This window comes from Cupressus sempervirens, chromosome 9 (genome assembly GCF_028749045.1).
Source record: "Cupressus sempervirens isolate cs-2001-9-10 chromosome 9, ASM2874904v1, whole genome shotgun sequence".
NCBI lineage: Eukaryota > Viridiplantae > Streptophyta > Pinopsida > Cupressales > Cupressaceae > Cupressus > Cupressus sempervirens.
Window position 1 is genome coordinate 130,757,937 of NC_143126.1, and position 72,089 is coordinate 130,830,025.

A 72,089-nucleotide genomic window follows, 5' to 3' on the forward strand; every position below is an offset into this window, starting at 1 on the left:
GAGACAAGCTCCCAAGGTCGCATGATGCTATTGAAAGCAATTGGTCAAGGATGGACCCTCCTCTAAATCTCTTCTTATCAACTACTAGAACAGTAATGGGTCTTTGTGCTCTCTCTCAGGTGTCCTCCATGATATTGTTGGTTTTGCAAATATCCTGGCAGTCACCGAGACACGTGAGAGTCTTTTTCATCCTCTTCTAGGATACATTGGCTATCAGTGGCTTTTAATTTGTAAAGAGGAGGTCTGAGCTTCTAGGGGTGTACGTGGCTCTTGGGGCGTTGCATGTTTGATTAGTGATGATCTGTTCAGCACTACGTTGGTGGTTCATTCTAAGACTTATGCTAGATTTATGTGGATCTGCATTGGTCACACCATCTGTCGTCAGAGAGATATCTTCATTGTTGCTTGCTACTTTCTGTTGGTTTCCTTGCCTTACGCTTTGCACAGTGTGGAGGATGGGGACCCTTTTACTAAATTATATGAATACATCTCCAAGTTTGGGGCTATAGGTGACATCATCATCTTAGGGGACTTCAATGGGTAGACTAGAGATCTTCAGACTCCTCAGCACGACCACGGTTCTAACTTGAATTATACTTCAAAGAGAGATCTTACCAGTATGGCGTTGCAACGCTTATCTGAGGATCAGAGTGGGCCTCTTTCTGGCAATGAAAGCCACCTTCTCCATCTTTGTGAGTCCTCTGACCTGGTGATCTTGAATGACCTCTCTTGTTTCTCATGCTCGGAGACTTTTACCTATTGGCCTCATAGCAAGGGTGCGAGCATGGTTGACTGCATTCTTATTTTTTCTTCCTTCATCCCCCTCATCCACAGCTTTACCACTTCCTACCTCCCCTTGGCCGATCATGCTCTCCTCAGCCTTTCGGTTCATTTCTCTTCTTCTTCCCACCCTCTACCTCCCATCTCTCATCCCCCCCCAATCCTTTGCTCTACCCCCCTACTCATTTCTACTTCTATGAGAGTGACCAAGTTCATCCTCCATCTGAGAAGTTTTCTCTACTCTAATAGCTTTACTAATCACAGCCAGGGGTCCACCATGTTCCACCTGGTTGCCTCTGTGATATGGGAATCTACTGTCCTCTCTATCCCCCACTGCCCCTCTCCCCGCACCCCCAAATCTACATAGGAAAATACTTCTCTCATGAACCAATGGTATGATGATACCTATAAAACTTTCCACCACTCCTTGCACTCAAACTTTGATACTCATTCCCCTACTTTCATGGACTTATGGTTCTCTTACTATCGCTTTCTTTACCATAAGAAGCAGTTATCCATTGCCCTGCAGTGTAGGTCCCTCTACAACATGCTTACTCATTGCCCCAAGTTGTTTTGGCGCATCATGCTCCCTCATTGCTCCCAACCCCCATCCACCCTGGACCTTCGCTCCCTCGCCTCCCATGTTTTCATGCTTTATGACATCCTTGGTCAGCTTGCTCCCCATCCCATCCCGCTTCCCCATTATCACTTGTTCTCCACCTAGCATTTATGAGGTCATCAAACTTATGAGATGCAGCAAGTGTGATGTCCTAGATGTTTGATTTGAAATATTCTTTCACTTCTCTTGCTATTAAACCTGCACAAGTGTTAGTACTTAGTAATTTAAAAGAAAAGAGATTGTGAAACATTAAACATATAGAAATTTAGGATTATATCCTAATTTCTAATTCCTTCTTAAGGAGAGGTTGTGATCGATCACTTAGCTCCTGGGGCAGGGCCTCCTAGGGCTCCTATAATGGAACAACTCTCCACTAAGCGACGTCCTTTCACAATTACTCTCGTTAAGCCTAATGGATGATTGATCATATGCATCCATCCTTCTTAGGGAAGATTACTCTCCTCCTAAGCCTATTAAACTACTTTAGGTATGTTCATTCCCATTTGGTTTACTGACCTTCAGAGATCTTATATCTCTGCCTTAATTCCTGATAGGAATGATAAGTTTTTATGACAATCCCCTCTTTACTCAGTGCTTCTCAAGTTCCATCATCTTTAACCTTGGCTTGAGTATGTTATCTCCAGTGTTGCAATGATTATGCTTGACTTTACTACTGGAAGAGATTAGTGAATGTCTGAGATTTCTATATGCAAGTGTTATTTATCCTATAGTCATTTGCAAGTGTTCCTTTGCTACTCTTCAAGATTGGTGAATGCCTGAGATTTTGTAAACAAGTGTTGTTATTTATGTAGCCGTCTGCAAGTATTCCTTTGCTACTCCCCCAGATCAGTACGTGATGTTGTGTGGGAAAAATTTGATTGTTGGTTCCTCCACAGCAAGTGATGTGTTTAATCCTTCAGTCATTTTGTATGCTTCTGTTAGTTACTGTTCTCATTCTACATTTCTGCCTCTCCTTTTTTTTCCTTTCCAGCGGACGTGGATTGGATGTAAATAATGATGCTCGGCCAAAGCTCATGGCTGCAGGTACTGGTCATGACCCATAATCTTTAATGTTTTATAATAATCTTCATTTATCTATAACAAGGACTCTTCCGATGATCATGTTTGGTTTATTTGTAAATTTATCTTTACACTAATGTTTGTTTGAGTCACAATATTTATTTATTTATCATAATTTGAAGATTATCTTAATTATAATTATAATGTTTATTATAATGATATATTACAACAATATTTATGTTATTTTCTCTAATATTTACCATAACATTTATCTAGTTATTTATTGTTTATTTACAATTATTTATTTATAACATTTCAATTAAATTCACAAAGGATAGATTTATTATTGCTAAAGCCACTCGATAAAATAGATATAGTATTTAATTTTATTTCAAATATTTTACATCGATTTTGGGGTCATTACAGTCCCTCCAGCTCAAATTTGCTTGTCCTCAAGAAACTTAATGTTTTCTTCCTTTTCCCAAGTGGCATCATCCCCAAGTAAATTTTTCCATTTGACCAAATATTTAGTGATTGTTCTATTTCTCAATTTCTTTTTCCTGGTGTCTAGAATAACCTCAAGTTCCAAAATAAGATGGCCTTCATCGTTTAGTGTTGGTAATTTTGTACAAGGTTCTATTAATTTCCCTAATACCTTTTTAAGCCTTGAGATGTGAAATATATTATGGATTCTACTACCTTCAGGTAGTTATATTTCATATGCTACTTTTCCAATTTTTCTTATTATCTGATATGGCCCATAGAAGTGGAGTTTTAATTTTTCCACTCCATTTTTCTTAATTAACATTTGCTTGTATGGTTGTAATCTTAGGAAAACAAAATCCCCAACTTCAAATGTTCTTTCAATGTGCTTTTTATCAACATAGACCTTCTATTGATTTTGGACATGTTGTAGATTTTCTTTGAGAGTCTTCAAGATATTTGTGTTTTGTTGTACAAAGTCTTGTGCGCTTGGTACTCAACTTACTTGCAGAGTTAAGTTTGCAAATGTGAGTGCTCCATACCAATATAAAGCTTTGAAAGGGGTCATTCCACTGGACATGTGATGGGTTGTATTACAGCAAAACTCACCTAAATGTAGCCATCTAATCCATGCTTTTTGTTGTCTCGTTACATAGTTCCTCAGATATCCTTCTAACCACTTATTTACTATCTCAGTTTGTCCATCAGCGTGTGGGTGGTAGCTTGTGCTCGGGTTTAAACTGGTCCCTGTTAGTCTGAATAGCTCTTGCTAGAATTGGTTGATGAACTTGTTGTCTCGATCACTGATTATGTTTTGAGGAAGTCCATGGAGTCTGAAGACTTCTTTGAAGTATAGTCCAGCTATCTGATGTGCCAATGATTCAGTACTAACGGGAAAGAAATGAGCATATTTGGTGAGTCTATTCACTGCTACATAGATACTATTCTTTCCTTGAACTTTTGGTAAGCCTGTTATAAAATCCATCGAAATGCTTTTCCATTTTTTATTAGGGATGGGTAATGGTTGCAATAGTCTTGCAGGGTGTGTGTGTTCTTCCTTATTCTGTTGGCAAGTCATGCATTCTTGCACATATCTCTAGACATCTTTCTTTAGACCCTTCCACGAGAATTTATCTCTTATCTATTTGTATGTCTTAAAATACCCTTGATGGCCGGACAAAGGGTTGTCGTAGTACTCTTGTAAGATTGTAGTTTTGACCTTTGATTTCGGAGTTAGAAATATTCTTCCTTTATAAAATATAATATCATTGTCTGTTTTGAAGTCTTCATTTGAATTCTTTCCTTCTAATATTTCATTAGCCTGGGGATCTTTTGCATACTCCACAATGATATTGTTTTCCCAATTCCCTGCAATACTGGTAACCATATTGATGTGGGATCGTCAAGAAAGAGCATCTGCAACTCCATTATTCACTCCTTTAACATATTCTATATCAAAAGCATGAGCTTGAATTCTACTCACCCATTTCTATTGTCGATCATTAAGATATTTCTGCCTCAAGTAAAAATTTAGGTTGTTGTGATCTGTCTAAATAATGAACTTTCCGCAGATTAGATACTGTCGAAATTTGGCTAAGGCATGCATTATGGCCAACATTTCTTTATCATATACGAAATAGTGTTTTTCTGCTTCTATGATTTTGCGACTTTCAAATGCTATGGGGTGTTTCCTTTGCATTAGAACTGCCCCAATTCCTTCTCCTGATGCATCACATTGTAGTTCAAAAGGCATCGTAAATTCTGGAATGGTTAAAATAGGGCATGAACTCATTGCTACTTTCAATTGCTCAAATGTTTGTTGAGCTTTCTCATTCCAGGAGAAAGCACCTTTCTTAGTTAAATCCGTAAGGGGGGCTGCAATCCTAGAGAACCCGTTAAGAAAACTCCTGTAATAGCTACACAGTCCCACAAATCCGCGGAGTTGAGTTAAGATTTTTGGCTTCGGTCATTGTTTAATTTTTTTGATCTTTTCTTCATCAACACTTACTCCTTATGCATTAATCTTGTGGCCTAAATATAGAATTTCATTTAGTCCAAATTCACATTTTGACATCTTAGCATATAGCAATTTTGTCTCTGGGATATTTAGAACCTTCTTGATATGTTGCAAATGTTCTTCCCATGTCTTGCTATAAGTATATCATCAAAAAAATGAGGAGGAATTTTCTTAATTGTTGGCTAAAAATATGGTTCATGCATGATTGGAAAGTGGTCGAAGCATTTGTGAGGCCAAAGGGAAGTACTAGAAATTCAAAATGTCCATAATGACATCTAAATGTTGTCTTTGGAATGTCTTCCTTCCTCATTCGAATTTGGTGGTATCCTGATCTTAAATCAATTTTTGAAAAATATCGAGCACCATGTAGTTCATCCATTAATTCATGTATTCTAGGGATGGGATACCTATTCTTAATGGTTTTCTTATTTAAGGTATTGTAATCAATGCACATCCTCATAGTTTCGTCCTTTTTCTTAACGAGGACTACCGAGGAGGCAAATGGACTACTACTAGGTTGAATGTGACCCATTTTTAATAATTCTTTAATAGTTTTCTCAATTTCCTCTTTGTATTTATGCGGATGCCTATAAGGGGGAGTTATAACAGGTTTGGCTCCTTCCTCTAATTCTATGGAATGCTCAAAACCTCTTTTGGGTGATATTCCTATAGGAATGTTTTCAAAAATTCTCTTGTGTTACTGCAGGATGGGATGTATATCAACATGTACTATTCGTTCATTAGTGGGTGATTTATCAAGAATCATACACTCAGCTATCCACTCTCCTTGACCATGTCTAAGAATGTGCTCTATTTTATTATAGGATACTACGTTGGGTGATCCATCAGGCGGTCCTTTTACAGTTATATTTTCCCCTTCATGTTTGAAACATACTTGTAGATTAGGATTATCAATAGTAAAATGCCCTAAAGAGTCAATCCAAGACATTCTGAGGATGATGTCATTTTGTAGCTTTACCACAAAAAAATCTTCTTTTATGGCGTAGTTGTTTAAAGAAATTTCCAATTGTGGAATAATCTCCATGCATCGATCAATGGTACCATTGCCCATTACTACCTTGAAACCTTTAAATTTTTGTGTTTTTAACAATTCTTTTGATTACCAGATCCTTAACGATGAAATTATGTGAGGCTCCAGAATCTATTAATGCAATCACCTTATGGCCCTTTAGTACTCCTTTTACTCGAAAGGGTCTCTTCCCACTCTCTTGGGTGGCTACGGCTAGGGTTCCAAATTTTGTTTCATCTATCTTTATTCTTTTGTTTGGTGTCTCATATGTATTTATTTCTTCCATTCTACGAAGTTATCCTTTTTTGCATTGATGATCTCACCCCCATAGTTCTTTGCATTTGAAGCACAATTCTTTCTTTGATAACTCATCCCTTTCGTTACCTCGACATTGATGTCCTGGATTCCATGATTCTTTGCAAATGTAACATGTTTTCTTTTCTTTTCTTGATCTTTCTTGTTGGTGTGGATTTTTAGGAGGCTAGGTTCGAGTTCTTTCTTTGGATACATTAGATTCCACCTTTCTAGCCTTCTGAATGGCTTCTTCCACCATTTGAGCTTCTAATGAATTGACTATGTTTTTGATAGAATCCTTAAGGCCTTCAGCAAATATGTAAGCCTTTTTTGAAATAAGTCTGGGACCATGACTGAAAATTTTTGGAACTCATTAGAGAATTCTTCCACCATTCTATATTGCTTTAAATGGGTCACCTCTTTGAAGTACCATTCAAGTTAAACTTGGTTGAATCATTTGATAAGTTTTTGGGAGAATTCCTTATATGAGCTTATATGTTGATGTCCTAAGGAGAGAAGCCCATTGTGCCACCATTCATGTGTCATTCCTTCTAAGTGAAGTATAGCGAATTGGAGTGCGTCTTCCTTCATCATTGGGCTAAGAGTGAAATATGTGTTTAACTTTTGGAGCCATGCATGGGCTGTTATTTTTCTGGATCATTCAAAATTGGGTAGCATTACCTTGTTCACCTTATGTTTAAGCTCTTTGGTTGGTCATCTTCCAATTCTTTTTGGGCCCTCATGTTTTTGTCCCTCACAGAATTCTGCAAATGTTATGAGCTCCCTAATTTCGGGTTCAAGGTTTGCATAGGCTCTTGCATTCTCCACTGTGTTATTGATAGGTTGGTTTATTCCCTCCTCTTCCCTTTGACTTTCTTCTCTAGGTAAGAAGGGAGGTCTCAGAATTCTAAACGAAGATGATTCGTTAATATCCGGCTCATTTGAACTCATATCTTTCCTGTGGGAAGAGTTATTTCTTAGGTTATTAATAGAATTTCCCATATTTTGAAGAGCTTTAAGAAGGGCCTGGTTGGATTGATCTAGCCTTTCATTTTGACTCATGAGAGTTTGATTGGTTTGTTCCATAAAAGTTTGTAATTCATTAGCCATTTCATTCATGGTCATTTTCTTTGTTCTTCTTTCGTGGGTTTGCATAGAAAGTTGCCCTTAAGATGGTAAGATCAAGGCTCTGATACCACTATGATGTCCCCGAATGTTTGATTCGAAATATTCTTTCACTCCTCTTGCTATTAACCTGCACAAGTGTTAGTACTTAGTAATTTAAAAGAAAAGAGATTGTGAAACATTAAACATATAGAAATTTAGGATTATATCCTAATTTCTACTTCCTTCTTAAGGAGAGGTTGTGATCGATCACATAGCTCCTGGGGGAGGGCCTCCTAGGGCTCTTATAATGGAACAACTCTCCACTAAGTGACGTCCTTTCACAATTACTCTCGTTAAGCCTAATGGATGATTGATCATATGCATCCATCCTTCTTAGGAAATATTACTCTCCTCCTAAGCCTATTGAACTACCTTAGGTATGTTCATTCTTTTTGAATATGCACTCAGCCATTTGGTTTACTAACCTTTAGAGATCTTCTATCTTTGCATTAATTCCTAATAGGAATGATAAGTTTTTATGACAATCCCCTCTTTACTCAATGCTTCTCAAGTTCCATCATCTTTAACCTTGGCTTGGGTCTATTATCTCCAGTGTTGCAGTGATTATGCTTGACTTTACTGCTGGAAGGGATTACTGAATGTTTGAGATTTCTATACGCAAGTGTTGTTTATCCTATAGCTGTTTGCAAGTGTTCCTTTGTTGCTCTCTGAGATTGGTGAATGCCTGGGATTCTGTAAACAAGAGATGTTATTTATGTAGTCATCAGCAAATATTCCTTTGCTTCTCTCCCAGATCGGTATGTGGTGTTGCGTAGGACAAATGTGATTGCAGGTTCCTCCATGGCAAGTGATGTGTTTAATCCTTCAGTTGTTTTGTATGCTTCTGTCGGTTACTGTTCTCATTCTGCATTTATGCCTCTCCTTTTTTTTTCCCTTTCCAGCGGACATGGATTTGATGTAAATAATGATGCTCGGCCACAAGTCACAGCCGCAAGTATTGGTCGTGACCCATAATCTTTAATGTTTTATAATAATCTTCATTTATTTATAACGATGACTCTTCCAATGATCATGTTTGGTTTATTTGTAAATTTATTTTTACACTAATGTTTGTTTGAGTCACAATATTTATTTATTTATCATAATTTGAAGATTATCTTAATTATAATTATAATTTTTTTTATAATGATATATTACAACAATATTTATGTTATTTGCTCTAATATTTACCATAACATTTATCTAGTTATTTATTGTTTATTTACAATTAATTATTTATAACATTTCAATTAAATTCACAAAGGATAGATTTATTATTGCTAAAGCCACTTGATAAAATAGATATAGTATTTAATTTTATTTCAAATGTTTTACAACGATTTTGGGGTCATTACAGCAAGGTCGTTGATGAGGAGGGTTTTTAGGCTAAGCTCTTCAAGCTAGGTATCTCGATCCTGGTCCTTTCCTCTCTACACTCTTTAATAGAGGTGTTTGTACTGGGTTTCCAGATTCTTGGTCAATGCACATTATCAACCCGATCCATAAGTCTGGGTTGGTTTCAGACCCTAGCAACTACAGGACCATAATGACCGGGCATACCTTTGCCAAACTCTATGCCACAACTTTAAATACCATTTTATCTAGAGAACTCAACATGAGAGGGTGCAGGCTCAAGGGTCAGGCAGTCTTTCAAGCAGACTACCAGACCATGGACCATATTTTCACACTGCGAGATACTACCAAGGAGGCCCACCACCGCAAGATGAAAGTCTATTGTTGTTTTGTGGACTTTCATAAGGCTTTCGACTCCATCCCCCATGTGGCCCTTTTTTAGAGGCTAGGATATTGGTATTTAAGAGATCTTACTGACAACGATCATGAGGTTATACGAGAAGGTGGTTGGTAGACTCAAGACCCCCAAGGGCCTCTCTGATCCTATCTAGAGCACCATTGGGTTGAAGCAGGGTTGCCCACTCTCACCCACCTTGTTTGGGATCTACATTGACAAGCTCGAGACCTTTCTCAGTGACTCCTCTTCCTCGGGTGATAGCTGCCATCTACACCAGGTACTGATCTTCGTCCTCCTTTTTGCTGATGATGTGGCTCTTTTAGCTTCATCTCCTAAGGGGCATCAAAGGCTCCTTGATAGACTTGCATCCTTTTATGACTTGAGATAGATGGTTGTGAACCTTGAGAGGACCCATGTTATGGTCTGCAATGGTTTCAAGACCTCACATCTCCATTTCCACTTCCAGGGTTGGGAAGTTGAGAGTGCTTCATCTTACACATACCTTGGGGTTAAGTTTTCTGGGCCTTGTTTTAGTTTGCGACTAGCCATTCAGCCTCAAATTTGCAAAGTGTTGGGTTCCCTTGCCATGCTTGAGAGACAGCGCTTTACACATCACTTCCAGAACACCTCGACTAAGTTATCCCTTCTAGATTCCTTAGTCAGACCCACAGTGCTCTATGGTTTGGTGGTATGGGGACCTTCCCTTTTAGACTTAGATTGGGCCTCAATTGAGCGTATCCAGATTTTGCTCCTCCGTCGGATTATCAAATGCCAAAGATTCACCCCCCACAGTGTTATCTTGGCTAAGTTTGGTGCCCACCCTTTCAAAGTGGTAGCCATTTTTACCTAATCTGGTTCCTCCATTGCCTTCGTGGCTTTGCAAACTCTGCTAAAGGCCGACACAGATACCCTCACTTGGCATACTACTCTACAATTGCTATTACAGACTTGGATCCAGCCTCTAGAGCTTGCTATTGGCACACTCAAGCTATTATACTACTGAGATCGATCGGGATAGACATCAACCATCTCCATCCCTACCAGTTCTCACTGGACACTCTAGCTCACCTCCTCCCCTCTTGGCAGGAGCTAAATAGATATGTCAAATTGGACATCTACATAATGCATATTATCCGGACCTAGGTTGATCCTCCGGGGGGTTTATGCCTAAGGATGGCATTCTATGTCAAACACTTCTTGGATATTCGAGATGGGATCATTTGGTGCCCGAACTACTTACACAAATAGTGGACCCATGCCCTATGTATCTCCCTTGGCTCCTTTAGGGTGGGCTCTCAACGACTCCAGATATAGATCGACCACCATATCAATACAGAGGATCAAGTTGTAGACTTTGTACCATGGCAGAGGCAGAATCTGAGACCCATTTCCTTTTCAGATGCCCCATATACTACGAGATCGTAGGGAGATTCTATTATTTGTTTAGAGAGTGCAGATCCCTCTTGGACTTCTCCGGGTACACAAAGCAATATTGCCTTGTGCTCTATCTTTGTGAATCCATATAGCTTTGCGACCACACTTTGCATCTATATTCCCCCACGGGTCAAACCAAGGTACAACTTATCATGACCTCCTTCTCGTCCTTATCTCTTGCCTAGGGTACGAAGTGACCATATAGTTTCCTTGATACCGGCTACTCCAGATCAGTAAAACCTCATAGTGTTCCTCTTTGCCAGTGACACTCCAATCGCAACAGTCAGTGATATAACAAAGCCCCTAGTTGGCCCCGTCCATCTCATTCATTGTTGTCCTTCTTCCCTTTGAGGAAGGATCCCTAAACCCTAATCTTGTTCGGGGTGACTCTTGCTCTCTTCTTCATCTTCTATTTTAGGTTTGTGCTTGCTCTTTTTTTGGCACCGTTTAGTGTTCTGTTTGGTGCTATCTTCTTGGTTGTAAGCTCCTAGTCCCATAGACCTATGTTGTGGTCTCTTGTTGGACATTAATATTATCTTATCTCACTATTCGTGCACTCTTCTTTGTAGTCAAAAATGTAGGTACTGAGAATGGGCTCATGTTTCTCTAACCAAAAACTTTTTCGTTACTTTTGTAACTTGTTTGCTCAATTATGCATGTTGTATTGGATTCATCTGATAAGCATCTTGATTGCATAGAGTTTCTCCAAAAATCAAAGCAATATGGTGTTGAATATCCCTTTTTGGTGGTAGACCATTAGGTAACTCATCAAGCACAACATCATCAAACTCCTTTAGCACCTTTATTGCATCAGGTGTTACTAAGCTTTCTTGTTTTTCTCCTCTTTTTAATACCAAGGCATAACAACATGTTACCTTCTTTTTTTTGACAACTCCTTTGCAGACAGCATGGTCTTACTCTTCTTTTCATCCTTAAGAGGCAAAAGGGTCACTTCAGAACTATCCTTCCAAAATGTATGTGTATTTTTCTCTCCATGTATGATCTTCCTATCATACTTCCATGGCCTTCCCAACAATATATGGTACACATCCATAGGAATAACATCACACCATATCTCATCATTATAGAATTTTCCTATGGTAAACCTGACTAAACATCTTTTGTTAAGAGTTATTTCATTTCCTTTCTTATACCATGCAATACAGTAAGGAGAGGGTGCTTCTCACATTGTAAATTCAATTTATCTACCATTTTCCTAGAAACCATATTCGCACAACTACCTCCATCAATGATAATTTGACATACTTTTCCACCTTAAGTGCATCTAGTTCAAAAGATATTGTAACTTCAATTTATCTACCATTTTCCTAAAAACCATATTCTCACAACTACCTCCATCAATGATAATTTGACATACTATTCCACCTTAAGTGCATCTAGTTCAAAAGATATTGGTTCGGAGCCATGAATCAACATAATTTATTTGTGGGAACTTTGTCCTTCTTTGGGATGATCATCGATCTCCTCATCATTAGAGTTTCTCCCATGTTTGGTGAAACTTCTTGCTCTTCCCCTAATGTTGTGATTTATGTTTCAACCAAGTTCACTCTAGCTTGCCCTCCTTGATTTCTTTTTGTTATGTTCTAATTTGAGCATTCAAAGGCTTTATGTCCTCTACACCTGTAACAAGTGAGAGGCTTTCTTTGGTTTTCCCAGCCTCTTTCGTTGCCATAACCTCATCCTCTCTAAAACCCCCTTTCTCTTTCTTGATTTGAAGGATCTTGTCTAGTGTCTACTATTTTCTTGAATCCTTGGGAGGACTCTCCTCGGCCATTATTTGAACCTCCTCGAAATGGAGTTGAGGTACCCCTTCTACCTCCTCTATTCTTTGGTTATATTGTCTATTTTGTTTTTCTTCAACCTTTAGAGCTAATTGGTAGGCTTGCTCCAAATTGTTGGTACGATGCATGCTCAACTCATCTTCAATGGAAAAGTTTAAGTCATTCATATATCTAGCAACCATTTGCTCATCATTTTCTTGATGCTCTTTTTGCTTGGATAACTTGTAGAATTCATTCATGTAATCTTACACAGAAGACAAGTTCTGCTTCAAATTTTGGAACCTGCACAAGAGGGTTTGTGAATATTCTATTGGTAAGGATTTTCCCCTCGACCTTTTCTCCATCCTACTCCATGCCTTGATCTTTTCCTTTTCTTTTCTCATTCGTTCCTTTTGGAGATGATCTCACCATATCTTTGCATGTCCTTTTAATTTTGTGCATGCAAACTTCATCTTCTTTTCCTCTCTCATAGGATTCCATTTGAAAAAAAATCTCATCACATTTAGCCAATATATCGATTCCTTTGGCTTAACACTAATTGTATAGTCTGAAATATCAATCTTGATTCTTCATTTTTCCCTTCTAAGGTCCTAATAATCCTCCCTTCAAAGCTCATATCTTTGAATTGTTCTTCTTCATTTTCTTTAGATTGATTAGCACCTATTTGGCTTGCCCTTACATCAGATGCATTCCCTCCTTCACGTATACCTTGATTGTTTAATCGTTATTTAAGTAGTGCAACTTTCCTTTGTAGATTTTGTATCATTCTTTGCATTTGGTTAACACCTCCTCTTCCTCTTCCTCTTCTTCTCCCAGCTATCTTCCCACTCTGATCCCAAATGATGCAACACATAAAGAGATCTCCACACTAATTCATTAAATAAGAATGGAAGTAGACAAAATAAACATATTTGTGAAACTTGATAAGATTCCCATTCATCAACAACTACCTCCACAATTATCACCATGTCCTTAAATAACAAAAAAAACCTCTAAAAAATGAAATTTCCCTTTTTGGAAAAATTTCACAATTTTTGAATTTTGTCATTTTGGGTTTATCAAAATAAATCTGGAAAAGCTAGATTTTTGTCGAATGCTACTCTAAACTAAGATAAGAAGAATTGCAGACTAATCGTCAAAAGTAGAAACATCATTTCAAAGTTATTTTGAACATAAGTTTCCAAAAAATGCATAAACCTAAAAGATAATTTTGAAGGTCTAAATGAGTTTTCAGGCTCCTAAAAAATGTTGAAACAACTTCCAACAAAGTTGGCTGAGTTGGACAACTATATAACTTCTTCTGACGAAGTCACATGCAAAATTTAAAGGAAAACCCACATCTGAGTCAAACGTTATGACCCTCGGAAGTCCTTGCATCATAAAGCCACAAGGTCAAGGCCTGTCAAAATATTTAAACCATGCTTGAGTCTTCAATGAAATTTTTAAAAAATAATGTTATTATGTTATGAGAAATATGTTTTATAGCAAATCTATACGACCTTAACCACTTGGCAAATAAAATAAAAACCTTCCTTAGTTTAGTTTCCTCATTGTAGTAGGAGCAAGGGGTCTAACAAATGGATTGGAAATGGTAATAGTGATCATCTTTTTGTTGAAAATAACCCGCAATAATTTTGCCCAATAATTATTTAGGTATTTCAAGGCATTCACAACAATTCAAATGAAATTATATAAACCTTTCCAAAGTTGTATCAAAACTTTACAAACACAAGCTATATTCCTTGTATTCACGACAATAACAATATAAACATTTGATTGGATTTTCTTAAGCTGGCCCTATCGTTAATGGTGGTGGGTCGATTGATTCTAACATTTATATTGCTTTGTTGGCTAAGCAAACTGTGGCTGCCAACATTGAGGAGAGATGGATTACGATTAAAGGCAAATACTTAAAAAGGCTTCCATCTCTTTCTTCTCCTAAAGCCCACAAGTTGAGGGTTAAGGGCGATTCTTAATTCTATAGTCTTTTCTTATTTAGGGTGGTTAGTTTTGAAAGGCTTATTCTTTCCTTAACCACCAATTCGTGTCGGTGGGGTTGTGTGACAGTTGGCACCCCCTCTTGTTTATGTTTCGTTGTGTCTCCACCTCATTTCACTTTGAAGAGTGTATTGTATATCTTTTGGTTTGGTTTGCAGGTTGTTTAGCTTGACACTTGCTTTGTACTTGGGTTTCAGGGTCCCTTCAAAACCTGTTTTACTTAATCAAAAACATTATAAATATTTGTCACACAATAATTAATGGCTATTCCATAGCTATTCCATCTGTGTGATTTAATAACAAGAGTTCTCGAACCACAATAATATAAGTATTTGAAATACAATATTAAATTTTAATAAAGATCACACCCAATAATTTGATTGTTCAGCATGAAATATTCAAATTGCTACAACCATAAATCTCTTCAACACTGCATATTAGTTCTCATATTCCTGAAACAACTTGACTGCAATTTTAACCTCTAAGTATACCCAATAGGATGGCAGGTTTGAGGCTCTAATACCACTATAATATCCCTAACCAGACATTTTCCCCTTTTTTTTCTCAAAAAAATAGTGCAAAAACTTAACAAGTTTGCATACCAAGATTTCCCACTCATTCAACAAATAACAATATCCAACTAAAAATACATGCATTTTGAAAATAATGTTGCTTTACAAACTTACAACAAACAATGTAATAACCAATCTTAAATACAGAAATAAAGTTAGATTGGTAATAAGAAAGGAAAAGTTTAACCACAAGTGAGATACCCTTGTGATATCTCCTGAAAGACAATGGGTTACCATCCATTGCTTCCGAGCTCAAGGGTTTTTGTCCTCAAACTGGCTGAATGTAGAAAGCTTCCCAAATAACTATCCAAGAGAGAATGATATCCAAATACGAACTATGTATGTTGAAAATGAGCTATATCTTCCTTTTAAGCACAAAAGAATGACTCTTCATAGCCCCTTTTAACTGTACTTTTTCCACTTAAGAGAACAATATATCTTTATAAGATGGAAGTGACTTATTAATTCCCCTTTTTATTTTAAAGTCTCTTTATGAAAACAAATAAATCTTCACACATTAAAATAAACATCAAGTCGAACTCAAAAAGCCATGTGTAATAGCTTGTCTGAAAGCTTTCAGCAAGATGCTTGAAGTCCAAATACTACAAAACCGGAAATGCAAACTCTGTTGACTTCTACATCTAGTAAGTATATAGAAACCCCCGCTGCATCAACTCCACTTTGCCTGAATATTTAAGTGCCCAAGCCAAAATTCATATTGATCCCAGTAAAGTCTTGGTTAGCCCACAAGACCATGGTGTGAAGGAATAACAATGCATCAAACGATGATGACTAGATAAAGGAGACATTATAACAATGAAGAGCCATACATTTGAACTAGTTTAGAATTTTGTGCTTGTATCAAATAATTGAGCCACAAGAAACTATAACAAGTTGGCCAATGATTGTGTCATTGAATGTTCCAATTTGCTCTTGATTCTATTAAAAAGGAGACCATTACACCGTGGACATAGTAACTTAGCAAGTCAATCTCATTAATTAGGAATATAAACAATCAAATATCAAGAAGATAGATCATTCAAAACTTGTTCCCAAATTTTTGCCTCCAAAAAATGGGGAAACAAGTAGCCACCAATTTTGAGTCGTTCAAAAATCAAAATGCATTATATGAGGCTAAGTATATTAATCTTAGATTTGCCTCGATGTATATATTTAATCCAACTCTATTTTCTTGTGTTCTTGATCAAAAGGAGTTGGGACTTTTAGAACTGAAGGTTGTGGTTTTCTATAAAAAGGATTACCAAGGTATAGTTGGGTTTCAATGTCAAAAAGATTACCAAGATTCTATTTCAAAAAGATTGTTAATGGACACTCTAGTGGTTCCACTATCTCATGTAGTGTATATTTTTGGCTAGCTACAATGGTAATCGTCTCTTCATAACTATTACCTTACTTTTTGACTTCAACCACATTTATTATTATTTAAAAGAAAAGATTTAGGGTGTTAAGGGCCCACACCCCTTAAACAAGGCACATGTACAAACATTGCTAATAACCAAAATATCTACATACTCAAACCATACTTATACTACAAATAACTAAAATAAATGTAAGCTAATAAGACCAAGGGGAAAAAGAGCTCACAAGGCAAAATAAGCATCTAGCAAACAATTGATCTGATAAGCAACAACACCTTCAAACTAAAACCCACCTTTCCCTATCTACAAAAGTAGTAGCGCAATTTATTACAATAGCTTATACTCATTCAATTAAACAAGGAAGCTCACCCACATGTTAATTACCTTGAGATGCACCCAAAATTGGTAGAAACTAAGAAACCCTATGTGAAAAGTCGCCACAAAAAATGAGAATTGAGTATTCATTATGCACTTTAGCACTGGTAAATAATGGGCAACAATAACTACACCTTTACTAATGCCATAAGACCCTACATGCACCAACTATACATCAAAAAAAATCATATAACCCTTCCTATAAATACAATTTTGCAACTATCGAATCCACACTCCTCTAGCCCCAACCCTAAAATTTATTTCCTTTTTGTTCCCTTGTTTCTTTAACAATCTCCAAAGGTATATTGCTAGATTGTACCAATTCAAACATCTTCAATAAGAACATCCTTAACTCCAAATTTGGGATGAAAAGGACCAAACTGGGAAAGAAATCCTCCCACATAGAAAATTAGTTTGTTACCATGTTCAAGACCCATAGGGAAAAATCTATTTTTTTACCATGCTCAAGACCCACATCACCTAATACTCAATGTACAAACTCTAAGCACCATTATTATCACAATGAAAAAAGTGAGGGAGATGACATGTCAATACACTACCACTACTTAAAGCCATTACCCTCTCTAAAATGTTTTTTGCTTGCCAATCTCACAAGCACACAACCATCAAATAAAGTCACAAAACCAAAGCCACATTGCAAAACTATACTATGAGCAACTCCATAAAAAAAGAGGAACTTTCCATAACCAATCTTATGCATGCCAAGGCTGAAAAAATCCCTAGTGAAAATGGAAACATGAATATTATACAATGGACCATCTCAAGCACTAAGCAAATTATTTTCAAATGGCTTATGTAATGAATGTTATAATACACTCCCCACTAACATCTTTTTCTTAAACTTGATAGGGGATAGGAGCTTCAAAAGTGCCTCCGAAGTGTTTAAAGACGACAAAAAGTCGAGGGTAGTATTCTATATAATACCTAGTGTTCCACAGGCTTGCCTCCCCCCAAAACAATTATGCAAAGACATGAGGACTTTGGGGAAACATACCCCCACAAAATCACCAACTCCGTCAGGGACACCGCTAAGTCGCTCACTATATGGCTTATATCATTGCATACTGATTGCAACCTTTAACCTCAAACATTAGTTTGCCTTTCATCAACCGCTTGCATATATTTTTCATTGCCAATTTTGCCTTGAAGAATTCCGTTCACCTCAATTTGTATATCAATGTCACCCTCCCCACCACTATTCTGACACCATCCCCTTGCCTTCACCTTACCAACCCCAAATTTAAGCCCTTGGTCCCCCATCCTTAAAACCCATCTCCACATCCTTGTGTCCCACCATCAAGAAACTCCATGGAACTATGAATTAATAATCTAAATTGGGCTAAATGCTAGCAAATTTATTACATTATGTCATTAGAGGATCTTGAACATCCATATTCGCTAATAATCAGCTCTTCCATTCACTCTTTTCTTGTATTGCTTAAGTAGTTCCGCAAAAAACTAAAAAAATTATCTTCCATTCTTAGTTTCTTGTAATTGAAAGACACATGCTCCCATTCCTGTGAATATTTCCTTTCATTCAGCTTCATTGTTCATTCTATTGCCAAAGAAAAAAGAACCGTCTACAAGAAACTTTCATTGGAATCACACAGAGATTAATTCCTCAGCCTGATCTTCCTTGGTTTCCTTTAATAGCCCCATTCAAGTTTTGTTTCACAAAATCTTTTGGCGGGGTCCAAAGCTCTTGCCCTTCCTGCCTACATTTAAATCTCTCATCTTGTTGTAGGTTACCCAAGCGCTCATCCTCTAACCCTTGAATGAGGGACATTAATACAAATTGCCAACACCTACTGAAAAAATATTAGTGATTTATAATAATATAGCTCTCAAAATTTAACAAAACTTTCAAAACTGAGTAATTTTAAAACATTACTGCAATCATCCTGGTAAGCAATCCTCAAACACTGTACGATAGGAACATTCCTTGCATATCAACTATCTTATTCAATGCTCAAAAACCGTAGATAAGAACATGCCTATACAGCCAACATATTTTTATTAAATTAAATATCATTTTTTAATAAATGGAGGTTTTCTTTGACTGCACAAAACAAAATGAAGTTGATAGTTAATATACAAAAAGAATGAACATCAAGATTATGGCATTGCTTATTTACATTTAATCTGTATATACCTTGTGAATGTTGGAATGCTAAAAGCATAAAAGGGAAATATCTGACTAAACAGTAAACTGTCATCGATAACCATCTTTTTTATCTTGTTCCTTTGCTGCTTCATTTGCAGCTTTAATAGACTTGTACCACAGGAAGCCCTGCAACAAGAAATTTGTGTTAAGCGACCCAAAACCACTTATCAATAAATGCAAGCGAAGAATTCTAGCACATCTAATAAAAAGAGCATGTATCAACTTACAGATGTAGGCAACCCAGTTAAGGCAAAGAAGCCAAGCAAAGGAGCATAGAAAACACTATCTGGATTCACAACTCCAAATATAGGGTTTTGATTCACATACTCAAACACAGAACCAACCTGCATGGGTAAGGGTAAGTAGTTAGTAATATTAACTAAAATGAAAAAGAAAATATTCTCAAAACATCTCCTTTTAAAAGGTGAGGGGAATCATACAAACTGCATTACCAAAACAAATAGCTAAGAAGCACCTACATACGACCCATCCACAAAAATACAGTCACTCAACACTGGCAAATAGCAGTAAATGACACCCTACTAGTCATTACAGGACCTGTTAATCAATCTTCTATATTGCACATAAAAGCCCTCCAAGAACAGCAATCCAGCCAAGTGTGTGTATGCTTATTATCAAGGGCATATGCCTGCACATCCACTACCCTTCCCAATCAATTGAAAATACAAAAGTAACGAAGGTGTCTCCATCAGAAGGCTCAATCACAAGTAGCATTCCCAGTCTCTAGCCAACTCATTCCTCATTTTACCAAACCAGGCTTTCGCATTAGAAATTTCAGTGGTCTTGCATGCTTTGACAGAGACTGAATCTGTTGCCACTGACAAGTAACTTCCATCAACCTTTTCAAGAGAACAGCTTGTCTGATATCATTGCCATTCATCTAAATCATGCACATGTTCCATGTTCACACATAAAGATACATTGAGCAATATTCAAATATAACGATAGACAGTATGATGCTACTGCTCAAACACAGTTCTCAGCTTCCAGCCTACCTGTCAATCAATCAAGGAGTCTACAAGTATACAAACTTATCTTTTTCAGCTTTGACAAATATATTTAAATCATTTCTAGCAATACCAGTTCATAAATAGAAACATTTTTGTTCATAACCACCAGATAGTAACACAATATGACATAACAAACTGTTGTTTTTCTGGGGATCGCTGCAAATGTACTAAGCACTGCCAGTATTCCAAATGACAGCAATATCTTATTTATATTCAGAATAAGAAATGAAGAGACATGTCTATTCATTAATCAGATAATTAATTAAAAATAAATTTGAGAATATATATATCATTATTATATTAATTTCTCTCATATAACAATAAACTTATATCTCAAATATAATGAACACATATATATTATATCTAATATATAATTATACATAAGTTTATCTGATTGAAGCTATCAAACATCAACACTCCCTCTTAGCTAGGGAGGATAAACACAAGACAGATATTACACCATATGGTAATATTAGGAATGACAAATTTTAAGGATATCTTTGATCAGAAGATATCCACCATTTTGATATCACATTTGATATCAAGAGTATTGGTCTTCCAGAATATCAACACCGATATTCACCAAATACTCTAGGTAACATTTTGATATCACATTTGATATCATGAGTATCAGTCTTCTAGAATATAACACATGATATTCACCAAGTACTCAAATAAAGTTTGATACCACATCTAATATCATGAGTATTGGTCTCCAAGAATATCGACACATGATATTTCACCAAATACTCAAATAAGTTTTGATATCACGTCTAATATCACAAGTATTGGTCTCCCAAAATATCAACACATGATATTCACCAAATACTCTTTTGAGTAATGACCTTCCAGAATGTTGAGATGCAAGATATTCACCAAGTACTGTAATGGCCTCTAGAACATCAAATCGCATGATATTCACCAAGTACTATGTGTAATGGCAAATCAATTTGCATAACATTCACCTCGTACTCAAAAAAATGTTTATAAGGTATGTGCACACACATTCTCATAATGCTTACCATATAAACATCCACCATGCAAAGTATAATCTATTATGATCTACATAGACATCGTAAGATATCCATCATAATAGAAAATTAAGTTATTCTAAGATCATCACCTTTCAATTATTTCTGCAAATCCAAGTGACGATCATTTGGAAGTCATTGCCTTCTCATGATGTACACAAGGGGTAGGCCCAATAAATCATGCAATCACATGCATGATACCAAAATTCTACATGAAATCAAAAAACTCCCTCTGATTCTAATATGATCAAGATCTTCAAAATGAACTGAAACATATCCTCTATCCACTCCTTCAGATGGATGTGTCAAAATCCCTCTGAACATCAATCTTCTGAGCTCCTTTATCTTTGAATAAGTGTCAAACTCCCTCTGAATCTGATATCAATCTCCCTTTTCCTTTCTATTAAGTAACCAATGAGGTGAGTTCCTTGATCACTTCCTTCGGCACTCTTTAGTATTCTATTGCCTTCAAAGTGCGGAACAATGTCACTATTTAATTATGGCCTTTAGTCTTTATATGACTTAGTATCTTCCTCGAGGACCATATCACCTTTAATTGGTTTAATTCGTCAACAAGGAATATGTTCCACCCTCTCAACATGGCCCGTCCATCCCATCTATTTTTGCCAACTTAAATCTTAGCACTCAACTCTTTTCCCCCCCAGCGCATTTGATTGACTTATGCCATACATACGAGGGGGGATTTATGACATGCGCTACTTCCCCATGTAATCCATAGAAGCTGATGTGGGTAATGTTAATTGTGGCATTTGAAGGTATAATAAAATCCTACCAACTTGGAACATTTTTTTTTGTAGGTTAAATAGTCCACTTTCATATTTTTTTTGTGCAAACTTGACACGTAGGACTTTAGGTTGAGCTAATAAGTTGGTCACCTTTCTTGATTCTCGTAAGCCAGTCCAAGTCAGAGTATCGTGGCTTTACTTTTAATTCAGGATTTGTCATGTCAAATTCTAAGGGGTTCAATTTATTTGTTTGTTCATTACATAGACTGTATTAACATGTTTTTATACCATGGGTCAATGGGTCCAATCACCAAGTGGGAGTCATATGTTCGTATTATATATAGATTTCTTCCCTCCTTTTCATCCATATTATGTAAAGTGCCTCCCCTTTATATTATAAATTCTCCTTCCTTGTTGGCGGGAATGTTTTGTACCTATTTCGTCAGAATTGGGCTTGACCTATTATCGCATGCATGAAGACCTCAAATCCATTCCACCAAGGGTGGAAAACTTGTCACTGCAAAAAGCACTTCCTAGGTAGATACTTGTATTGAATGCACAGGTAGATACTTGTATTGAATGCACCAAAGATGTGAAAGGACATTAGTTTTTTGAATTAAGATATCTAACTGATCCATTTTCTTATTCTTCTCTATATTATTTATATTCTTTCTCACATTTACAACCCGGTGTTTGCTATGCATTGAGTGTTCACCACAGATCGTTGCTTGTTCAGTTCATATTTTAATTTCACTACAACATCCTTTGATACACCATGGTTGTTAACAATTGCGTATTGGAAAGACTATGTATTGTGGGGCTACCTTATCTACGGGTTTTCCAAGTTTCTTCAATGAGACCTAGTGATGATTCAACGAAAGAGTCCCGGTCTGATAACTCCTACATTTGCAACTAGCTCTAATACCATATTTTTCTAAGGAAAGTTGCAAATGTACTAAGCACTGCCATATTGGTATGTGTTTTCCAAATGATAGCGATATCTTATTTATATTGAGAATAAACCATGGAGAGACATGTCCCTTCATGGAACATGTCTATTCGTTAATCATATAATTAATATAATAACAAATTTAATGAGATATATATCTATATATATATATATATATATATATATATATATATATATATATATATATATATATATATATATATATATATATATCATTATTATATTAATTTTTCTCATATAACAATAAACTTATATCTCAAATATAATGAACACATATATAATTTATATCTCATATATAATTATATATAGATTTATCAGATTGAAGCTATCAAACATCAACACAAACTTGACTTGTCCTGATATGCAATAGTAAACAAGAAAAAAAATGCTATTTCTCTTTTCATAGCACTCAGTCAAACATAGCAAGCACTATCAAATACATTTGCTACATGACCTTCATAGTAGTAAGGATGTTGATTAGGCTCAATTTATGTCAGTCATGCTATATTGCACATGTGTTCTTTTACTAGTCCTCACTCTTGTTATATGAGCTTCCACCAAAGGAGAAAAATTGCAAAATCAGATTCTCTGAGAATTCACTCTAATAAGAGTGTGAAAGTTAAAGCTCATAGGTAAGACTACAAAGAATAGGACAGGAAATAGAATGGCAGAAGGGTGATCAAGAGACTCAAATTAACCTTGAAGCCCTCCACCCATAGAAGCAAAAAATGCCAAAAAAAAAAAATGATTAATTCCTAAGTTACCGATTTGGGTGCAGATGTGGATGTGCGGATGTGCAATATTGTTTTGGGGAGGTTTTAGATGCGTTTATATAGATAGATAGATAGATATTATGGAAAGAAATGTCGTAACATACAAAATTTAATCATTTGATAGTATGATACTTCACCACTGATCAAGATTCAAGATCTTTCATATTTGATAGTTCACAAATATTCAAATTGAAATAAGTCCAATAATTATTAGGTCATATTATATGCATCTCTGTCCACAACTCCAATGCAATTTGAATTATGAAATCCAAATTTAGTTCATGATTCACTAATCAGATTCAGAATCATAAGGATTCTCAAGTAAATCTGTATTCTCATCATCTCCAACTGCTGCAAGTTCAGGATCATTTGAACCCAAAACGGTTGCACTTGCGCTAGATGTATCATGTGTCATGATATTATTGTCATCGTCGTCATCTATTATTGTAGTAAGATCCTGAAACGATGAATCCAATTTGGCACACTCAAGGGCTACATCTCAAAGCTTGGCGCCCCTTCCTTCTAGTGATACTCCTTATATAATAAAAGCCACTTGTTGATATGAATGTAGACCAAGTCCTTAGCTATTTTTTAGGCCAACCAGTTACGCTTCACTGAGTAGATAAAGGAGTATGTACTCCAATTCTGTTCAGCAGTAGAACTTGCAACCTAGACAATGTTCACAAAATTAAACATAAAAATGAATAGCAAATTAAAGAATATTAAACACTGAATTGCAGAATACAAGTGGTAAACAAAAAACAAAAAAACTTGTGAAGACCTTAATGGCAAGAGGTTGTAGATGCTTAAATGGTTAACCATAGAGGTATCACCATGTGATAGCTCTCATGCCATAGTGGTCCTTGACCAGAGAGGACTATTTTCCTCCCGAAGCAAAGAGGCCAAATTATGTCCTAATTTTTTTGTGCATGTCATCTCTCGGAAGACTCCTACAAAACCTTTGTAGCACCCATTAGAAACTTCTTCATCCACATATGGTGCTACTCTATCTAGCATAGCAAGTATTTCTTCACTTTAGTACCTCGAAGAGAGGGCATATGCAAGGAGGTTTAATGGGGTGGTCATCTTCTCCCAACAATGATGAATGATGTTTTCAACCTTATTGCACAAGGTTTCACATTCTGTGAAGTAATTCTCATGTGTTTGTATGGCAAGTTCTACCCTCTCAATCATTGTGTCCATACCATCATACACATCCCCCAAACAAGATTGATCTATATCAGCAAAGCAGAGCATAGTCATGATAGGCTTGGTGAAATACAATACAAATTCCACACGAGCCAACCGTCATCCAAGACCAATGCCTTGAACTTTTGTGCCTGTTCTGAATTCGAACCCTTCCATATACCCCAATGGTTAGAAATAACCATTTCACTCAATGCCCCTTGCACCTTGACAAGTTGTCAGTATGAGATGCAAAGCGAGTCTCAACAACCTAAGCAAGTTAACTACAATATGTCAATAAATATTAAGCAGAGTTGTATACAATTTGATAATTGAACATGACATTAAATTTATTCAAATTAAATAAATTTATCAATTACAATTTGCCTTCAACAACTCCAATTTAGAGAATGATTTGAATATCAATTGTGACATGTGATGGTTCGTCAGAAACATTTGTATCTCCTCCCCCTCTTGACACATTTGCTTCACCCAATCTATTTCAGTGCCAATGTGTTGCATGACCAAGTTGAGGGAGTGTATGTTGCATGGTGTCCAAAAAATATGGTCATACCAACCCTCAACCAAAGCACTTGCACCCCTACGATTTTTGGTAGTGTATGGTGCATAGCAGAGTAACGAGAATCGCCATAAAATCGCCTGAATCGGCGATTCGGCGATTAGATTCAGCAACGGCGATTTTTTTGGAGTCGGAAATCGCCATTGCCTATTTCTTCAGGAGAATCCCCTGAATCGCCGATTCAGGCGATTCATCCAAAAAATCGCATGAATCGCCTGGAAAAATCAGCAGGAATCGCCCACGGCCAATAAAGTATAGAGTTGTAAAATTTAAAAAAATTGCTTGTTTTTTTTACTTTGTTTTTGACCTATTCTCTTTGTTATAACCCTAAAGGGCCTTCTATTTGTTTAGCATGAGTAGAAGAGAGGAAAAGTGAGAGAGAAGAAGAGAAAAGAAAAGCCATAGGTTTCTAACCGGCAAGAAGAAAGAGCACAAAAGAGATCAGCAATCCATTTGGGGAGGCCATCAATTGCATTGGGAGCATTAGGGAGCCAATCTCAACACTCCTCAACTCATTTGCAAGAGGTAAGTGCTTTTTTTTTTTTTTGCATGTTAGTGTATTATGCATTTTTTGTTAAATTTTTATAGTTTTCAAGATTTTTAGTTTAGATCTTGAATGTTCTTTATTTTTACTAAGTTGCAAACTAGGGTTTGTTGTTTTGTAGCTTTTATTAACTTCAAACTTTGATATTTTACATATAAATTTTTATTGCAGCAGCCTTTGCTTTCACTTTTTGCAAATTCGCAATGGGTAGAAAAGATGAATGTTGGAAATATAACGAAGAGTTTCCTGGAAGAACCAAATATCAAACAAAATGTATTTTTTGTAAAGAAAAAATAACTTCTGGGGGTATTTATAGATTGAAATACCACATTGCTGCTATACCTGGACACGATGTTACAATTTGCACTCACCAAACTCCTGAGGCAAAACGCACTTGCTTAATGGCATTAGAAAAAATTGCAAAAGACAAAGCCAATAGGAAAATGCAACTTGAAGGGTTAAGGGGTATTGGCTCCCATGTTCCCGCATCCGCATCTGCAGCCGCATCCACATCTGCATCTGCATCAGCTTCTGCATCTGTAGGTTGTGTTGGAGAGGGTTCTTCTAGGCCTCCTTTTTATCCTAGTTCCTCTGCTCGTGCTAGTGCTAGTCGGTCACATACTGAGACAGAGTCCCGCACCAACCTATTGCAGCCTAGAGTGCGGAAAAATAGAATGGATAGTTACTTTGTGCCCCGCACTACTCCTGGTTCCCAACCCACGCTTGAGGGCATGGGTTTGAACAAGGAAATTCATGATGCTGCCAGAAAGGAGATATGCAAATTTTGGTACTTTTGCAACATTCCATTTATTGCAGCCAGGTAATTGATTCTTTTTTCGTTGTTTTCTTTAAAGTTAAAATTAAAAGTAAAAGTAAAACTTTAATTATATTTACTTGTTTTATAATTTGAGTCTTTGACATCTAAATTTTTATTTGTGTCAAGGCTCCTTATTGGCAGAACATGATAGACGCGGTTGCTATTTGTGGTCCGAGGTTTAAATCCCCAACTGAGGCTGAGTTGAGCGGATACCTCTTGGATGAGATGGTAGAGGACATGAGGGTTGAGCTCGAGGAGAACCGAAAGGAGTGGATTGCAAAGGGTTGCACCATCATGACTGATGGTTGGACAGATAGGAGGAATAGAATACTCCTCAATTTTCTTGTATCCTATGGAGGTAATTGATCATTCTACTTTCCTACATACATAATTGTAAATTTTGATTTGTTGAATGCTAATTTGTTGATGATCCATTTAATTTTAATATTCTAATTCGTTGTTTTGTTACTTGTAGGATATACCATGTTCATCAAATTCATTGATGCTTCCACACATGTAAAAAATGCCACATACTTATGTGAGGCTATTGAGGAAGTCATAGCAGAGGTGGGAGAACAAAATGTGATCCAAGTGGTGACGGATAATGCAACAAGTTATGTTGCTGCAAGTAAACTTTTAACTTTTCAAGTTTTGAAAATAAATTTATTTGAATTTTGAAATTTGAATTTCTAATTGACTTAAAATTGTTGTAGGTAAACTTTTGATGGAGAGGCACCCCACCATATTTTGGTCCCCTTGTGCGGCACATTGCATTGACCTCATGTTGGAGGAAATTGGCAAACTTGAGTTTGTCAAGTCATGTGTGGAAAGGGCAAAAAACATATGCAAATTCATTTATAATCATTCATTTGTCCTTAGCACAATGAGGAAGTAAACAGAAGGCAAAGAGTTAGCTCGCCCAGGTATCACGAGGTTTGCCTCGAATTTCATCACCTTGCAGTCCTTGTTGACATCAAGGGATGAATTGAAGAGCATGTTTGTTGGGCGGGAGTGGATTTCCTCTTCCTATGCTACGACCACTGTAGGGATAGATGTGGCGGATTGCATATTTGATGAGGATGGTTTTTGGAAACCCGCTAGAGAAATCCTGCAGGTAACTTTATTGCAATTTAACATTTAGTATTTTACTTTTACTTTAAGTTATATTATTTTATATTTAAGTTTTGACTCAAGTTTTTTGTTTTACTTTATATGTAGGTCACTGAGCCCCTTGTAGCTTTGCTACGAACTGCTGATGGGGAGAAGCCCTCTATGGGCTACATTTATGAGGGCATGGATAGGGCCAAGGAGGCCATCAGAGCCCAATATGCAGGAGTGCAGGAGAGGTATGGCCCTATTTGGGACATCATCGATAGGAGATGGCAGAATCAGCTCCATCGACCCATCCATGCAGCAGCTTACTTTCTGAATCCGGCATATCGTTTCTGTCCTGAGTTCAAGGCGGATGCGGAGGTTCTCACTGGCTTATACACAGTGATTCAGAGGTTGAGTAGCGATGAAGATAGCGCTGCTGCAATTGTTGAGCTAGACCAGTTCAACAATAAAGAGGGGCCACTTTTCTCTGGCAGGATGGCCATAAATGCTCAGACAACACTACAGCCAGGTAAAAATTAAATAATATATTCAATGTTCATGAATCTAGATTCTAATCTTAAAGTTGATTATGTAATTTTAGAGTTAACTTGTAATTTGTAAATGAGACTAATTGTTTCTATTTTCAATTTTTCCCTTATTGCAGATAGATGGTGGCAAATGTTTGGGGCCACAACCCCAAAACTTCAAAAAATTGCCATTCGTATTCTGAGTCAGCCAAGCAGCACTTCTGGATGTGAGCGCAGTTGGTCCATGTTCGAGTACATCCATTCGAAGAGGAGAAACAAGTTGACAGTGCAGAAGTTGAATGATATTGTCTTTGTTCATTACAACCTCCGTCTTAGGATCAGACAGATTTTGGGCACTGACTCCTCTCCGATCATTCTGGAGGAGATTGATCCAGAATCAGAGTGGACAGAGGTTGTGGATCCAATCTTCACTGAGGAAGACCGTGTGTGGGTTGACCAGGTGGATATAGAGGCTGAGGCAGCTAGAGCACGTTCTTCAGGCATTGGTAGACGCACATGTGCACGCACAGGCACAGGCCCTAGCGACGTTCTTGAGCCCATCTTACATGCGGGAGATATGGCTCGGCAGTCCTCTAGGACCTACATTAGACGCCTTGCTACTAGGCAGACTGGATACTCATAGGCTGAGGCTGAGGCTGCAGCCGAGCTTCAGGATGATGTTGAGGATGATGATGATGACTATGAGTCTGAGGCTTGAGCTGGAGCCTTGTTTTTATATTTTATTTACAAATATTGATACTGAATAATTGATAGACATATGTTTCAAACTTTCATGGATCTTCATCTTAGATTCTTACATACATTTATGATTTGATGTCTTATGGATCATCTTACATACATTCTATGATTTAAATCATTGTGATCATTTGATTTCTATTTACTTCAGCTAGCCTACAATTTACATTTTAGATAACATAGTTACATATGTGATGGATTTTTTGTTCCATGTTTATGTATGTTAAGTTTTAACTTCTATTTGATGATGTTATAGTGTGTTTAAGTTATATTCAATAAAGGGTGCATGAAATAAGTTTTAAATTGTTAAAATCTTTAAATTTAAAGGGTTTTTTCAAATTTGCCGATTCATCGCCGATTCATTGCCGATTCACAATTCGATTCGGCCTTGCCGATTCCGATCCGATTCCGATTCTTGTTACTTTGGTGCATAGTATCCAAAAAATATTGTCATACCGACCCTCAACCAAAGCACTTGCACCCCTATGATTTTTGCTATTCTCTATAATCACTTAGACCACATTCTCAATACCCACCATCTTTACAGCCTCAATCAGAATCTTGGAAATGAATTGTGAATCTTTCACTTCCCCTTCACAATCAACTTCCTTTGAAAATATTGCCCCTTTGAGGCACACTACAATCACATTAATCACTGGCGTGTTTTTTGTATCTTTCCATCCATCAGAAACAATAGAAACACCCGAAGTTTTCCAATAATTTTTTATTGGTTGAATAGTTGTCTCTATAGAAGTCTTCCATTTTTGCAATAGAGTGGTACGCACCTTTTCATACCCGGAACTTGTGTAATCAGTAGGTGCTTTATTGATGAGTGCCACTATTTCCTTCCAATATGGTGATCTCACCAAGTTCAAAGAAAGACCATTGGCAGAGGCAACATGCAATGGCTTGATCGGCAAGCTCTCTTGTCTCCATTTTAAATGCACTGTCCAATGGGCCTCTTTTGTAGGCGGTATTTTTAATTCTTCCTTTTCCTCTCCCAATACAGGTGCTTGTAAGAATGGATATTTGAAGTATACAATTGGTTCAGTGGATAATTGCATTGTTTTCTTTTCCAGATGGAGGTTGATTTTTTAAAAAATGTTTTTTTTAACCAATTTATCAGCAATTTCTTGTTCTTCTACATATGAAGATATTTGTGCATTAGACATCCCCTTCCCATCTATGCCTTTGCACATTGCCATTCCATTGCGAGAAAGGCCCATAAAAAGAAGTTTGACTTTGACCTGAGAATGAGCTATTGAATGGTTTTCCTTTCACTTCGACAATAATTACACTTCAAAAGATATGAGCCACCTCCTAAAACTTGTGATACTCTTGTGGTATGTCTCCATAAAGGAGAGCCTACATCAATTTTGAAACTATCAACTCCTTGCCCTTCCACTGAACTTTGACTACCAATGGCAGACATTTTTGCACAATACAATCTAATCTCTTGCTATAATAAGAAATTAAATATATTTAAATTTTTAAAAAAAGCTATGAACATTAAGCATACAAGTGCAAACAAATGATAAAAAAATACTAAAATAGATAACTAAACTTGTTTCAAAACTTGAAAAAAATAGTCAAATTCTCAAAAAATCAATAAAGCACTCAAGAATGGGGATCAAATGCTTACCGTAGATACTTAAAACTCCTTTGTGGAAGCTACCTCTCACCCTACAAACGATCCTCTTAGAAAACAATCACCTTGTCTTCAAAATGTTAAAATGGAGACCAAATGAGAAGAGTCTAGCTTTAAACAAAATGAGATGTAAAACGATTGAATGTCCTCTTCTAGAACCGTTTTGGGGTTTAGGGGCAAAAAAAAGATTAAAATATGTAATTGGCAATTTAGCAAATGTTATGATGTATTGTAAGTGATTTTTTTTTTGCAAACGAGCGTCTAAAAAGACATTGGGCTCTTGAATACATCTGGAGCCATGTGGATGCCACCTAGAAGCACATCCATCCTAGGCGCCCATATGCCTTTGGAGGCACCAACACAAGCATCCAAGCGCCCAGGATGTGCCTTCGGGTGGCATCCACAGAGCGTCTGGCTCCAACTCCATTTCCCCAAGCAGCCACTTCCGGCTACAAGGAAATACAGGAAGAATTGATAACCTAGATTACTTGTGAGTAGCAAGTTGGCAACTCAATGTACTCTCTTAAACAACATTTCATGTGCCCTGAAACTCAATGAGCTCTATGAGGATATTGGTGATAAACTCTACATCTTTCACCTGCCCCTCATAGTCAACTACCCTGAAAACCATTCACACTTTAAGATACACTTTGATTACATTAATTAGGGGGTTTTTAATACAATCTTTTCATCTATTACTAACAATACACCCATGTTTTTGCCGATGAATCCTACATGGACTACAAGTGTCAACATAACTACTTTCCTTTGGCAATAAGGTTGTAGGTAGCTTTTCATAGACAAGACCTATGTATCCTTTTAGAATCTCATTAGTCCCTTTCATCATTTCCCACCAATATGGTCATCTTGTAAGTTTTAAAAAATCCATCGGCAAAACAAAATACAACTTATACTGAGCTATTGGCTTTGTCTCTTGCCTCATTCTAGAATGCTTATTCTAATGGGACTTCCTCCTATATTTTTTTGCAAGTAACAAGGGTATCCCTTGCTTACAAAGTCATGTTACTTAAAATGGATTTGTGGCAACAAGATAAAAAATCCTAAGGTTACACAGTGGATGAGGCCAGGTAAACGTAATAAAAAAAATTAAAGTCAAGTCAAGGTTGATAACTTGGAAATATTTTCCACGGTAAGTTAAATTTTGATATTGCTATCAGGATTCAACTATGTAGTTTTTCGGTCAAACTCATTAACCCACATCTCATTAGTAGAGGTTCAAAAGAGCCCATCTCTCATGAGAATAAATGGAACACATTGCATCTAGAAGATGCTCACAGAAGTGAAGTATCAAGACTTCCCAAGAGATCACCCATCCGAAACTAATCTAGCTCAAGCAAGCTTAACCATGGAGTTTCCTCCAAGGTTAACCCCACTTTTCCTGTAACCCCATGTGCAAAATCTTCAAGTGATGTGCCTTATGAACCATTCATTGACTCATGAAACATGGATCAATAAGTTTGAATCAAAAACTACATAGTTGAATCCTAATAGCAATATCACAAAACCCAAGGTTACACAATGAATGAACTCAAGTAAATTTGAGGAAGAGAAGCCCTTGTGTTACATAGGCCTACACCTACACAATAGATGTCATCTAAATGGAATATAAAAGATCCCCTTGAATTCTAGCAAACAAACCCAAGGTTACACGATGGATGAGTTTGGGTTATTTTGGTCAGAGAGACACCCTTGAACTATAATAGGTAATCCCCAAGGTTACGTGATTGATGAAACCAAATGACTTTAACATTGAGATATCATTTGTCATGGTAAATAGGCCTAAGATTGCATACTAGATAAGGTTGAGTAAAATCAAAGAAAATGATGACCTCGAGTTGTAGCAAATAAGACTCAAGTTGCAACGTGGATGGACCAAATGAAAAAAAAAAAACTGAAGAGATACCCTTGAATCATGACAAGAAATGCTAGGTTACACAACAAAATTAATGAGGTAAATTTACATTCAAAAAAGAGATACCCTTGAGTGATGGCAAGTAAACCAAAGGACACACAATGGGAGAGATCACACAAATTTTAAGCAAGGTATATCCTCAAGTCATATCAGAGAGAAAAAAATAGAGGATATACCCGTTGATGTGAGTTTTGTTTTACATAACAAAGAGAATCGAATACTTAGTATTTCAACATGAAACAGTAAATCTCCGACTCTCTTGAATAAGGATGCTCGTATGCTAAACAATATAGATGAACTGTGCCATCAAATGAGACAGCCTCAAGTTGCCTTCTTTATTGTGGATTTCACTCGGTTATCACAAAGGGACTTAGCCTATTCATTCAATGGAGATCAACTTGCTTTCAACTTCTTCTGATCACTTCCAACCTAATAACTTGCAAAGGAAATAAAAGTTATCTAACTCTGGGAATGTAGGACAATGTTGATGATGGGGTGAGCCTCTAACCAATCCTTGCTTTGTCGAAGCAACTAGGCATAGGAGGGTGCTAGCTTCTATGGATGCAAGAATGATTTTCACAAAGTCAATATTCATCCAAACATCCTATGAAGATGCAATCTAAATGAACATCTCCAATACCTGCAATTTAGTCCTAGACTAACATTTCACTGCTGCTCACAATCAGCAAGTAACAAAAGATATGGACGCTAACTCCAGCAGACGCTAACTCCAGCATTAATCACCATGCAACAATATCTTCTATTGACCTGCTTCTACTCAACATGAAATAAAATCCTAAATGAGGAATTGAAGAAACCATGCAACACTCCAAAGCAACATTTAGTAATCCACAATGAAGGCCAACAATGTATTATCAATTACTTTGATAGCATTATAGCAAAAATTTCACCAAGTCTCCTCTCCTACTCTACTTTCCCACTAGCCAACTTCTTTTCTCCAATATCTAACTTCTAACCTCTTACAAATGACGAGGCCTTGGCCTTTTATAGTTGCTCAAATACAATGAATGACCAAAATCAATTCAAGAACAGGACGAAGATTTACACCTATAGCCCCTAATTAGAGTTGCCACACTATCAATCAACTACAAGAAGATGCCACTCCATGGGCCAGTGAGAAAATTGTCCACTTGGCATAATATGAATGGATGTTGGAATTTTTTGATTGGTAGAAGACAAGAAGATGCCACCTTAACATCATTATCTTGTAGACTTGATCAATTCTTTGGTGATGAGTAAATATCACTTGATACTCAACATTATCAAGCCTCCAATTGTGATGGCATATTCCCAAATTGCTTCAACTTCTCATATTTTCTCCATCTTTGTTACTGGAAATTTTCTCATTGCCATGATTTGAACTTAATTGTACTCGTAAACTTGAAACTTGAACTTCTTTAAGTGATGAAGTCCATGTAGCTTGGATCTCTTCAAAGCAAACTTGGATTTCTAGAAAAAATTCAAGTTGATGAATATTTCTTCCACTTGTAGATTTTGAATTTTCCCTTCTCTTTGTTCTTTGTTCTTTGTTCTTTGTTCTTTAGTCTTTTTGGTCTTGGATTCCATCTTGATCTTGACTTGAATTTGTACTTTGAAATCTGAATTGAACCTCCTCCTCAATTGGAGTCCTCAAACTTGGGTTAGTAGCATCCACTTGAAGTCTTGGAAACAGCCTTGTCGTCATCTCTATCTTTCGACTCCCAAGCTTCCCCTTCTCCAATGATTAGCTTGCAAAACAAGAGAGAAAAGATTCATCAAGTTCATGAAATAATGAAATGAAAGAAATCTGAAAGCTTTCATGAAATAAAATTGCACCAACATCAAAACAAGGAGGCAAAAATTAATTTTCTCAAGTTCAAGACCAATTTCCCTCACTTCTTGCAAATCCCAAGTTTTTTATTTTATTTGCAACTTGATAGGAATTCTTGTAAAATCTGAAAAATAAATAAGTTTTAATGTATAGCATGCCTGAATTTCAAGCTTTTTTCCCCTCCTTACCTCTAATGTTTGGAAAAAATCTGTCTTTCATGCTCGAAATTGATGTTTCTTGAAGTCTCATAATAGTTGGCAAGGATGAGGTCATTGTTCTCAAAAGATATCTTGTTGCCATTATGTCGAGATATCTTCTTTAAAGGAGATGAATTTGCTCTAATTCGATATCCAAATGAACCTCATTAGCCTATCTATATAGGCAATGTTCATCTTGAAAGGGCATGTCCTTATGGGGACTGACGTTTGCATCCCCCCAATGTAGGCCAACTTGATCAATATAGTGGATCAACGCTATGCCTTTATTCTTCATGACTAATCAAGTTGCTACCCCTCATCTATAATCCATCAATTCTTGAATTCATGGGCAAAAATCATATGAATTAAAGGATCATTAATCCTTGGGGGATGGTGGAATCCTCCATCCCTCAAGGAGTTTCTCTATCACTTGGATCAAATCCATTTCAATTTTCATGTTGATCATTCATTGCATTCGGCCACTTAGATTTTCTTATTTTTATCAACTTCGCAGCCAAAGGAAATCATTTAGCACCATTTATCTAAGGGTGGAATTTAGGCACTCAAGAGGATTTTCTATCGTCAAACTCCAATTTCAAACTTCTAATTCCCATCATTCTTCAAATAAAATTCATCACTCAAATTGAAAACAAGGCTTGATAACATCAGTCAAAGGCAGAAATTTGAAGAGAGGGTTATGAAATCCTCATAGGCAAGCTCAATCTGCCATGCCTAGAAGATTTTCCTCTTGCTTCTTTTTTCATTTTTAAAGTCACCCTCCATTGAACTATACTTGATTGATATTGCCATTGATCCTTTGTTCTCACTAAGCTTCAAAGCTTATATTACATCTTCACCCTCATATAGACAAGGCCAAAATCAGGGACCCTTGAGAATTTTTATCTCTTTACATATTTCTCAAACTCGTTTCATTTTTCTTTAGACAACCTTTCATCTCCTTACTCCTTCCATTTTTGTGCAGCTTGGAGGCTTTTGTTTTGAGCAGCTTGGAGGCTTTTGTTTTGAGTTTTCTGCCATGAGTCCAAGGCAGAAATGAGGGGTATGAAAGGATTATGGAATCCTCTTGGGGTGGCGGAATCCACCATCCCCCAAGGATTTTTCCTTGCTTTCACCCAATTTACCCTTTAGAGACTCCATTTTCAAACTTGCTCTTCTTCACAATGCAGATTGGCGGGGCCTAGCTGAGTTTTCACCATCTTTATATAGGGCGGGAAATTGTACTCCTTGAGGATTTTGGAATCCTCTAAGACAGGCAGATTCCACCCTGCCTAGAGGATTTCCCTCTTTCCCACAGCATCTTTGTTTCATCTGAAAACTTCAAACCTTATTTCTTCACACCTCTTTTGCCTTCACACTTTTATCTCATTTCCATTGGGGAATCTGCCTTGTCTTATGACTGATTTTGGCCTCCAATAAAATTATTAAATTGCTCATGGTTGAGCGCGGAGATCTTGCTGTCTAGAGGATTTTTATGATTACCTTAAAATCAGTCCATCTCCTAAACTTGTCTTATTTGCTTCAACTTTTCCTCTCGGATTGATTTCTTACCCTTGTCACCAAATCATGCTTCACATCTTCTATGGCCATGTGGCAGAGATCTGGTCTCTTAGAGTTTTTCTCATACTCATCAATTTCAACATTATCTCATACTCATACTTTGGTAGCATTATGGCAACAACTTCACTAAGTCTCCTCTCCTACTCTACTTCTACCACTAGCTAACTTCTCTCTAATGTCTAACTTCTAACATCTTACAAATGAGGAGGACTTAGCCTTTTAAAGTTGCTCAATTACAATAAAGGACCGAGATCAATTCAAGATCAAGGGCCAAGATTTATCCTTATAAACCCTAGTTGGCCACACTATTAACAAATTGCATGAAGGCACCACTTTGTGGACCAACAAGAAAATTACAATACTTTTGACAACCAATGAGAAATTTGAATACTTGGCATAATATGACTAAATGTTAGAATTTTTTGATTGGTAGAAGACAAGTAGGTGCCACCTCAGCGTTCTTAAGTCTCTCAAAAACCAACTCCATAGAGGAAGTGAATAGCTTGGAAATTGAGCAAGCAAGGTAGGTAAAAATCTCATTCCCTTTGGAATTTTGTTCCAATACGAAATCATACTCCGACTTGGTGTTGGAACTCTTCTTTATGCCTTATTTTCAAAAACAACCTCCCCCCCCCCTCCCGATCTTGCTCTTTCAACAAAATGCCTTTTCACTCTTTCTTTCTTTCGAAATGAATTTAAATATTGATAGGATCGCAAATTGATGTTGATTCACTTGTACAATTCTGATTCTTGCTTCTTCATAATTCAAAATCTGATTGTCATTTTCAAAAACTTCACTTGATTTTCCTTCTCACAAACTAATTTTGGTTTCTTATCATGCATGGAGTTGAATTTCATGTCATATGGGAGATCAAACATGTTGGGATTGCTTCTAGGCTTGGGCAGAAATTAGATATGTCTAGGAATTTCAATTTTATTGAGGGTGTAAATGAGGAGAGGGTTGGAACTTAATTTCCAAGGGGAGGTCAGGTTCTAACCTACTTCCAAGGGGTGGTCGGAATCCAATCACCTCTTAAAACTATTCAAGATTGCTAAAAGAAACAAGTGTTAGTTTTTTCTTCTATGAACTTAACACCCTCCCTTACCTGCTCATGAATTCATCCCCTTCTCTCATGATTCTCAGTCTTGTCCCTCAGATCAGATTGTGAAGATTTCAAACTTTCATGGCTCGATGCTCAAATTTTATCCCCCCAAGTGGTCATTAGCTTCAGATTAAACTCTATACTTGGCCAACTAATTCTCATCACTCATTTTAGAATTTGTCTCGACTCACCTAATAGCTGATTATCTTCACCCTCATCTTGGAATCCTTGTTTCATGCTCCAGGTGTTTCGTGCTCCATGCAAAGCCCTAATGATGATTGGAATTATTTTTTCCAACCTAAGGTTGGATTCCAATCTAGGCCTGAAAATTGTTTAGTCAAGCCTCTTATCTTCCTTTTGCTCCACCAACTTGTTCACTTTTCTCCACATCTTATTGATATATCTTCTCCAATTGTTCAACCTTTGATCAGATTGTCAACCTCATATTCACTTTTCTTTCAGATCAGATTTCATCAAAAATCAGAAGTCCGGATTTCGAGCCATGCCCATTTCCTTGTATTGCCAATAGCTTAGTGTTAGAGCTGTTCGCTGGATGATCTGCTAATATGTCCCAAATCAAATCCAAGGTTTACACTTCAAAATTTGTTTTCTAAGATACTCTCACCTTGCCCCTTGTAAAATCAAAAGCTAATGTCGACATTCTTCTAAATTGTCCACGTCTTGTGTGACATGGGCAACTCTAAGTGTGAAAACAGATCAACACCTAGCTCATTGTTGAGCATTCTCATCACTTTGAGAATCTTGATTTGGTCAAGGCTTTGGTTCTTTTACAAGTGCTAGGTGCATACAAAGGCATTCCATTCAAAGACAACTCAAGATCCTTACTAATTGTCTTGATAACCTTACTCCCTTCAATGGTTCAATCTTGCGATTGGGCAAGGAATTGTATCTGAAGTTGCTCAAATCTGGAATGGGAAGTTGAGGCAAACTGTCTTTTGGTGCCTCACACCATCCTTGGAAAGAAAGAGGTAATGAGCTCATCGACAAAAGGGTGCATAGGTCATTGAAGAATGGACTCAAGAGAACAATACCGTAGGCAAGTAGCCTCCTACAGATAAAGAGAAACACATCTTTGATCTATGTAATTGATGGAGGAGAGACTAGGCCTCACTGAAGAGACAATCCAACTTGTCTCTAATCTCCAAGTAGATAGGGCAGTGAAAGATAAAGTGCTCGTCCTACTCCACCTCACCAAGAGAACAAAGTTGGCAAATCCGGTCTCCCCTCTCCAATCCATGGTCGGTCTCAATACGAAAATGGTGAGAACCAACTCTAAAAGACCCCAAGGGAATCCCAAGAGAATGTTGCCAATGATAAGTAAAATAAGGACAAACAATGATGTCATCCTGAATCTCAAGAAAGCGTTTAGCATAAAAGGCCATCTTCGGTCAAAGCCCCCCATGAGGGTTGACCCAAGTGGTGTGAATGTATTGTTTGTAAAAAATCCTCCCAAATGCACATATCCTACTCCTACCTAGGACGGAGGAGGTGGGGTGGGGCATCCAAAGAGTACTGGAATGGGAGGAGACAATCAATCATAATCCGAAAGTACTCAGGAGGTCCTTAGACATAGCAAACCAACAAGAAGACCAGCCAAATCAAGAAACCAAGAGAAGAAGGGACTCAGAGGAGAGCTAAACTAAAACAACTACTACACTACAAAGCAAAAAAAGTGGGGTTCCCCATTTGCAATGGGATAACAATGTGAAAATGTCACAATAGGACACATCCACCAAATGTCTTTTCTCTTATCCTAGGAGTAAAGTGCCAATTTTTTGTAATGCTTAGACACTTGTAGACTTTTCCAAACCTTCATTAGCCTATCATGACAACTAGAGTATGCCACTCAATGTATTGAGGAGCTTGGACATTTAGAACTTTGATTATACTATTCTCAATGTTGATAATTATTTTTCTCAAGCTTCTCTCAATGCATTGAAAGATTCACCTATTGTGTTCTTTCCAAATCTGTCACAAGATAATTGAGGGAGAGATAGTCCAAATATCTTTCTAGGAGTTACCTTTAAGCTTGGCCAACTTTTGAAGAAGTATACAAGCCAGCCTACCTTACTCCTTGCCAACCAAACTTCACACACATCCAATCTCAACACCTCAAGGCAACCTAAGAATCGAGTAATAGATGATTTGCACTCTCTGATTTTAAATTAAACATTGGACATCGATTAGGACCAGTTATACCAACCAAATGGAGTTTGTCCCTTGTGATAATGTGTTTGTGAATGGTAGTCAAAGTGAAGACCTCTACTTTAAGGGTAGCTTTGTTCCAACACAATTTAATTGGCCAGTTCTTCAATTCGTGCCTCAAATTTAGAACTTGAATGACCCAACTTCACAAAGCACTTACCAAGTTTGGCCCAAACCAAATAATTTGTCCAAGTTGGACGATAATATAATCTTCCTATGTTTCAACTCCTCTAACAACTAAGATTTTGTTTGGTTGTTCATCCTTAGGCCCTTTATTTGATTCATGTCCATTTTGTGCCCCCATTAGAGTGCACTGTTGCCCTATTAGAAACATAGATTTCCTAATCCATCCATCAAATGTTTGCATTTTACAAATTTGTCCATTTCTAGTAGAAGCGGGTGACCGTTCCATAAATTGCGTCAAAATAAAGCCAATTTTCCAACATGAATGTGCCAAGTCATATGATCTGTAATCACCAAACGACAATCCCACATGAACTACCATTTAAGAGAGCCCAGTTGTGTGTTTTTTATAGTCAAAATTCTAGTTGGGTCATCATTATCTAAGTACATGCTTCATAGATGAGTGTGATTTCTAGATTAGGACTATATTCTTGATTAAAATGCATCCTCCCTCTTTATCAACTCTAACAGCATCCCAATTCAATAGTGGGAGGTGGAAAGTGACATTCAATCCCTCCCATGGGAAAGGTTTCATTAGTTTGTTCAGACTTTGTTCTGCTAACTTCATGCGCCTCAGGCACCACATTGCATATATAATGGATACAACGACAGCTTTTAGCATTGTAATGTTTTCTTTTGATAGGCTTCCACTAAATGTTGCCAATGCTCCACTTGTGTATCTCCTTGGAAGATTGAGACACCAAAATATTTGCATGATAGCTCCCCAATACTAAAACCCATATAATTAGCTATTCTCCATTGGGTTTGCGTATTTGCGTTATAGAAGATGATTGAAAACTTTCCATTGCCCTAGTTTACCAATGTATAAATTCATAATCAATTCTATTTCTTTTGCTTCGGGAAGACTAGCTTTGTCATATAACATCATATCATCAAAAAAAATTTGGTGTGTGAGTTGTTCCATATTTCTGAGACCTTAATGTCCCTCCACAAGCCATTTGACTTTCTTGTATTTATTATGCTACTCAATGCATCAACCATTAACACAAACAAAAATGGTGTGAGATGGCCCCCCTGTCATAGTCCGCAAGTGCAATCAAAGAAACCACAAGAGGTGTAGTTTATCATGACCAAATATCTCAGGTTTGACATGCATCCAAATAGCCATTCCACCCAATCATTTCTAAAACCAAAAGCCTCAAGAAAAGTCATCAAAAAATGCCAACTTACCCCTATCATAAGCTTTGTTGAAGTCTAGTTTGATCATCATTTTTTTTTGTCAGCTTATTTCAACTTGGATAATGATCCAGATTGAAACTCATTTGAACCTGGCAAGTTATATTTCTCATGACAGCATTAAATCTATTAGACAATGACTCACATATGATCTTGTAACTTGTACTACATAGCAATATCAAAGAAAAGTCAACAAATGAGGCAGCATCCTCTTTCTTCCTTATCAGGACAATACATGTATTATTAATCTATAAGCAACAGATCTTCATTTCTAAGTCGCGGTTTTTTCAAACTTAAAACACAATGGGACGAACATTTATCTGAATATATTACTCAAGTGACTGGATCATGATCCAAGCCTAAAAAGAGGATCGTTGCTTTCATAGATGGGGTATTAATCCCAGCCAACTATCGAACAAGAAAAACTTGTACAGAAGCTCAACATTATTGGAAAAACCCAATATAAAATTGTGAACCAATCACTTTTGGCATGTGAATCTATGAGTTCATTACTAGAAACAAAGGTTTTGAAGATTTTCATAACTACTAGGCCACCTGCTATTTTCCTTCAGCTCCAAAATAGCATTAAAGTCTTTATCAAGGATGAGTTTTCATACTAAAGTAGCATTGTTTCAACCAAGAGTTCATATCATAATCTAGACTTTCAATAGAAAAAATTAGAAATTTCGAGCTAAATACCCTTACCTTGCAAATTAAAAAGTTTGTATCTAAAACACCTATTGTGACCATCGCCTTCATCGTATTCCTTATTGTCATTAGCATACCAAAGCATCTTGTTCAATCAGCTCACACACCTTCACATCTCTTACATTGGAGTAGAAAGCCTTCCAAATCTTTCCCACTTAATTTTGTTTCTTGCAGCATTAAAGTGTTAGCATTCAAAAGATTAGATGGTGCTTGACCCAATATTATTTGTTGGGGGCATTTAAACCCCCAACATTCCATGTGATTAGCTTTGTTTCTCCCCGAGGGACATGATCCCTACCTTAGGTCACAATAGGTACTCTTTGATACTTGCAGTGAAACATGATGGCACATCCCCTCAAACCCTCGGCTTTCTGGTATGAGGACGTCCCAGAGATGCAGGAACAGGGACAGAATGTTTCCCCACCTTCGCCTTTGTGCCACCCAAGTGTCGCTAAAACATTATTAGGCTGCATGGACCCACATAGTCCCCTAAATGGTTTGGAAAGCCCAAACGTCCCTCGACCCTCTAGGGGACTTTTGTGTGTGCCCAGTCAACAACACTTAAAATGACAATTTAAGAAAAAATATGTTTTTTAATTGTGATTTGGGTTCCATTCAAAACCTAAATGGAGGTGGATCACATCTTGGCCACTCCAAGCCTACATAAACCTCTCTAAACTTAAGTTCTTCTCATATTTGCATTTCTCATTACTTGCTACAGCAGATCGAGAAGAGTAAAAGGGAGAGAAATGAATGATTGGAGTGAAAGGAGTGAGTGCAAATGAAAGAGGGGCAAGAAGAAGAGGAAGAATCTACATATTCCTTGAAGAAATTCATCAAGCATACAATAGGGTTTTGTTTTATTTTCTGATTGTTTTTGGCTAAATTTCAAAGTGTTTTAAAAATTTGAAACATTGAAAGTTCGTAGTTCATTGTTCATTGTTCACTGTTCATTGTTTTATAATGTTTTTTCAATTTTATTGTTCAAATGTTGAACATTTTGAAATATCTTCGTTTTCCTTTTTAAGATTTTCAATTTTTGTTGTTTCATGTTCTAAATAAGAATTTTGATTTATGATGAATCTTGAGGGCAAAATGAAGAATTTATGATGATTCTTCATTTTGCCCTCAACATTAATTAATTTTAAATTTTGTTGCAGACTTAGAAATTTATTAAAATCAATAAAGAAAATATGCAGTTTTTTATCTTTTATCTTTTAAGTAGGTTGAAACTAGTTACTTACTAAATTTATTTTCATTTTAGAAATCCAATGTCACAATGAGTTCTCATAGTCATGATATGAATGGAGATAAGATGGAAATTCAGTCTCAAGATGCAAGTCAACAAGAATATGAGACTGAGCCTGAGGAGAGTGACTGAATGGCTGATAGGAGAGTGACAGTATGGCTGATCAGGATGCCCAAACTAGATCCACGGCTAGTGAAGCAGCTTCTATAGATTGCCCGTGCGAAATTTTGGCATAGTTTGCTAAGGGGTCTTTATGATCCAAAGTCTTTTAATTACTAGCTCACTACTTCCCCTAATTAAAACTTCCGAAGTCTTCTATCAGATAATTTGACGATCGCAAACCCATCAAAAGGTGGCATAAGAAAATGGAAATACAACATCTATAGTTTGGGATAGTTTGGGAGCATCACTGGGGTTAATGTACACTTCCTCTTTCACAAATGACATGGTGTGAATCCATGTAAGTTTTTGCAAGACCATAAAAAAATCATGTATTGAATTGAGTTCAACAAGCTTTGGGGTGTTCTTGAAGACAGTGCAATTGCAATGCTTGCAACTTCATCTACTAGGCAACAAGTTTAGACAATTCAGCAAATACAGGGGCCGTGATATGTTTCTACTCATACGATGCAATAGAGAGCAGGCACGATATCAAGGTCAGTGCCAAACCTTCATCCACTCAAAGTGCAGAAGAGGAGGGAAGCAGCAAGGGGAAATGCAAGGCAGAACATAACCCAAAAGCTGATTTGTTCAATGTGTCGTTAAAGGACCAAATAGATGATTCCTTTGGCAAGTTCTTTGTGATATTGCTATCAGGATTTAATTGTGTGATTTTTGAGTCAAACTCATTGACCCATGTTTCGTGAGTAGTGATTCAACATGAATCCATCTCTCATGAGAATAAATGGAACACTTAGCACTCATTGGATCTAGGTGATGCTCACAGGGGTGAAGCACCGAGACTTCCCGAGAGGTCACCCATCGCATGTAGCTTGATCTCCTTATTATAAGGAGATAATGTCGAAGCAAAGGGGGGACCTGTTAGAGTGGGATTGAGTTGCACCAAAAGACTGATCTTTTAATGCCTGATACAACCACTCAATGCATAGTACAGAGTAAGCGGTTAAACCCTTGTCATGAATCCCGAGGGGCACACTGAACAAATTTATAACAATCTCCCCCTCAGCGTTATCCAAGAGTCTGAGGATTCGAACCTGTGACCAAGCTCTGATACCACTTGTTAGAGTGGGGTTGTCATTGCACCAAATGACCGATCTTTTAATGCCCGATACAAATACTCAACTTATAGTACACAGGAGACGGTTAAGCCCTTGTTGCGAATCCCAAGGGGAGCGCTAAACAAATTTCTAACAAGACTATCGTATGTGCCACCAGGAGAGCACATATTGAGAACCACAATCTTGGATAACAACTATGCAAGGATCAATGTTTTTGATGGAGCATAAGAAGGAATGTTGGATACAATCTCAATACAACATAGTTATGGATGAGTAGACAAACATTAGGTATCATCCACTAATCAACATCGTGGTTACATGTTCAGAGGGCCCATACTTTCTCAGGTTAATTGATCATTTAAGGCATCACAAAGATGCTGATTCTCAATTTGAGATCCTTGGGGAGGCTATTGAGGAGGTTGGGCCACAAAATGTGGTCCAGGTAGTGATAAATGCAACATGTATGCAAGACTATAGGGAAGCTTATTGAGGCAACCATCGAACATATTGGTGGGGTCCATGTTGGGTGCATGCCATAAACAATGCACTCAAGGACATGGGAACATCAATTGGATTAGAAGGGTGGTCAATGATGCAAGAGATGTGCATATGTTTATAACCACCAAACTTTGCATGCACTCTTTAGGGCCTTCATGAAGAAGTTCCTGAAACCAATTGAGACCAAATATGCATCCTACTACATTCTCTCAGAGAGAATGCTTGTGAGTTGCAAGAGGCACTACAACTTAGGGTTATGATGAATTAGTCGAATCGGTGGGTTAAGGCCAAGACAGAGCATGGGAAGAGGTTGAAGAATGAAACTCTAAAAGACTGAATACATTATGTTAACAATGCATCAAATATATAGATTTTATAGAGGCTATAAAAAGTGTTAACAAAAAAGCAAAGTCGTCTAAATAAAGATGATGTCTAAAAATAGATCAAATTAAGACAATAGAAAGTAGAACCTAAATGATCATTAACTAAAATTCTAAATAACGTGCTAAAAATAGTAAGAATCCACGGTACTAAAAGTAGTCTAATACCCTCTCTTAATGGACATTCTATCAACTGCCTGCAAAAAAATGTACATGTCTTGTGGCCATAAAATCTTCAAAACATTTTCTTGTTGTTGAGACCCTCCCTAGATCTGCAGAATATCAATAACCAAGAGTAGCTAAAACCCCTCCTGAAAAGAACAAAGGACACCCCCTTCTTCAAAATGCTCAATGACAAGAGACAAGAGCCTGCCACTGAGATGAGTCTGTCACTAACCCTCCTAGAATATGCAAAACTTTTGACCCAAAATCATCACAAAATGTCCAAACTAATGTTGGATAAGAGAGCAATCCCTCTCTATCGTCAAAGACACATCGAGAATAGTTGCCACAATTTTGAGGAAAAAAAGCAAACCCTCCAAACTTTAGCAGATGAGCACCATGCCCTAAAATTGACTGCAAGATACCAAAGCTGGCCAATAACTTTTCCACATGAGCACTTTGACTCAAAACAAATTGCAAGAAGCCATGATCTTTGTGAAAAATTTTGACAAACCCCTAAAGCTGAAGGTTACAGAGCATCGTTTTTCGAAAAAGGGTAAAAAAAAAGGAATTCCTGATATAAAATCCCACACAAATAAACAACTTTATGAATTACAAATTCTAGAAATGATTTTCAAGGACAAAAATCGCAAAAACCAAACAGATATCTAGCACAATATCCAAGAATGAATTTGCATATAAAACATAAATTTTAAAGAAAAATGGTAAAACTCAACAGAAACTAGAGAGCTGTCCAAAACTACGGAAATAGTGACTAGGTCATACTGAAGCAAACCCTTAATTTTTGAGGAAAAAGTTATAAACCCTCCCAAAAAAATTAAGAAAAAAAATGAAATCCCCAAGAATTTTAAAGCTAAAATTTTATTAAAAAACCAAAAAAAAAAAATTTAAGTGGGATAGAACCATAAATCCACCTAAATAATTTTCTTTCCTTTGGAAATTCTGAAAAAACTCTAGTCAGGTTTCAAGGTTAAAAACCCACAACCAAAAAGCTATTGAATCCCCAAAAAAGCAAAAAACCTAGAAGCAAAATTTGCATTTCGCAAATTAGGGTTTTGAGGCAAAAAAGTAACAATTTTTTGGCCAAAATCGTAGAGGTTTCTAGAAAACCCTAGACAATAGAAAATGGCGGACCTACCAATGAAAAATGTGGCCTCGAAGAATCATGTTCAACTATAGGCAAGTGGATTTGTTTGGACAAAAAATACTATTAAAATTGTGGCGAAAAAAATGGTGCTTGAAACACAATCTGTGGGGACTTGGGAAAATCGCAAACTAGTAAAATAGAGCCGAAAATTCACAAATCTTTGACTGAAAACTATGAGTTTTTTTAAAAACATAAAAAATGTCTTTGTAGACAACAAACAAAAATGAGGTAGAAAAACCCAAAGGACATTAAAAAATCTAAGTTTTTATGAAAACAAAAGTTGCAGCTCCAAGAAACCGTCGTGGTTGTTGGAAAAAATGTGGGTTGTAAAAAACAACCGACTCTCGAGCTCAAACAAAGACAACACAATCAGAAAATGCACAGACGGTGAAAAAACTCCAAAAAATACAAAAGACAACACCTATAAAGTGATCATAAACCCTAGCCAGGTTTCTAGCAGACTAAGAGACTTCAAAAGAAAAAATCCAATAATTTGAAAAAACCTACCCAATCATAGAACCCTTAAAAACAAACAAGAAAAACCCTTCAATGAATTTTCCATAATCCTAGACCCTCCTATGAGGGAGTCAAACCTAGACCCACTCTAATTCCATGGAACTCTAAAAAAATGAATACATTGTATTACCAAATACACCAAATATATAGAGTTTATTGATGGTATATAAGCATTAACAAAAAAGCAAATTCGTCTAAATAAAGAGGACATCTAAAAATAGAACTAATTAAGATAATTCAAAAATATAGCCTAAATGACCATTAGCTAAGATTCTAAATAACAAGCTGAAAATAGCAAGAATCTAAGGTACTAAAAATACTCTAATAAAGGAGATACTGAAGAGTGATCAATTTGGGAGGTATGCAAAATAAATTGTCTCTATTATTACTTTGGTTTTCCAAGTGATCAGATACGGCAATTGGGATTTGTCTCCCCTTGGAGAGCTATATGAGTGCATCAATTCTATGCTTGACCACACAAGGGTTGTTGTGCGAGAGAAAGGCCCCACTTTAGCATTCTACAATGAGCACATTCAACCTATCATTCTGCGCAAATGGGACAGGCTAAACACTCCCCCACACATGGCCTCTTATGCATTGAATTCAAAGAGGTACATGCCTAGGCCTGGTAAAGTTACATAGCTTCAAAATAATGAGATGAAGACGAGATTGTTCAAGTGCATTAATAGGATGTATGATGATCATACTGCCACACAAATTTGCATCGAGTGGACAAAATTTGCCTCTTAAGGGTTATTTGGATGCGGCAAAGATGGATATAAGATATATGGCGCAAAAGGACCCAATTTTGTGTTAGAGCAGTCATAGAGTATAGAGAGCAAAGATTATCAAACTAGCCATTTGTCTACTATCTTAGATTTCTAATTCTTTACCTACAAAGAGGAATTGGTCTACTTGTAGCGTCATCCACTCTCTTAAGAAGAACAAACCTACTTCTAGAAGAGAAAAGAAGCTAGTGGTAGTACATAGAGCCTTGTGTACCATTGACCACAAGACAGGTGTACACAAGGAGAGACCAGCAACATGTTGGGACGTAGAGCCAAAGGAGCCAACACAAATTGAAGAAGATGAAGATGTAGCAGCTTCAGATGCAAGGTTGGTTGGTATTCATTTGGCAGATCTTTACCATAAGAAGTCCAACAATTCCAATGATGAGGACTTTTCCTTTAGGGAAGATCTGAGGCCTCCCTTTACTACATTTTGACATTTTGCACTTGTTTTGAAATCATGCTACTCATTGTAATCATCTTTATGATATTTTTGATACAATAGAAATCCTCCATTCATTGTTTCGACGAGTTTATTTAGTATTCTAATTTCTAATTTCTAATTCAATATGCAATGTTTCATTGTTCATTGTTAATTGTCTATTGTTCATTGTTCATTGTTCATTGTTCATTGTTCATTGTTTGTCTATTGTCTATTGTCTATTGTCTATTGTCTATTGTTCATTGTTCATTGTTCATTGTTCATTGATCAATGTTCAAGTATATTGTAGTTAGTTTTTGGTATTTGCATGTTTGTTATTTTACTTCTTATAGTGTTATACATCTTTTCATAACCAGCATGTCAAGTACTATAGAGTATATACAACTCTCTCCCCCCGCCTAGTCGTCCCACATCATCCCCAAGTTGGACCCCCTTCTCCCCCCATTCTAAAAACCCATCCTCCAACGCCCATGTTACACTGGATACTTGGTAGACCTTGAACTCTTGCCTCCTTTTCCCACTTCTACCATTTGTCTTTCTTCATGTTTTCTTACCACTTCCTAAGTTAAGGGGCTGATGGAAGATCTAGCTTATGTGTCGTGGCTCAAATTTCTTCCAAATACACTTCCTCCACAACTTCCAAGATCAAGAGGAAGCCATGAAATCTACTAATTCCTTTAGGCATATTACCTACTCCATTGCTATCTCTTCTTCCATGTCTTGCTCTCTTTGTTGCTCGCTCGGGCCTTAGGCTCCATTTTCGTCATCCCAAATTGAATCTACTAAGTTGATGATAGCTTGCATGAGCTTCCCATCTTCTTTTAGAGCATTCTAAACTAAGGACAGCCTCATTTGTAACAATTTCTCTATTCTCCACAATTCCCATTTTGAGATGGCTATTAGCTGACCTGACCATCCTTCCCTACCTTTGACTAACTCATCTGATCCTGAGGAAAGCATTCTTCTCTCCCATTTATCTCTAACCTCTCTCTCAATGTTGCAGCAGCCTTACGGCCACATTGTTCATTGTTCTTCCTTGATGACAAATCCTGCCATATTCTCCATGCTCTATCCTCCTATACTCTACACTACTTTTTCAACTCGGGAAGTTGTTTTCCCTTACCTCGTCAATCTTTTTTACAAAACCATGTCCTAATACACCTTTTAGTTGGATGAGAGGAACCTCTACTACCATCAAGGATTTTTCGGTTGCTGACCTTCAACAAGCTCTGTTAAATTGTTCTCTACTACCACATTTTAGAAAAAAATATATATGTTCTTCCACTTTGATTAGTTGCTCCCAAAAGCTACTAGAAGTATTCAAGCAAATTAACTATGGTAAACGTTTGATCATTATTTATTTTATTTTCACAAAAAGGGTTGTGTCATCTTCGCCCCTATCCAACCCTAATACAATCCCCAATTTAGACCCTATCAATCTTAAGCAATCCCCTGTCTAGTATTCCATTAAAGATTTGTACAAACGAATCCAAAATTCATCCTCCAATACTGTCATCTTCCTAGGGTTGAAGTTTTGGGACCAACCCTCTGTGTATATTAACTTCTTCCTCATCCACCACACAATCAGGCTAACACCTCATCCCAACCCCTTCCACTTTCAAATATTGCCAAAAAGAAGCTTTTTGGTAAAAAATAAAGTACTATTATGGAGTTCCAATTTGCTAAAACCCACTTCTCATCTCTTGTCTTCTTGGATTGCTACCAATTACTTTCCCAACCAATGCAGTTTCGCTCAATTCCCTTACCTCCTTTTCTACCAACTATGAAACATAAATTTCTAAAGGCTCCAATTAGAGTTCCAAGATTCTCCAAGCTCTCTCATGTACTTCACTACTTCCTTTCTTTTCTTGTATTTTACTCTACCTTGATCAATCTAGTGGAATCACATTTTTATGGTCGTCAAGCTAGTTTTCATTACTTGGTGTCCTTTTGAGTTGATCCTCTACTACCAAGTTGGAATGTGTTTGCAACTAGAGCAAAGAGTGGCAGCCAATACTCTTCATCGTACCAAAGCCTCTCATCTCGATTCCGTGCTCAATTAGAGTACTCCTCCTTCGCTTTTCTCAATTTGCCTGTTATACCTTCTTCTAAGTGTCACAACACTCTTTACTACTTGCCCTTTGTCAATGAAATCCATTAAAATTTCACATTCCACCTCTAGCACCCACATGCCTATTCTTGCTTTACGTGCCATCCCTTTAATATATAAACTTGAGTTTTGAGTTGTCGGTTCTTCAAATGATTTTTGAACTTCAATATAAAAATTACTAGAGAGTTGTGGCCATTTGAAAAAATATAAGTGAATATTCATAAATTTGGGTTTTATCCTCACTTTTGTCCGAGTTATAACTCTAATACCACTTGATAAGATCCAAGTGTAATAATTTTAGGAAGAAAATATACAAGATAGAAATCATGCAAGGCTAAAGATGTTTGCTAGCCAGGATTCCCTAATATCTAATTAGAAAGGAAGAAAGAAAGAAGTTATTTTTAACGTCCACCAGGCTAGAGACAACCTATGGGACAAACTACCTCACACATTGATTGCTGCATTGTGGCCCTTTTCCAGTGCAACTTGATGATGTGTGCCCCCGACTGCTCAAATGTCTCTTCATTGAATAAATCAACCCAAGAGTCAGTTATCGAGACATTGACATGATTATTCTTGTTGTCCTTGAAGGCATCAAACTCTAAAACAAAATGATTTTCAGCGTCCACTTGTCCGAAAGTGCAAAGGAAACACTCTTTCTTCCCAAGCTTCTTTAGGTATTTTCCAATCCCTTGTTTCACTGTGCAGTTGATAAGAATTGGTCCTTAACTAAGCAATAAGAGTTTCACCTCTCCAAGAGATATTGACCTCTATGTACACTTTTTGATGATGATTACAAGTGGGATTAAACTCAGCAATATAATACTTTTTCTTTCTCATTAGTCCTCTATCCCAAGAACACTTGTTAAACTTATCCATGAAAAAGTCTTTATCTCTTTACTATTTGTGGGGCATGAGTTCAAGAAAATATCCCATTTACCAAACTGTCTATAGTTTTGCCACACCCAAGTCTTCTTTATTTTGCACAATATGTCATTGAAGACAACCTTAGGCCGTCTACTTGCTTCCATTTGCTCAGTTCTTTATGCAAAAATAGAACAAACCCCATAAACAATACTCTTTATAGAAAAAGTCACTCCGCCCCATATCTCCAAAAGATATCAAACACTAAATGATCGTCACATATCTTTACAAAGATAGTCACCTCCTAATAACACTATGGAGAGGTGCAACAACCTCTATAAAGGCCTAATCTTGACCTCATATAATCAATTATGAAAGTTATCCACACAATCCAATATAACTAATTAAAGAGATGTGTGCCACAAGTGACCATCTCCATACACTTAATACTTCATAATATCATATCATCAGATAAATAATGTTGAGTTACATTTAAAATTCCAATCTCTTGAAATCAGAATGCTCATAACATGAGCACAAATTCTTTACATAGACAAATAGAAGACAATTCCCTGTTAGTTTAGTTAGCTTTGGACAGCTGTTCGTTCATATGCTATTATTTAGCAAGTAATTGTTTTGCTAACTAGTTGGTTAGATTAGAGACAAATATTTGTTAATTAATTGACCACTTTTGGAAACAACTAGAAACCGACTTGGTTAGGGTTGTTAAGTTGTTTTAATCTCATAGTTACACCACCCTGGGGGACGGGGGGACGGCGAAACAAGGGGACAAGTTTCCGGGACGGGGGGACAGAGGGGCCTTAATTTGGGGACAACAGGGGGACGGTGGGGGGACGGCGGCAGGGGACAAGAGGGGTGTATATATCTATGCATATGGTATTTAAAAATGTTAGTTATGAAAATATGTATTGCAATATAGGATGTAAAGATGTAAAAGAGTGAAGACTTGAAACATTGCATTGAATGGAACATCGAACATTAAACATAAATAGTCGAATTTGCAAATAGTGAATAGCAGGATGTCCCCCATCCTCGGTGGAGGTGGTGGAATCTAGTGGCACCGCTGGGGACGGGGAGACGGAGTCCCCAAGTCTCCGGTGCGTTGAAGTCTCCGAGACGTCGGACAAAAAGGGGGGGGGATGCGTCCCCGTGTTACTATGTTTAATCTCGACTGTCTATTGAGAATCAATCTCGGTCGTTGGTTTACCAACAGGAGTAGTATAAAAGGAGGTCAAGTGGGCATTTGGAGAACAAGAAGTTTGGAAACATTTGCAGTACTAGCAAATGAGTTTGTAAGTTTGCAGTGTTAGCAAACCGTCTTGCAGTGTTAGCAAGGGCGCAGTGTTAGCATGGGAATAGCAGTGGGGAATATCAACGGGAGAAATTAGGAGGTTGTCGAAGTTCTGCCAGTGAGAGGCAAGGAATTTTGTATCTCTTGATTTGCTGAAGTTTAATATAATTCCTCATCTGTAGAACTGGTTTTCCCTTAGGGGTTTTTCCAGGGACAATTTGTTCGAAAATATTGTGTTCATTGTGTTGCGCATTTCTTTTCGTATTTTATAAGTGAAGTTGCAATTGTGTTATTTTTCGATATTAGCTGGGAATTTGTTTTCGGCAGTTTAATAATCATTTATGATAGGAGATTAATAATCAGTGACTGCAATAGTTAAGTTTTCATATGGTATCAAAGCATTGTTAAGGGTAGAAGAGTTTTGCCGTAAGAAAGAAATTTTGATCTCTTTAGATTTATTATTGCTTTAATCCCTTGAGATGGCTTCAGCTGGTTTGAGAGATCACTGGAAGGCCAGAATTTTTTTATTGTTCGAAGAGAATGGTATCAAGAATTATGCTACCAGTGATGTACCTGTACCAACAGATGCAACACAGCTTGCAGCATATAAGAAGGACGATGCCAAAGCGAGGAGGATTATCCTTGATGGTGTTAAGGATCATATTGTTCCACATATCATGGAGCTAAATACGGCAAAAAAGATGTGGGATGCCATTCTAAATCTGTATCAAAATGCTACCACCAACAGGAAGTTGATTCTCAGAGAGAAGCTAAAGAATACCCGAATGAACCAGGGAGAAGATGTCACAAGTTACCTCACCAGGCTCAGACTTGTCAAGGATGAGTTAGCAGTTGTTGGAGATAGCCCTAGTGATGACGAGCTACTAAGAATAGCCCTAAATGGGTTTACTAAACAATGGAGTGTCTTTGTTCAAGTTGTCAGTGGACGAGATACTTTACCGAGTTGGGATCGACTATGGACTGATTTCACTCAGAAGGAGTTTACACTAAGTCTTGTCAATGGGGCCCACAAGAGTCATAAAAATGAGGTGGAACAAGAGAACATTGCCCTAGCGGGTAAAAGGAAAGCAAAGAAGGGCTCTAGCAAAGGATCGAATTCACAAAGTGAGAAGAAGAAGAAGGAAGGACCTTTCTAAGGTCAAGTGCTTTGGATGTCACGAGTTTGGTCACTATGTTAATGATTGCCCAGAGAGGAAGAAGGGTAAGAAGTAGGTGGCAACTTCAGCAAGTGCGGAAGAACTCTCTAGTAGAATGGAAGATGAGTTTGCACTCATAGCTTGTATGGTTAGCTCAACCTCACAGTGTGTTTGGTATATAGATAGTGGGGCGTCATTTCATATGACAGAAGTTAGAGAGTACTTCTCCAGTTACAAGGAGGAGAACACCAACATCCAAATTTCTATGGGAAACTTGTCCAAACTCAACCAAGTTGGGAAAGGGACTATTCAATTTTAGAGGGAGAATGGAAAGATAATTCCACTTCATGATGTGTTGTATGTGCCAGGCTTAGGTATGAATTTGATTTCTATATTTGTTCTTCAGGATAGAGGCTATAATGTACTCTTTAGAGGGACAAATGTGTTGATTAAGCACAAAGATTGGAAATCACCCATAATTATTGGAGTTAGGAGTGGTCGCCTTTACGGGTTGCAGTTTGATAATCCTAAGGCACTCATAAGCAACAATAATCCTAGAGCTCTTGGAGAGCTATGGCATAGGAGAATGGGCCATATTCATCATGGAGCACTTAAATTGCTTCGTGAGACGGTGACAGGTGTTCCAGAGGTGAGCATAGAGCATGATGATGTATGTAAGGGATGTGTGTTGGGAAAGTTCACGAAAGCATCTTTTCCAAGGAGTGACACCAGATCTAAGGGTGTTCTTGATCTAGTACATTTGGATGTTTGTGGACCGATGTCGACGAAATCTCTCAGAGGATATGAGTACTATGTTACTTTTATTGATGATTTCTCTAGAAAGCCCTGGATATACTTCTTGAAGACTAAGGATGAGGTTTTCAGTCAATTCTAAGAGTTCAAGGCTCTTGTGGAGAATTTAACAGGAAAGAAGATAAAGGTTCTTCGGTCAGACAATGGAGGCGAGTACAAAAGAAATGTCTTCCAGGAGTTCTGTACCAGAGAAGGAATCAAGAGAGAATGCACTATTCCTTACAATCCACAGCAGAATGGAGTTGCTGAGAGGAAGAACCGTTCTATATCAGAGGCAACAAGCAACAAGAGCTATGCTACATGACCAGGACATGCCCCGTTACTTATGGGCAGAGGCATGTAATACAGCAGTCTACATCCAGAATAGAGTTCCACACAAGGTGCTAGGGAAGATGACACCAAAAGAAGCTTTCACAGGGAAGAAGCCAAATGTTGGTCACTTCAAGACATTTGGTAGTTTGGTGTACTGTCATATTCCTGAAGATACACGTACAAAGTTAGATCAGACTACAGAGGGGGGGTACTTTGTTGGGTACAGTGAGACCTCAAAGGCATATAGGATTTTCATTCCGGGGACTAAAAGATTATTGTCAGACGTGATGTCAAGTTCATGGAGGACAAAGCATTCAGGAGATCCAAAGATTTGCCAGCAAATGATCAGAGTGAGCAGCCAACAGAAGCTCCAAGACCAAGTCAAGGGCAGCAAAGCTCAAATACGGTTACCAATACGAGTGTAGACTCGGGTAGTGAAGATTCACAGAGTATGGAGCAACAGGTGCAACAAGAAATGCATCTAGAGAACTTAGAGGTTGACATTTCATCCTCTACAATTGGCAGCAGGAACCATTAGGTTCCAGATACACAAAGGGATACTCAGGAGTTTGTGGGAGCTCCTAGGAAGAGTAGTAGACAGCAGAGACAACCAACCAAGTTCAATGACTATGTGGCATTAGTTAGTCAATTGGTAGATAGTGAGCCTTCTAGCTATCAAGAAGTTGTAGAACATCAGGTATGGCGAGATGCTATGGTTGAGGAATATTCCTCAATAATGCAGAATGATATGTGAGAGGTAGTGCCTAGACCAACAGATAGGGCAGTAGTTGGATCATGCTAAATCTATAAGATAAAGCACGGTGCAGATGGTAGCATCGAGAAATACAAGGCGAGGTTCATGGCAAAGGGGTTATCTCAGAAGGAGGGAATAGACTATGAGGAGACATTTGCTCCAGTTGCCAGGTATACTTCTATACGAACTGTAATCTCACTTGCAGCATAGATGGGATGGCAAATCCATCAAATGGATGTCAAGATAGCATTCCTTAATGGTGAGTTGAAGGAGGAGGTATACATAGAACAACCAGAAGGCTTTGCAGCACGTAGCAAAGAGACCCACATGTACAGATTGAAGAAAGAAATGTACGGACTCAAGTAGGCTCCTAGAGCGTGGTATGAGCGCATTGATACATACTTGCAGTAAATGGGCTTTGTGAAAAGTGAAGCAGATGCTAATGTCTACTACTTGGTGGTTGGGGGTGAGATTCTCATTCTTGTTCTTTATGTGGACAACCTGTTTCTTACAGGTTCACTAGGGCTCATAGTGGATTGCAAGAGGAAACTTGTAGAAAAGTTTGAGATGAAGAATTTGGGACTTATGCACTACTTTCTAGGTATGGAAATGTGGTAGACAGATGGGGAGATTTTCCTTGGTCAAGGGAAATACTGCATTGAAATCTTGAAGAAATTTGGGATGGAGGATTGCAAAGCCATGTCTACACGCATAATCACAAATTGGAGGAAGGTAGATACATCCAGGGAGAAGGATGTAGATCCCACTTTATACAAACAGTTGATTGGTTTGCTTATGTATTTGGTCAACACTAGGCCAGATATAGCATTTGCAGTTAACTCTCTTAGTCAGTTCATGGTTGAACCAAAGAGAATACATTGGATAGCGGCCAAGCATGCATTGCGTTACTTGCGTGGTACAGTTGAGTATGGGATCAGATATGTTCGAGGTGAAGGTATCAGGTTGATAGGCTATACTAACACAAATTGGGCAGGAAGTACAACGGACAAAAGGAGCACTTTAGGGTGTTGTTTCAGCCTAAGATCAGGAGTTGTTTCTTGGTTCAGCAAGAAGCAGAAGTCTGTGGCTCTGAGTTCAGCAGAAGCAGAATACATAGCAGCTAGCATGGCAACATGTGAAGCTACATGGCTTCGGAAGTTGTTAGTAGCTTTGTTTGGTCAGAAGGTTGAGACTACTATGATACATTGTGATAATCAAAGTTGCATCAAGTTGTCTGAGAATCCAGTGTTTTATGATAGGTCTAAACATATAGATATCAGATATCACTTCATCAGAGATTGTGTACAATGGGGAGTTGTTTAGCTACAGTACATACCTACAGAGGAGCAGGTAGCAGACATTCTAACTAAGGCATTGAGGAAGGCAAAATTTATCTTCTTCAGAGATAAGTTAAGTGTCATGTAGAACAGCTTCCTCGCTAAGAGGGAGTGTTAGTTTAGTTAGCTTTGGACAGATGTTCGTCCATATGCTATTATTTAGCAAGTAAATGTTTTGCTAACTAATTGGTTAGATTAGAGACAAATATTTGTTAATTAATTGACCACTTTTGGAAACAACTAGAAACCAACTTGGTTAGGGTTGTTAAGTTGTTTTAATCTCGGCCGTTGGTTTACCAACAGGAGTAGTATAAAAGGAGGTCAGGGGAGCATTTGGAAAACAAGAAGTTTGGAGAAACATTTGCAGTACTAGCAAATGAGTTTGTAAGTTTGTAGTGTTAGCAAACAGTCTTGCAAGATTAGCAAGGGCGCAGTGTTAGCATGGGAATAATTGTGAGGAATATCAATGGGAGAAATTAGGAGGTTGTCGGAGTTCTGTCAGTGAGAGACAAAGAATTTTGTATCTCTTGATTTGCTGAAGTTTAATATAATTTCTCATCTGTAGAACTAGTTTTCCTTTAGGGGTTTTTCCAGGAACAATTTGTCCGAAAATATTGTGTTACACATTTCTTTTCGTATTTTATAAGTGGAGTTGCAGTTGTGTTATTGTTCGATATTAGCTGGTAATTTATTTTCGGCAATTTAATAATCATTTATGATACGAGATTAATAATCAGTGACTGCAATAGTTAAGTTTTCACATCCCCTTCTGGCTTCTCATAAACCAAATTAGCGGCTGGCTTACTGACACTAATAGTTTAATTCTCCTTTATATACCTTCAGACCATATTATACACTAGTTACAAAGCTCTGGACAAATGCAGAGAACAATCCATAAATAAAATTTAGCAAAAGTCTCAAAATTTTATGCGGGGTTTTGAAAAGGAACCGAATACATAATCGACGAGTTAGTGGCTAAAAGTTTTTGTTCGGTTTTAAATTGTGGAAGTTACCTCAAAGAAAGAGTATAGCATTACATTACATTACCGCAGCAATGGCGACAATGGCAGAGGAAAGCAAGTAGACATAAAAGGGAATCTGAAACGGCTGTTCAGCTTCATTGTTCTTCTGAAATTCACTGCGAGCCCAGGGAGGAGTTTCGCCTGAATCAGGCCTCGCCCACGACGGGATTTTTTCATCTGCTGTCTTCTTCGATTTGGCGGAGCCCTCCGTCGCTGCAACCACCGTAAGTTTGAGACGATTTGAACGATGATTTTGGCCTGTGGGTGTCCTGTTCAATTTGCTGCAGGCCCGTAGTTTAGGATTACCATGTTTTCCACTTCCACTCAGACAGCACGCTCCTTCCCATACCAGACAGTTTAATTTCGCCATGCCCAGCAAATTTTATTTTTTTGCTTGCTCTCGATATCTCATAACATTTAGCCAACCAAGAAAATATCTACTTTGATGGGATATTTGTGGAAGGCCAGAGAATTGTCTGGCGGATGTGGTTAAATTTGTCATCGCTTTAGTGAGCTAGTCTTTGCATATTGGATAGGCGATGGTAATCCCACCTCGATTTGCAATGGGTACACTTTCGTGGCAGATGGGCTAAAAAATAATATTAAACCAAAGAATAGGTCATAATGAATGAATAAAAGAGTTTTAATGACCTAAGATGTTTATAGCTTAACTTAGAATTAATTCTCACGATTTGAAATAGATTGATGATTTTTAATGTTCATAAGACTAAATATAGTCTATGGGATAGTCTTTGAATTTAAACTAATTTTAATCATCGATTTTTTGTCGGAGTTGATGATGAGCCCACCCAACTTCACAATGTTCTCCTCACTAAAATGGTTGTGCCAAGGATTGTCAAATATAATATCCACAAATTTGATCATGTTATTCTTGTATGCATCATATTCTAAAATGAAGCATTATTGTGTTTCCACCCAAGTAGAATTGCAAAACATGAAAACTCTCGCTTCCTAATTTTCTTTTGGCCTCTTCCAACGTCTAATCTCACAACGGAGTTGATGAGAGTTGTTTTTGAGTTGTGTAATAAGAATTTTATCTCTCCAAGAAATGTTGGTCCTTATGTACTCCTTTTGGAGTTGACCACATGTGGGGTTCAACTTGTTGATATAATAAGTTTTCTTTTTCCTTCCAAGCCCATTTTCCCAATTTCTTTTGTAGAATTTATTCATAATGAAGACCTTTATTTCTTTATTATTTGCAGGACACATATTGAAATGGATAACCATTTGCTCATCCACTTGATATTTTGTTGCATCCACATCTTTTTTACATTTGCACAATATATCAATAAAGGCCACTTTAGGTCATTTGCCTTCGCCTTTTTTTAATTCTCTTTAGATAGCTAGCAGGGTGAATCATAGCAAGTGTCTCGATAGGGGCATACCCCACTTCACTTAGCATGGTATTATATGAAATAGTGCTTTTGATTTTAAGCTTGCTTGTGATCCAATGCTTTTGAATCCTCTCGATTTGCTTCCATTGTAAGGCTAAAATATTGTCGAACCATATTTCACTTCCATAAAGAACAACTAGAAGAACTAGAAGACCAAACAAAGTTTGAGTAGTTTTCTTATCCTAAACCTCTACCTCAAGACATTTATTTTTAAGTGCATAAAATGTCTTCCATCCTCCTAAATATTAATTTCTTTCTATAGCCTTCTTGACTTAGATTTTTTTTAAAGTGAATCTCGAGGTATTTATACTCTACAACTTCCTCGATAACGATGCCCTCAAAATAGAAAAAAATATGACTTCAGTCTTACTAATATTGACCTGCATCCCTACCATTTTGTGAAAGCACTCAAGAGAAAACAAATGTTCTTGCAAACCACAAGCAAATTTGGCAACCAAAATGAAGTCATCTACATAGAGGCACAATCTAATTAAAAATTCCCAACTAGATACCCTCATCATTTTGCATATCTAATCATTCTTCAAGTTTGTCAATATATAGGCTAGACAGAATAGGTGATAATGGACAACCTTGTATGACCCCTATATCGCTCCTAAAACACACTAATACATTAGGCCTTAATTTTCAACTTAAATTTTCAAACTAAGGCCAATTTGGCTTGTCAATTACATTTTTTTTAAAATATGATCCTGAAAAGGTCAAAATTTTGACATTATATAAGTTTTTTGTTGAAATTTTGACCAACGCGAGATATAAACAAAAATAAATTTTAAAAAAATGAATATCATTTCATTATCTTAGCCATGCATGGGAGGGGGAAAAGGATAAGCGCGGTGAATAGCGAATAGGTATGTAATCAAAATACAACCCTGGTGATTTCATGCATTTAGGATTATGGAGTGAATATATATTTTGTCTCTTTTCGAGCCCTTGTTATCTACACGCGTGGTATGTATATGTTTTAGGAGTGAAGATATATTTTGTCTTGGTCATGATGATCTACGTCTTTACGCTGAAGGAAGAAAGGGCAGATGAAAACAAAGGGTTTCTCTGCAGTGATCTTCTACACATGCCCAAATTGATGATATGTGCCTATTGAATGCTAACTGTCTTTACCAAGTACTCCAAAATCATCCATTCATACCCTCATCTTTACATAATGTCTTTCTAGTTTATTTCTACTCACATGTCCATTTCATTTCGTATAATCATCTGAAAAATGTGTGAATCTAAGCTCTCAGATATGTCCTAATTGTATCAATGATGCTCAAATACGAAAGTTTCAAATATGGTTTGTTGTAGTAAATCTAGGTGAAATAATTGATAAATATAGGCCAAATTAAAAAAAAATTTAAAATATTTATTTGGGAAGGACTTTTGGTTGTTCTCTATTGATTTTATGCAAGATAATGGGCTTATAAATACCCAATATGATAAACAGGGCCCTCTATAAAAAAAAATAGTAAAAAATAGTTTGCCTATTGTACCCTTTTAGTCATATAAAATTGGCATTGTATGACATGGTCATGGGCTTACTTGTAGTCAATATGATACACATATATAGAGTCTCATATAGAAAACAAAATGTCTACTGTATACTTTGTGTCCTTCCCACCTGCATTCCTATGAGATAATGGACTTATAGGCAGTCACCATGATATGGGAAGTCTTATACAAAAGGTAGTTTGTGTGATGTATTTTTCCAACCCATCTCAATTAGGCTTGTACGAGATAGTAGGCTTATAGAAAGTCAAAATGATATTCATTTAGAGTCCTTTGTAAAAAACAACATTCCTAGTGTCCATCTAGCCTTGGTTGCCTACCAAATAGTAGGAGTCGCGAGGCCCCACTGCTAGGGTGACTATCTAGAGTCGGCACTATACCATATTGCATGCAAACATATCACCCGGACCTAGATAGCTATGGGAGCAACCATGGGAGGGAGTTCTAGTTGGTTACTCCCATCTAGACAGAGGGGGTTGCGGGTCACTCTACTATTATATTATTCCCCTACCTAGGCTATGGGACATTGGTCTCTTTAGTCCTCTTTCAACCCCTCATCATTAGATTTTCCTAAGATTGCATGAACTTATGGATGGTCAATTTGATAAACAAAGCTCTATTCAATCTTACCCTAGTGAATTTACAAGGGGATGGGCTTATAATAATCAATATGAGGTATAAAATCTAAAATGAACATTAAAAAGTCCTTTGAACTTTCACTCATTTCAACCCTTTCTGACCTTCAACTGATGTTACATGCATGTCAGTTTACTGTCTCGCTAAATTTGTTGACTTACATTTGAATAAAAATTTGTATTAAAAAAATATGTATAATGTTATTTCAAAGGAAATGCTAATTTTTGTACTATGTATATATGTGGTTAGGTTTAGTTTAACAGAAGACATTAAATTTAGAAAGTCAATGTCTCTGAAAAAATTTTGATTCAATTGTCTATACAGTTTTAATTATCAACGCTTGTTCATTGTGATGGTAGATCGTAGAACATTAGTCTTTGTTAGCTCACATTTGCTATAAATTTTGGGCATGAAGAGTTATTCTGAATTGGTTATAGCATGTGCATGTAGTGTGATGTTTTGATTTAAGCTATAGAAATGTTACATTATTTTTCCTAATACTAAGTTAGAACCATCAGCTTTTCTCACTTTATATGTGTCTTGAGAAAATTTATGTTAGTTTTGGATGCAAATTGTTAACTAATTTAGGCCTTATAAAGATTCGTGTGCTTTGGTTATCATCCCAAGTGGTTATGAACGTTGGATAACTGAAATTTGAAAAGTTGTCAACAGTTAACAACAATTTGACAATATTTGGTTGACAACTTTTGAAATTTTAACTTCTTAGCCATCCTAGGAACCTAACATTGTATAGTTTCCCTTGTATAAACATGACAACATTAATCTAACCTTTCTAGACAATGAACCTTCTAAATCATGTCCATTTGACCATAGTTGATCATAGGATTTATAATATATCCTAGTCACCAGGCCTCACAACTTTGGACCTTATTACATTTCTAGGATCTCTTGATCCTTATTGTTACTATAACTAAGATGCATTGAAATATATCCAAACTACTTTATACCAGTGGTTATTTGTCCTTCTCAACCTAAGTTGGTCCAAGGTTTATATTGGCCCCCTTGTACCACTTGATTGCACAATAGGACTGACTACATAGCTTAGGAATTCACATCCTTTCTAGGCTCTTTAGCCCAATCATACAATGATCATCATGATTGATCTTGGGTTGAATCTTTCTTGGAGCTATTGGGATCTTGGGTGGATATAGACCCCTTATCTAAAATCTAACAAGATTAAATCAAATTTAAACAAGTTGTTGTGAGCTTGATAAACATGATGAGGCAATTTACAACCAAAATAAATAAATCTAACAATCATTTGTGATCAATAATAACTAATGTCCACTTATCAAACATGATGCATGAAAGGATTTGTATGACAACAACCCCTAATTATTTTGGGAACTTTTTGTCAATATGAAGCAACAACATAAACAAGTCAATAAATGATAAAGGACTACCATAAAGAGTTGTTATGATTATATAACAATGTTGATTACAAAGAAAAAGAAACAACATTAGATGATGTGTTCAAACACAACACCAACTAGCTGGATTACTATATACTAGCATTGAAGAAAATCAAAGTACCTTCATATGTGTAAATATAACCAAAAAAAGCTTGAGAGAGTAAACAACAGTTAGGATTTTGTCGTGTAGTCTAAAAAATAGTTAGGATTCTATTGTGTAGCCTTAATATGTGTAAATATCTTTACCTAGAATTTATGAATGTTACTATTTTTCTTTAAAATTATTTCCTTCTTACAATTAAATATATATATTTGGAGATCTTTTGTGTGCATCTTCTAATGGAAAGATAAAATTTGTTTAGTATATTTTCAAGTTCTTTTGTACTTAAATTTATATATAAGATACTACTAATGTGTGTATGTATACATTTTGTTTATTTATAGCTCAAATATTTGTCTGTGATGAAAGACCACGCTTGGCAATATAAACCCAAAATAAAATGAGACAATTACTAGATTGTGGTCTTAATTCTGAAGAAAAGTTGATAAATGTAATTGTCCTTGAAAAAAGTGTAAGGGCTTAAAGAATCAAAGAATTATAATAATAGCAGCCTAGAATCATTATAGGCAACATGATCACGTTGAAGGGGGGCATGGTTTTCATCAATTGGTCAATGTCGATTTCCAACTAGAGGAACATGCAGGTGTGAATATCCAAGTCAAGTTTAATGCTCTCATGGAAGAAGATGATCCAGTGGTAGAGAACACAATTGAAGATGATGGTATTAGTGTAGTTGATAATGTGCTAGAGGACATGATTGAAGAAGATGGTATTGGCGCAACTGATCAAGATGATCATGATGATCGTACTAGCGCATCTAATAATGATGATGAAGATGGTCTTGATATTCCTATACTTGATAAGGCATACGAGCCCCTATATCAAGGCTCCCAAACAACTCTTCTCTTCACTATAGTGTTGTTGGTGAACTTGAAGGTTATGCATGTTTTATCCAATGTAGCAATGTCACATATGCTAAAGTATGTCATTATTGTCATCTTCAATGTTAGCATATCATTACTATTCATTGTATAAACAATTCATATTTGTTGTTGTAAGTTGATAGGTGAGTTTTGTTACCACCATCAAACATTCTACCTCATTCTTACCGAGAATTATCTACTATAATGAATCAAATTGGAATGAAGTATCAGATAATACACACATGTCCCAATGATCACATTGTGTATCATAAACAACATGAATTTACAACAGAATGTTCTGATTGTCATATTAGTAGATATCAGTCAGATCATATAACAAAAAAAGTATCTTACAAGGTTCTTTGGTACATTCTCATTATTCCATGTCTTGAACGATTATTCAAGTGGACTAGCTTGGCACAATTTATGGATTACCATGCCCACAATAGAAGTCAAGATGACATTATGTGAATGCCTATGGATGATTCTGCATTTGAAGACATAGGAAAAACTTGGCTACACTTTGAGAACAACATCGTAATCTCAAACTTTCATTGGCAACAGACAATATCAATCCAATTGGAGATATGAGATTTCTTTACTCAATGTGGCCTATTTTTGTTATTAACAATAACATTCCTCCTTTGATGTCCATAAAGAGAGAGCACATAATGTTGTCAATGATTGTACTGGGATTTTTTCATTAACTAGTTATCTAAATTAATTTATAAATACTGCATCAAAATGGTCATAATAATTATGTAATGTTGATGTTCATTGAACTAGATAAGTACCAAGTTAAAGATATAAACATGTATATTCTATGTATGACATCTCTAGATCAATAGGACAAAGACAATTTCAATTCTATGCAATGCTTGTATGGATAATACACGATGCCCCTATGCTAACTCATTTTTGCAATATGTTATATTGTTAAGGTTACATATTTTTGGTATGTTATAGTGCTTACACATTATTGTTGTATGTTTAAGTTGTGCATGATGATTTTAAATATCAAAATTAACATATTTGATCCAATTTTACATGATCTTTTAGGTCTTCAAACAAAAGAAAAATTTGCATGTCCAGTTTGTGGTGCGAAGATGAAATCTTGTCATTCAAGAAGTTTAGGAAAACAGGTGTTTGATGAGTTTAGGCACTTTCTCCACAATAATTATAAGTATCAAATTACTAAAAAATATATTTTTAATGAGAAAGAAGAGACAACACCAAGGCCACAAAGAATGACAACGTGTCTATGGAAGTTGGAATACAATAGAATAAATAATTGAGGTAATGTCATTCAATATAATGATTTTTGTTTGATATTTATATTTTGATATTTTCTTTTAATTTAGTAATGATGTAATTGATGCTCATGAAGGTCGTCAAGTCATCAATTACCAACTTCCTAGAGGAATATAAAGTTGTCCTAGTCAATTCAGTAGGTTTTCGTACTACAAAAATCTCCCAATCATACATTTGTTTGATGTTATGCATATTGCAAAGAATGTAATAGAGACGTTATGAAAAAATATTGGATTGAAGACATGACAAAGAAAAATTTGCCAAAATTTGTAATGGCAGTCATGAATCCAATCATGCACTAAAAAATTTAATTGAATCAAATAGCAATGAAGATCACATAAATACGAGTGCCCTTCCTTGGTTATTAATGGAGCAGCAAAGTGATGCATTAAAAGAAGTCATAAAAAAAATTCCCACAGAATTTGCTACAAATATAAGCAGTCTTGTATCAAAGAAAGGTGATTTTGGGCTAGGGTTGAAAACACATGATTGGCATACCTTCATCAAGGTAAGTCATGTTCTTCTCTATTTACAATATATTTGTAAAATTGCATGTATTTTTTATTGTATTATTTTATAATATATTGAAAAGATCATTTTTTAATTATTGCAATACATCCTACCTCCATCCCTCCCACACCAGTTTAACAACAATGTTAAACAAGTTATATATGATCTTGGAAAATACATGAGATTAGAAGTGTTATTTCTTAGATTTGTTGTATAGATATTATATTTACGACTTGCTTTACTCTTTATGTAATTTATTGTATTTTATTTTTTTTTAAATCTCATTTATATGTTTTGTCTTGTTGAATCTCTTTTAAGTGGTTATTATCTAAAGAAATTGGTAAAAAAGATATAAAATATTGGAAGAGAAAAATTTCCCAGCTTATGGGTGAAATGCAAAAGTATCTACCTTCAACTTTTTTCAATGCCTAAGAACACTACCACATAAATCAAGTTGAGGAGATTGAATTGTGTGGACCTGTACAAACTAAGTTAATGTGGATGATTGAGAGGCACTTAAAATTTATGAAGGGTTTGGTTCAACAAAGAGCACATCCTGAGGGTTTTATGGTGGAGGGATATATGATGTACCAAACCATGGTGAACATTAGTGAATATCTTCCTAAGTTTGTAGCAAATATCCATGTAGATTGCATTTGAGATTCCAAGTCTGTTAACAAATTTGAAGGTGGGTACTTGATGGGGAAAGGTAGATTGAGGAAAGTGGGAGGTAATTATAAAGTATTATTGTAGTTTATTAATTCTTATAAATCTTCAATATAAGTTTTTTTAATGGTCTATTTGTTTTCTTTACAGTTGGTTGTGAGTGGGATGCATTACATTTGTATATTGTAAACAATCTTTATTGGATGATGATATGGATTCAACACTCTCAATAAAATGACTACTCAGTAACATAGGATGGTGTTGCATCATTGGTTAAAGGAGTTGATTGTAATGGAGATCTCAATGTTATGCCAATGGTACTTGATCTAGCATATGGTTTAAGAGGTAATAAGATATTTATAAGTTTATTAATCATGATCCATGTGTTTAATTATAATCTTGACATGTTTGAATAATTACAGATCAAACACCACAAAGCTATGTACTGCTATGGTTGTAAATTTTTTAGTAAAAAGTTAGACGACATAAAGAAAACTTGTGATTCTAGGATAAGTGTAGTCTTTGAGGTCATTGATATTTCATTTAGAAATGGCATACACCTCAACAATTTGAAAATCAATACTATGGCATTTTGGATGATATACTTGAACACGACTTAATTCATTCAAATTAGTTCTATTTGTCATCAAATGGTATAGGGTATGGCTGAATCAAAATGATCCTGATAGGATTGTTATTGAACATGATAGTAGATTTACAATGATTAATACAAGGTCATTTAAGCTAGTTGGAGACAAGCCCTATGTTCTTCCAAGCCAATGTGAGTAAGTGTTTTACTTTGGCATTCCACATAAATTGGGTTGGTCACTTGTTGTTATACATGATTCAATATGAAGGTTGGTAATTTATAATTTGATGGAAGAAAAAGATACCGAAGAACCAAAAGACGAAGTAAATAAAGATCATGAACGACTGTTACATAATGAAAAAGAAGAAGAAGATGACGATTGATTGATTCTGGTGATGCTGACGATGATGGTGATGATGATCATGACCATGGTGATGAAGATGTTGATGATCAAGGCAATTATGATCATGATGATGATGGTCATGATAATGGTGACAAAGATGATGACGATGGCAATGAAGATGGTGGCAGTGTTGGTCATGATGATGATGACAATGATGACGATCAAGGTGACAAGTACGATGATGGTGGTGATGATGATGATGACATGGTTGAAGAGGATGATTAATGAAATGTACGTCAAGGTATGATCAATGTCACATATGAGGTATTGATTTATTCATAGAAATTTGTTTGACTTGTATGTTTTTATAATTAATTTATTATGTGTTGAAATCTAATGTCATGGAGTATACACAATGATTTTGCATAGCTTCCACACATAAAGTAGAGGTAAGGAATTAAAATATACAATGATTTCAATAGATGCATCACATAATTTTTGTCTTCTATGTAATTTGTAGCATACATATCATGCATTTTTTTGCTAACTTAAGATAAATGATTTACATATGCAGGAAATTAAATGCCTTTGATTAGGATCATGCACAATGCCATGGATTGATAGGTATAAGTCAATATACCCTATATGTACAACTTATTATTTGTGTGTCTTCTCTTTACTGTCCACATCAATTTTAGTCAAACATCTTTATTATTTGGTTGCCTTCTCTTTACCGTCTTCATCAACATTACCCTCATGTAGCAAAATATAAAGATCCTACTATGTCTCTCATTTGATGGATTGCAAGTATCGCCAAATAGGTATTTGTTTTATTTGTCTTCCTCGATTGAGAAAAATGTGAGAATAGAAGACAAAATTGAGACATCTAGTAGGTCTAAAATAGGGAGATCAAATAGAGGTCAAAAGATTAGAAGAAAATTCAATAAACAAATACATTTTTTTCTTGCTAAGGGAGGGCAGGGGGGTGGGGTCAAGTTTTTATGATAATAAGACTGAAGGTGATAGGAAGGTTCCCTTTAGGTACACACATCTTCAAAAAGAATGGGTACCCAAGGAACTACCTCTAGTTAACACTGATTTTTCTGTTAACAAAAAGATATATCGCATAACTTCATCTTCATTGCATGGTTTGGGCTTATTTTCCATGGATGGCATAAAGGTCAGTTATAATAAAGTTGTTGAATTGATGGAGTATGTAGGACCTTGTTACAATTACAATAATTGGATGTGGATTGTGCAATACAAAAGAAATATGTGTAGGTGTGCATTATCGACAAATTATATACAATGCAAAGAAAATGATCAAAGTAAAAGGCTCACTATGTATATTGATGGAAGGCCAAAAGCAATAGGGAATATTGCAGATTCTATAAATAGTTCTCGACCTGTGTCAACTAATAAGCAACCTAATTGTATATTTGAGGTATACGAGGGGAATTGTATATTTGTTTCTGCGATAAAATCAGTAAGTGTAGGGGAAAAGCTTCTAATATATTACAATTTGAATTGTGTAGATACAAAAAAATATATATAATTTTGTGAAAAGTACCCAAGCCTCCAAATGCTTTAAAATTGTTATTATTTATAGTGTAATTGTAGTTTACTTATACCTAACTCATTTTGGACTGATAATCCCATGATGTTTTTTTTATTAGACTCTTTTTGAAATGACATTGAAGCTACTTGGGCCCACCGTACATAAAAGGGGTACGTAGCTTCATATCATTGGTACAATATTTTTCTTTTCTTCCATTTATTGTACCATATTAAATTTATGTAGTTTCAATTGTTATTTTTAATCTAACAAGTTTGTTTTTTCAAAAAAGGTGGAATGAACAAGGTCCCGAGTTAAAAAATCAGCTTAGTAAATCTTTAGAGGAGCTATTTGGAAATAACATTTTTTACAATGCCCTAATTCTTAAAAAAGCATCCAAACATATAAAGACTATGAGGGACCAATGTAGAAGGTCTCTAAAGGTAAAGCCAAAGTACAAGCATCCTCCTATGACTCCACTGATGGAGTGGAATGAAATGATGGAAGATGCAAAAGACAGAAGGCTAAAGGGTAAAGGAATTCAACCAGAAGATGACAAAAGAAGGTATGCCGTGATAGTATTAAGTAGAGTGTAATCATGCACTAATTAGTGATCTTTGTATTTATATAATCTTACATGTTTCAAAAATTTCATAGACTGTAGGACACATCAAAAGCTATAGAATCAAGAGTAAAAAAGGTTGGCCAACACAAACTTGGCTTTGGTGGCTTTATGAAATTTCACTCTCAACTTGTAAGTAGCAACAATGGAATTTCATATCCTCTTTTTTTATATAAGCTTGCAAACAATTTTGTTTAATCAAATCATACATGCAAAACTGACGATATTAAACTAAAAATGCAGGCCACAAAATTCCATGTAGAGCTCATGGATGAAGACAAAAAAATTCCTTAAAGCAAGGCTATAAAGTCATGGTTGCACGCCTACACCAAGAATACCAAAGAATCTAGTGCACCAGATGACACACAGGTAAATTGGAAAAATGAAAAGTAAATCAAATTGAATAGTTGAGAAATTTCATGTTTGGTGTTGATTTTGAACATAAATTGACTTTTCATGTTTTATATATAAAAAAATGATAACAATGTGCATGACATTTCACTGCACCCTTCAAATCTTATCACAAAACCTGCATGTGACAAAGGCCATGATGTGCATCACAGTGGTAGAAGTATTAATTTTCTATTGGAAATAAATTACATTATTATTAATAGAATTTAACATCTTCAATTTCAATTGGTGTATCCTTTTTCTAAATATTTTATAGCATGTTGAACATCATAGTGAACAAGTCGAGCATGTTCCTAGTGTTCAACATGTTGAGGTGGTAGCCCATCAAAATGTTATTGTACATGATGTGGATTTTCAGGTAAAGAAAAATGCATGTTATGTTCTATTAGTTAATGAAATACTTGTAACAGTAAAAAAATATGTGAATTTAACCCATTTACTTGTTATTGTATCATACCCCCATTTAGTGCAGCAGCCTCATGCTCCTCAAACCAAGAGGAAGCATCATAATTTGACATCACAACCATAAGAGGAGGAGAATGAGGAAGATATTGATGTTCCTATCAGCCTTTTCCTTAAGAAATCTAAGAAAAACAAAAATAAAAAAATTGAAAAAAATTGAAATGCTCTTTGATAAACCTTGTTGGATAGTGAAAGAACATTGTTTTAATAAATTATTTATAAATGTTATGTATTAACATTGAATTTTATGTCATTTTAATGAATATTTTTACGTGTTAATGAATTATTGATTACTTCTGCGTATTAATGAATTTTATGTCGTATTAATGAATGTTAAGTGATTGTATTGATTGAATGTTATAGTTCATTAATGGATGAATGGATGAGTGAAGTATGTAATTAAATGTTAATGGGGAATCTAGAGTGATGTTAGGGGGAGTGAGGGTGAGGCTAGATGCGCTTCCACCTTCACATGGTTGGCATTGTTAAGTAGATAATATTAAACTATTGTCGAAACCAAGTGAAGCTCAAACTAAGATACCTCATTAATTAATCAATTTCATTTGTTCTAGGTCTTTGCTCATAAGTGTATTTTAAATGTGTCATTGTTAGACAACTATAAAATAAAAATTTGGAAGGGCCAATACTCGACTTGTTTGGCATGATTTGGCTTCATTTTGTGTAAGTATTATCTTCCTGAATGTGTCAAATTTGCACGATTCCTCTTGCTGAGATCAACTTTGTAGTTTGACATTGAGATTAAATCTTTTGTATATGAAAATTATGACATTGAGAAAAACCATATATGTTTTCTTTAATTCTACTATGGTTCTCTTTATTGGTATTATGGTAATTGTTGCAATTATTGTTAGAGTAAATCAAGACCACCTTCCATGATTAATGGGACATATCAAGAACATTGAAAATGAAACAAGTAGGATTTATTGGTATATTTTTACTTAAATTCAATCAATATGGCTTCACAATGTGCGTAGAAAATGTACTTTAACTTTCAAATTACAAAATGCAACCTGAACTTGTGAATTTAAACTAGTACTTCTACATAAGGATGCAAGGAGTGAATGCACTTAGACTATACTAGATGTAGTCTTGTTATCTACTCCACTTACCTAGTGCAAGACTTCAAGGTGTGTTCAAATAATTTTCAAATCAATAACATTTCCTTGATTTCATCTATGAATGCAAATTAAATATCAATTATAGATTGAAGTTAATTGCATTTAACTACCAAATCAGCTAGTACTTTGGTCTATGCTCGAGTTACTCAAGGACGTATTGATAATTACTCAAAGAAACTTTGATACAATATTGATTAACAATAAAGTATATCATTGTTCAAGTCAAAAGTTTATCATTGGCAATACGTCATTGTTATAACTTATACGATTTATGATCTTCTTGTTCATATTTAAAGTCTGTCTTTTTTGTTAAGGATCTGAACATTTATCATACATTATTACTATTGTTTACAAACATATTGCACATCCAAAATTGAAAGTGATACATTATATCTGCTCCAATTCATTAGGGACTATAATTTGTTTACATTTGTAAAATGTGATTGTAAAAGTTACTTTGTCAAGTGATTGGCACAACCTACTTATATTGTTTATATGATTATCAAAGAATATTCATTCCATTGTGTAATGTCCCCTAACCAATCCTATTGGTTTTGAGATTGATTTTGTAATTCAATCGTAGAAGACTCCCTTCGATCAATGATTATGCTTAATTCTTCAACTCATCACAAATAAGAGTATGTTGTACTGAGGATAATTAGGAACAATTAACCTTCAATAATCCGTTGTAGAAAGTTTCCTTTCAAAATTTTCAAGCATGTATGGTGGGTCAAAACATTTGCAATGACATGCATGGACTCAGGATTAAGAGTAGTCATTTTAGTCAAAGAAGTGTTCTCCAC

The 72,089-nt window shown here is 36.3% G+C and overlaps 2 protein-coding genes across 4 annotated transcripts; one reads left to right on the forward strand and one right to left on the reverse strand.

Annotated features, from left to right (window-relative positions):
* Positions 1-18,200: 18,200 nt before the first annotated feature.
* LOC149537869 (uncharacterized) lies at positions 18,201-58,184 on the reverse strand. 3 transcript variants are annotated; one of them, XR_016355925.1, is made up of 4 exons: positions 57,712-58,184; positions 19,133-19,249; positions 18,894-19,031; positions 18,201-18,546 (listed from the first exon to the last, which is right to left on the reverse strand). XR_016355925.1 is itself a non-coding variant. In XM_089799264.1 (3 exons), the coding sequence occupies exons 1-3, from the start codon at positions 58,054-58,056 to the stop codon at positions 18,954-18,956; spliced, it is 540 nt and encodes a 179-aa protein (XP_089655390.1). In that variant the 5' UTR covers positions 58,057-58,184; the 3' UTR covers positions 18,739-18,953. The 3 variants fall into 3 exon arrangements, 1 of the variants encoding a protein (XP_089655390.1); XR_016355924.1 differs by lacking the exon at positions 18,201-18,546 and adding an exon at positions 18,739-18,800; XM_089799264.1 differs by lacking the exon at positions 18,201-18,546 and having other exon boundaries at positions 18,739-19,031.
* LOC149537870 (uncharacterized) lies at positions 27,105-42,945 on the forward strand. Its single transcript, XM_089800188.1, has 4 exons — positions 27,105-27,696; positions 27,801-28,206; positions 28,342-28,511; positions 42,829-42,945. The coding sequence occupies exons 1-4, from the start codon at positions 27,577-27,579 to the stop codon at positions 42,943-42,945; spliced, it is 813 nt and encodes a 270-aa protein (XP_089656314.1). The 5' UTR covers positions 27,105-27,576.
* Positions 58,185-72,089: the final 13,905 nt, after the last annotated feature.

Bases quoted from the DNA above. Each gene is read 5' to 3' on its own strand.
- LOC149537870 (XM_089800188.1), top strand. From the start codon at position 27,577: ATGTTTGTTGGGCGGGAGTGGATTTCCTCTTCCTATGCTACGACCACT. The intron at 28,207-28,341 runs GTAAAAATTAAA...CCCTTATTGCAG, and splicing joins TCAGACAACACTACAGCCAG to ATAGATGGTGGCAAATGTTT. The intron at 28,512-42,828 runs GTCTTTGTTCAT...TTTTCATTTTAG, and splicing joins TGCAGAAGTTGAATGATATT to AAATCCAATGTCACAATGAG.
- LOC149537869 (XM_089799264.1), bottom strand. From the start codon at position 58,056: ATGGCGAAATTAAACTGTCTGGTATGGGAAGGAGCGTGCTGTCTGAGT. The intron at 19,250-57,711 runs GTAATGTAATGT...TTACCCATGCAG, and splicing joins CCATTGTCGCCATTGCTGCG to GTTGGTTCTGTGTTTGAGTA. The intron at 19,032-19,132 runs GTAAGTTGATAC...TTCTTGTTGCAG, and splicing joins TAACTGGGTTGCCTACATCT to GGCTTCCTGTGGTACAAGTC.